Source organism: Apium graveolens, chromosome 3 (genome assembly GCF_009905375.1).
Source record: "Apium graveolens cultivar Ventura chromosome 3, ASM990537v1, whole genome shotgun sequence".
In the NCBI taxonomy this organism is placed as follows: Eukaryota; Viridiplantae; Streptophyta; class Magnoliopsida; order Apiales; family Apiaceae; genus Apium; species Apium graveolens.
The window spans coordinates 156773233-156845321 of record NC_133649.1 but is presented as its reverse complement, the minus strand read 5'-3'; the positions used below and the strand labels follow the sequence as shown (position 1 = coordinate 156845321).

Here is a 72089-nt window from a genome sequence, read left to right as displayed (position 1 = left end):
GTATTTCAATTTTCGTGATCATAAAGCACTATTGATCTGATACTAAATCCCTATACCACTGAAACCTTGAGATATCAGTAATCCAACTCCATACTTCTTCATTACCCCTTTATTATCATACCCAAACTTTGTAACTAGACATGTGCCATGTACTACACTCAAATTTGAGATCCCTACCTTTGTTGATTATCATCATGGCTCTTTTTCATTACATTCTTCCTTAGTTGTTAAACTATTGATACTCATCATTGATGACCTTGCTAGTGAGAAGATAATTCATTTCTGATAAGGGTTCCATAACTCCAATCCTTGACTTATAATTTAAACTCTATTGTTTAGAATCCATATAATTTCCCTCTGGCATCATTTTTATAAAAGATAATTGCTTTTCAAATAAAAGAATGTTTTCTTGAGATTGGTGGATTGGACTAAGATGCAAGTCCCTTTCACACTTATTCTATTAGGCTTAAAAGTTGCTTAAGGATTCCCAATTAAAATTTGTTAGAACCCGACGAGGTTCGGGTTTACTTCGCGGTTGATCACCAGCTGTAATCCATAGCATCATAAAATGATTTTGAGCAATAATTTGGTTAAAAATTATTTTGACTTGAATAATGATGCCATCCACCCCAATTTTAAATTATGAATTTCTATGCTGATAATTTATGTCTTCTGCTATATCTTGCTGAGCGTTTGGCTCACTTCTTGCTATTTATCCATGTTATTTCAGCTAGCAAGTATGGTTAGATTCAAGCAGACTGCTCGTAAGTCCACTGGAGATGCAAAGGCTTATGTGAGAGCTCAGGTAGTGTAGTTGGTATATGTGTGAGGATCGGTAGTTATGTAAAAGTGTAATAGTTGTTAGTGTTGGACTGTTCAAAGACTGAACCTTTTGCGATCTTGGATTTGTTGTAAGCAGCCGTTTGTAATAACTTATATTTATCAGTTGTTATCTTTTAGTTTTATTTTTGGGCTGCCATATTTGGCACTTAGAATCTTTAACAAACATGCAAGTTGTCCCTCCTAGGAGCCAAGGAGCAAGTACTGGTGCCTAGAGGGTAGCAATGAGTGATTTGCCTTATTTTCTGTAGCTACTGGCCCCTACAAGGAGAGTAGAGGGTGGTACTGATGCCTAGAAGGAACAAGAAGGCTTCCTTACTTAGTTTTTTCTTGTAATTGGCACCTACAAGGAGCCAATGGAAGGGGTATTGGCTCCTAGAGTGTACCAAGATGGACTTTTGACTTTATTTTTGAAGTTCCTCCTTTCATGTTGCTTCTACTAGGTCAAGACCACTTCTAGTACTTAGTTTTTAAGTTATACAATAAGGTAGTGGCTCTTGGAAATGTATTTGAATGTTCTTGAAGAAAATCTACTCAAGAAATTCTTTGATGATGCTACTGGGTTTGCCAAAGTTGAAGACCGAAGCTAAAGTCTAACACACTGACTATAATGTATACTTCTTAATATTTCTGCATTTAGATAGTTTTGAAATCATCAAATAAAGAACTTGTACATATTTCCATAATGTACAAGTTGGGAGATATTGTTAGATATGATTTGATGATATCAGCATTTACCATCATAGTTTGACATCAGAGTTTGCTACTGGAAGTTATCAAAGTTTATGAAGACTATCAGTATTTGACAGATCGGAGTTTAATATCAGATTTTGTCTATCAGCATCTATCCAGACTGATTTCTAGGAAGTAAATGATTTTATTTAGAAGATTTTGATTAGTAGAGATATGTCGTTATAAGACTATACTTATTATAGCAATCAATAGTTGGATATGTATTATAATTCTTTATTCACTTGTATAATATCTTCTAGAATAATTGTGTAAGTATATAAGCACAGATTAGGTTAACACTATATGTGTTGTGCAAGACATGCATGTACAATAACAAGACTAAGTCACATTGACAACCCTGAGATTTAGTTGTTTGATAATAAATTTTGTATTTTGTATTATATTACTTGAGTCTATAAAAGGGTTAGAAGATTAGACTTGAGGACTTTTCTGTGAACAAATTCAAGCTAAGGAATAAACTTTGGAAGAAGATCAAGCCATGATCATGCCTCAGAGAAAAGTGTAGAAGCTTGGAATTGAATAAAGTTTTTCTATGAAAATTATTTTAAGTCAAGATATCGACAAGTCACAGATCAAGTTATATCGAGAAGTCCAGAATGACTTATAGAGAAGTCCAAAATGGCTTATAGAGAAGTCTCAAAGATATCGACAAATCAAATGAAGATGTAGAGAACTGGAGGTATCGACAAGTCATTTCTGCATGTAGAGAACTCTGAGATATCGACAAGTCAAATGAAGATGTGAAGGATTGGAGATATCAATAAGTCAATTTCTCATAAAGAGATCTCAGATATATTGATAAGTCAAAATATGTATATAGAGATCTCTAAGATATCGGCAAGTCAGTTCTACATGTAGAGATCTCAGATATATCGACAAGTCATTTCACATACAAGGATCTGGAGACCTCGAAAAGTCAAGTATACCTATAGAGAACTCAGAGATCTCGATAAGTTGACTTATCGGGATGTCACTTCTCTATAAAACAAATTGGAGATCTCAATATACTTCTCAAATACAGAATGCAGACAAGTTCAAGATTTAAGATTATCAGTCAACAAATGATCTATTCACTAGATTGAAAAGTCTACAAAGTAGATGGAAGAATACAAGATAAAAGGCCAAGATTAACTAGACAAAGGATGGTCACAGACCTACAAGATTTTACACATATTTGCTAAGCTAGAAATGGAAATAGAAAAAGGTTGCTTTAGAAAGTATTTTAGTACATTTTAGTGCAAGTCTTGTAAACCCGTGTTGTTAGTCTATAAAGCATGCACTGGTCCTTAGTTTAGTTGTAACAAATAGATCTAGATTTTCTTATATTCTCTCAAGGAAGAAGTTGAGTTCTTATTTTCTTAAGAACACATGATTTGTAACAATACCAACTTAATTTAATACAAATTAAGTGAGTTTTGAAAATACTGTGTGTTAGGTCACACACATTGTAGAAGAGGGTTGAATACAGTGTTTACTACAATCAAATCGAATATAAGAACTCAAGTAACATAACACAGATTTTATTCAACACAATAAACTCTGTTATAAAGAACTGTTCTCTCTCAGTGATGAACAAATTATCATGAGAGTTGCTAGGGTTACAATGAATAATAATCTCGATTAAGATAACACATATAGTGTAAACCCTATGTCTGTGTTTATATACTACACAGTTACAATATAATCTTCTAATTGATATCGAATATAATTCTGCTTCCTAATATATATCAATCAGTTATCTTTTCTTCCAAGTATTCTATTCCTTATAGAATTCTTCTCCATGCATATCTCTTCTTATGTTTGTCTTGATCTTCTTTCCTTTCAATCAGCCGCCTTCCTTATCTGAAAACCTCCTTAAGTCCTGATATTATCTCCTGATAAATATCTCCTGATAACTTAAGTTCTGACAACTTAAGTTCTGATATCTTAAGTCCTGACTTCAGTATAATTACTAATTTCCAGTTAAGTCCTGGTTTGTCCTGTTTAAGTAAGATCTGAAAACTAAACACAAATCATATTAGACATGACATCACAAATATATCTAATAATCTCCCCCAACTTGTAAATTAGCCATAATATATAAGTTTAACAGATATTGATGATGTCAAAAATATAAAGTATAAATGCATGAGAATTTGACTAGATAACTACAACTTACAGTCCTTATAGCTTTACCATCCTTAAAGTTTGATATCAGCTTCAGTCTGTATACACTTCAGAATTTAAGTAGTTGTAGATCTTTGACTTGGCTTCAATTTCTGATCTCTTTGATACTAGGAGTTGTTCTGAGATAATTCTTCAACAGACATCTCTCAGCATATTCAAGTTCATTGACCATCCTCCTTTTAGCATTTTTCAATTCAACTGTATCTTCACCACTTTGAAAGATAGCAGCCCTGAGATCATTTATTTTAGTTTTCCTTATATCCTGATCTAGTCTGATGATATAGGCTTTATCAGACTCTAGATTGAATTCAAGTCTCTTAATACCAGAAAATGTAGTGATGATTTTAGCAGTATTAGGCTTTATTTCAACAATTTCTCCACTGTGAGATCTGTACTTAGGACAATATGGCCTATCAGACTTTACAGAGTAAAGTTTCTTCTGCCTTTGAATATTTTATTTTAAACAACCTGCAGCACCATCTGTTGATCTGTTTTTCACTTGAAGTAGAAATAGAACATGTTCCAGTTCTTCAAAATACTTCAATGAAATAGCATTCTCCCTGATCTGGAATACCCTCCCATCTGTCATAAAGTATAACATGATATCTTCTTTCAAAACAGAGTGGTAAACCATTTGTGCAGATTCAAGTTGATTCAATCTCTCAGGAGTAGCTCCTATACCTGGTTCACTCAAGGAAGTTAGATCATTGGTAGTATTGTTTACTCTCTTCTCTTTAGAACTACCCAATCCTGATTTGTCTCTTGCTTCCTTTCCTATAACAACTTTTGCTTCAAAACCACTTGATATAGTCTTCAAAGGTTGAGTCTATTGAGCTTTGGTGAATCCTGGTAGTAGAATCTTTGAAGGTTTAACATGAGCAATGTCAGAGGTTTCCTTTTCCTTATCTTCTGATATCAAGCCAACTTGAGCTATGTCAGAGGTTGCTTGCTTCACTGTAATATCAGAATTTACTAAGTCCTTATCTTGAACAACATGAGCTCTGTTAGAGGTTGTTTGAATATCCTTTTTCTTCAAAATCAGACTAGCATCTACTTCAGATTTTTCTTTCAGATCCATGACTGGCATATATACCTTTACAGGTTCACCAATTTTTTCTTTGCACTTGGATCTAGGATCTACCTCCACTTGTGATTTGGCTTTGGTTGCCTCAGAATTTATCTTTTCTTTTATCACAATGCCCTTAGGCTTAGGTGGCTTCTTTTCCATGACTTGAGCTTTAGACTTTGTCTTGACATTTTCTGCTTTAAGTCTAGCTTCTTCTTCCTTCGGACTTTCAATATACATGCCTGGATTGTCTTTTAGGAATAGCCTTTTGGAAATCTCTTCATCAAGTTCCAGATGTTCACTAGAACTTATCCTTTTACCAGTATCAGAACTTATTCTTCTCCCAGTATCAGAACTTGTTCTTTGACTTGTAGTTCCAGCTTTGCTTGATGAAAAACCTTTGCCTTGACCATAACCTCTACCCATTCCAGAGTTTCTCTGATCATCATTTCCATCATCCGTACCCTTCAGTGGTTGAGTAGATTTGCATTTGGACTTAATCACTTTCTCCCACTTTTTGGCATCAGCGGGTAAAAGAAGAGAGACAAGCAATTCTATTGAGCATTGGATCTCATTGAGTTCAGTATGCTGAGAAGCTTGATTCTTTAGAATTTCAGAAATTTGATCTTGTTGCTTCTCCTGAGTCTTTTCAATATACCCAATTCGGTCAAAGGTGGGCTTGAAAAATCTGTTCTTTTCCAATTTTATATTCATATCTTGCTGGATCAGAGATTCTTGAATTTTGTTCACCTTGGCATGAGTTATTGAGTGTTGACCTTGAAGGTGCCTAGTACTCATTGCAGTAACTATAACGACTCGTGTATTTTTATTTTATTTCTAATATTTGGAAGTGTAATAAAAGTTTAAGTAAATAAATAAAAGGGTGTGTATTGATTTTTGGCAGCGGTTACTGATTGTTATTTAATTATTTATGATTTGTTGATATGTGGATTGGAATTTTTGATTTATTGGTAAGTTATATGATTTTATTTCGCTTGTAGAAGTGATTTCATTATAATTTTAATTCCATAAATATTTGGGTTGTCTTTAAAATTGGTTTTCTAATTTTGTAATTTCAATAATTATTTTTAGGACTTTATAAAATTGAGAAATCAATATTTTGTTAATTATTCATTTTTAAATGATTTTCTGAGTGTGTTAAATGCTAAAATCCATAATTAATTATGGGAATCTTTAAAAATTATGAAACTTATATTTTATTAAGTTCGTATTATTCTGAGAATTTTAAAATTATTTTGAAAATTTCCGGGATTCGTTTTACTTGCGTGTTGTTTCGTTATTGGTTAAAAAACAGGTATAAAGTGCGGTTTAAGAACTGTTTTAAAATTTAAAAAAAATTATGTTTTTAATTATTTCAGAATATATCGGATCTTGGTTTGGGGTCAAGTTAGTATATTTTAATAATAATTCTGTTGTTTATATTTTTGGTAATTATTTTTAGTGACGTCAACTCCTGACCCCGGGGTTGAGGCCGTCACAGTTGGTATCAGAGCTACAGGTTCAAGTCCCTGATTCAGGTTAGGGATTGTGTCAAGTAGGTGATAACGTGAGTCTTGAAGTGTAAGTCAGCAACTCATATAGAGGAGCAACCCTTTAGAGTCAGTCGAGGGTTCCGACGGCGTTACCCTGGCATCTATTAAATGTTTTGATATAATTGCCTTGACCTGGTTGTGTCTTGTCTGTATATTATTATGTTGACAGTGGCCTATTGCAATTTTGAGCTCTCCATCTCGGGAGAATCCTTCTGATTCGGATAGCTCAGATTCTAAGAGACCTCTTGATGTTGTTACCGAGGAGACCCCTATGCCTCCTCCACCAGTCCCTTCTTTTGTACCTCGAGACATCCCTGTATCTGGTCCTCATCCCCGTTGGGTACGTAGGTCTGTATCGGCTGTCAGGGATTTCCCTCCCGGCTGCGGTCCCAGTTCTTCCATGATGAGACCTCCGGTACCTCCTGTGGCCCCTAGTGGTACTTCTTCACCGATTCCTTATCATGTCCATAGGGCGGTGAATACTTCCTTTATCAGAGATCAGAGTCCAGAGTTTGCTGCCCAGTTGGACCAGGTACCTATTGCACCATTTTAGGGTATTTCTGCCCCTTCCCCTGAGGTACGAGCCCATGTGAGAGCATTGACCCAGATGGCTGTAGAGAGGGCTAGATCTGTTGACCGTTTCATTAGTTCAGAGCTGTGCAGTATCAGGACCTAGTGAACTGGCTAGTGTTTGAGCTAGGTTCCATTGGTGGTAGTGGCAGTGGCTAGACAGAGCTGCAGTAGAGGGATGCAGAGCTCAGAGTTGACCTCCAGGAGTTCTGCAGTTGTTTACCTTGTATATGTACATTATGTTGTGATAGGTTGTAGTAGGCGAGGCTGTTATAACAGCCAATTTTGGTGTGTATTCGGATGGTTCATTTTAGTTGGATTTTCAGTTGTACTAGTTGGATTCTGTTGGTTACTGTAGTTCAGCTGCTTTATATTATTGTTCAGTTTTTATATATTGTGCGTTGCTATTATTGTTGTTTCTGTTGTTGGCATTTTTAGACTATAATCATTCACTCAGGACGGATCCAATTATAATGGGGGATGAGAATATTGTCTTAGTGGCAACGCTCTCCTGATGCATAAATATAAACTGCTGGAGCAATCCATTTTCTTATATATGACTGTTATGTTTCAGGAGATGCCACCAAAGAGAAATTTTCAGCCCAATAACGGATCTGCTGGGGATCCTTCCATGAGTGATTTGATGAACTTATTGCGTCAGCAGACTGTACAGCTGGCCCAACAGCAACAACAATTCCAGCAACAGCAGCAACAATTGCAACAGCAACAACAACAGCAACAGCAGCTCATACAGCAACAACAACAGTAAACCCAACAGCAGCAACTACAAATTCAACAGCAGCATGAGATGAGAGGGGCAAATCAAGGTGTTAGTTTTAAGTCTTTTCAAGCAGTGAAGCCCCCAGAATTCAAAGGAGAAGTAGATCCTGTCGCTGCCAGGATATGGTTAAAGGAAATGGAAAAGACGTTTGCGCTCACCAAGGTGAGTGAGGATTTAAAAACTGATTATGCTAGTTATTTTCTGAGGAATGATTTGAATTATTGGTGGAAATCTACGCGAGCCTTAGAAGGAGAAGGTCCAGTTCCCTGGACCAGATTTACAGAATTGTTTTTGGAAAAATACTTTCCAGCCTGTCTCCAAAGTCAAAAGGAGATGGAATTTTTGGAGCTGAAACAAGGAAATAGGAGTGTCACGGAATATGAAGCGAAGTTTACGGAGTTGGCCCGTATAGCACAGGAATATGTGAGTTCAGAAGCTCAACGAGCAAAGCGGTTTCAACAAGGGTTGAAGCCAGAAATAAGGAGTGGAGTTGTAGCCTTACAGCTTAAGACTTATACTTCGGTAGTCCAGGCTGCCTTGGTGATAGAGAGTGATCAGAAGTTAGCTGCAAAGGAGCAGGGTGAGAAGAAGAGGAAATTTGAAAGTGGACCTGCAAAGTCAGAATCAGGAATAGCAAGTCGAAAGTTCCAGCATTGGTTTGGCAAGAATAAGAATAAAAAGTTTAAAGGGCAGAACTTTCCCCAAGTTAAGCCCGGTACAACATCAGTTAACTCTGCCCCGACGAGGATGAGTAAGCCAGTGGTTGATTGTAAGACGTGTGGGAAAAAGCACAGTGGACAGTGCCGAGAGAATGTTAATTGTTTTAAATGTGGACAGAAAGGTCACTATTCCACAGAGTGTAAGTCTGAGATTCAAGGAGTTATTCGACCTAGTGTTTCCCCGTGGGGTGCTCCATTGTTATTTGTGAAGAAAAAGGATGGAAGTATGAGATTGTGCATTGATTATAGTGAGTTGAACAAATTGACAATAAAGAATAAGTATCCCTTACCACGAATCGACGATTTATTTGATCAGCTTAAGGGAGCATGTTATATCTCAAAGATTGATTTAAGATCTGGCTATCACCAACTAAAGATAAAGCCGGAAGATATCCCCAAAACCGCATTTCGAACAAGGTATGGCCATTATGAGTTTCTAGTAATGTCGTTTGGATTGACGAATGCGCCAGCAGCTTTCATGGATTTGATGAATAGGGTATATAAGGAGTATTTGGATAAATTTGTTATTGTATGTATTGATGACATCCTCATATATTCGAAGAATCCAGAAGATCACGCAGTACATCTGCAGATTGCCCTTCAAAAGCTAAGAGAAAAGCAATTGTATGCTAAGTTTTCTAAGTGTGAGTTTTGGCTGACGGAAGTACAGTTCCTTGGTCACGTAATAAGTAAAGAAGGTATCAAAGTAGACCCGATAAAGATTGAAGCCGTATCAAAATGGGAGCAACCGAAGACACTAACGGAAATAAGAAGTTTTCTTGGATTAGCAGGATATTATCGAAGGTTTGTGAAAGATTTCTCGAAGATTGCATCCCCACTAACTAAGTTGACCAGGAAGAATGAGAAGTTCGTTTGGACGGAAAAGTGTGAAAAGAGTTTCCAGGAGTTAAAACGAAGACTAGTGACGGCTCCAGTGCTAGCATTGTCAGATGAGACGGGAAACTTTGTAATTTATAGTGATGCTTCTTTGAAAGGATTGGGATGTGTGTTAATGCAGCATGACAAAGTGATTGCGTATGCCTCCAGACAGCTAAAGCGTCACGAGCAGAAATATCTGGTTCATGACCTTGAATTGGCGGCTATAGTATTTGCTTTAAAGTTATGGCATCACTACTTGTATGGCGAGAAATGCTATATTTACACGGATCATAAGAGCCTGAAGTATATATTCACACAAAAAGATCTGAACTTGAGACAGAGAAGGTGGTTGGAGTTGATTAAGGACTATGATTGTTCGATTAATTATCACCCAGGTAAAGCCAATGTAGTGGTTGATGCCTTAAGTAGGAAGGAAAGGCTGAATATGGTTAAGATTGCGGAGGAATTGGCACGAGACTTAGAAAGAATGGAAATTAAAGTTCGAGGATCTAACGGAAGTCAAGAGCAACTATATGAAATTACTTTCCAGCCGGTCTTGATGGAAAAGATTGTAAGATGTCAAGAAGGAGTTATGGAACAAGAGTCGAATACTTTGACAGGAGAAGAGTTGTGTACTCAAAAAGATAATCAAGGTTTATATAGGTTTTCGTCCAGGGTTTGGATTCCTGATGTAACAAAGTTGAAGAACGAAGTATTGCAGGAAGCACATAACTCTAGGTTTTCTATCCACCCTGGTAGTACCAAGATGTACCAGGATTTGAAGAGAAATTTTTGGTAGCCAGGAATGAAGAAGGATATTGCTAATTGGGTAAGTAAATGTCACGTGTGTCAGACGGTGAAAGCAGAGCATCAACGACCGAGTGGATTGTTACAATCTTTGGAGATTCCCCAATGGAAATGGGAAGACATTGCTATGGATTTTGTAGTGGGATTGCCAAAGACGAGAGCGAATCATGATGTTATTTGGGTAATCATTGATAGATTGACTAAATCGGCGCATTTCCTTCCGATTAATGAAAGGTATTCATTGGAAAGGCTAGTGAAGTTATACTTGGATGAGATAGTTACCAAACATGGAGTTCCTGTTTCTATAGTGTCGGATCGAGACCCGAGATTTAATTCCAGGTTCTGGACCAAATTTCAAGAGTGCCTAGGAATGAGATTGAATATGAGCACCGCTTATCATCCTCAGACGGATGGCCAAAGTGAGAGGATGATTTAGACCATAGAAGATATGTTGAGAGTCTGTGTTTTAGATTTTAAGGGTAATTGGGATGAGCACCTACCCTTGATTGAGTTCTCGTACAATAACAGTTACCATGCCAGTATAGGGATGCCACCTTACGAAGCTCTGTATGGATGAAAGTGTAGATCACCGTTGTACTGGGATGAGGTAGGAGAAAAGAAAGTGATAGGCCCTGAATTGGTTCAGCAGACTAAGGATGCCATAGTATTGATTCGGAAAAGGTTGGAAGCAGCTCAAGATACACAAAGAAAATATGCAGATTTACATAGAAAAGACATGGACTTTGAGATAGGAGCTCTGGTGTTACTAAAGGTATCACCTTGGAAAGGGTTAGTACAATTTGGTCAGAAGGGTAAACTTAGCCCTAGATTCATAGGACCCTTTGAGGTTTTGAAGAAAGTGGGAAAGGTCGCTTATGAGATAGCGTTACCACCACAGTGGCAGCACATTCATAATGTGTTCCACGTGTCTATGTTAAAGCCCTACATTCCTAATTCGAATCAAGTCATAGAATACGAACCGATTGAGCTTGAACCAAATTTATCTTACGTGGAACAACCGGTCCAAATCCTAGACCGTAAGGAACGAGTCCTTAGGAATAAGTCAATTCCTATAGTAAAAGTTTTATGGAGAAATCCTCGAGTAGAAGAGTCAATTGGGAATTAGAGTCAGACATGCTTGATAAATATCCTCATTTGTTTAGTTGAGTTAGATTCTGGGGACAGAATCTTTTTAAGGGGGAAAGGATATAACGACTCGTGTATTTTTATTTTATTTCTAATATTTGGAAGTGTAATAAAAGTTTAAGTAAATAAATAAAAGGGTGTGTATTGATTTTTGGCAGCGATTACTGATTGTTATTTAATTATTTATGATTTGTTAATATGTGGATTGGAATTTTTGATTTATTGGTAAGTTATATGATTTTATTTCACTTGTAGAAGTGATTTCATTGTAATTTTAATTCCATAAATATTTGGGTTGTCTTTAAAATTGGTTTTCTAATTTTATAATTTCAATAATTATTTTTAGGACTTTATAAAATTGAGAAATCAATATTTTGTTAATTATTCAATTTTAAATGATTTTCTGAGTGTGTTACATGCTAAAATCCATATTTAATTATGGGAATCTGTAAAAATTATGAAACTTATATTTTATTAAGTTCGTATTATTCTGAGAATTTTAAAATTATTTTGGAAATTTTCGGGATTCGTTTTACTTGCGTGTTGTTTCGTTATTGGTTAAAAAGCAGGTATAAAGTACGGTTTAAGAACTGTTTTAAAATTTAAAAAAAATTATGTTTTTAATTATTTTGGAATATATCGGATCTTGGTTTGGGGTCAAGTTAGTATATTTTAATAATAATTCTATTGTTTACATTTTTGGTAATTGTGTTTAGTGACGTCAACTCCTGACCCCGGGGTTGAGGCCGTCACAATAACTCTCAGTTGTGCCTTGAAATCATCATTAATCAGTATTTTATCAGCCTTAGCCAAGTGCTCAGCAAGAATTTTTTCAGTAGGAAGATAACTAACTGGAAACTAACTGTGTTCCATTCTAGGAGTTTCACTCCAAGGTACTGGTGCATCCTCTCTAACAAAATTCTTGATTAAATCAGCTTTACAAGAAGCTTGTTGAGGTGCATGTCCAGATGGACCAGCTACATCAGCATCTATATTTGTAGCAGCTTCACCAGTAATTTCAGCATTGTCAGCATCAAAACTTACAGAGTCTGCAGTATCAGCATCCTCTGATAAAATAATAGTATGTGAGGCTATAGAGGCTTCAACATCATCCTCTAAATTCTGATCTGCAACTAACTTCTGATCAACATCCAAATTTTGATGCCCACTTAAAATATGATCTTCATCATCTAGATTCAGAACTGGTGTTGATGGAATATCTGCATTGAAATCAGCATCCAAAAGTGGTGTTGTTGGTGGAGTGAGTTGAGTTGGTGGAGCTTCCAAGTACAGAACCTCAAGCACAATCAAGTTATGAATATCAATTTCAGCACTTGTACCTGGGTCTTCAACATGTACTGGATTAATGATAGGAGACACAGGAGGTGTAGGCACTTGCTCTGGAATATCCTCTTGCTCTTGAATAGGAGACTTTTGAGCTTGAGTAAAGTCTGATTCAGTTGTGGGAAGTAATTCAATTACTATAGGTTCTGATGGGATCAGAGATTCCTGACCCCCTTCCTTAGCTGCTTCTTCCAGAATTTCTTCAGAGAGTAATGATACAGTTACAGCCCTCCTGGCTCTTTGCTTTTTAAGTCTCTTTACAGAATTAGAGACTTTGGGAGCTTCATCATCAGAATTTAGCTTTCTAAGCCTTTTGAGGGGCCTAGAACTCCCAGTTTCAGTATCTTTCTGAGAAGAGATCTTCTCAGCTTCTACAACAATAGGTTCTGATATTGGAACCTGTTCCTCATTATCTGACTCATCTCTCAAAACAATTATCCTTCTCTTCTGTTGAGACTGAGGTACTATCTTAGTCCTCTTGGGTTTTGAAGATGAAGGCCTCCCTGGATGTGCTGAAGGTTGAGGTTGAGATGACTGTGTTGGTTTGTAATATGTCCTGATGGAGGGTTGAGTTAGTTCAGGTTGAGAAGTTTGAGGTTGGTGAGAGATGGTATGTTCTGATGGCTGTTGTGTTGGCTGTGATGTGTTGGTGGGTTGAACATCAGGGTAAACAGATGTGTATTTTTGTGGATCAGCATTTACAAAGATTTGTTCTACTAACTGAGGAATCTGTAAGGGTCTCTGCACTTGTTTCTTATTGTCAGCATTCAACAGATCATTAAAAGCCCTTTTTGCAAGCTTAAAGGGTGGAATTAAATCATTGGTAGGTTGGGGTTCATCAGCACAACAGAAAGTATATATAAGCTGACAGAATCTAGCAAAGTATACTACATTCCTATCTTCTGTCATCCTATCCCCTATGAAACCTAGCACAGCACTTGCAAAATCAAATTGAGTTTGATGAATAAGGGCATACCCGATTTGATGACTCATGATGGGAATAACATCAAAGTTGGAGCATTTATTGGCGAAATCCTTAGTGATACAATCAAAGAAAAAGCTCCATTCCTTTCTGATATTTGATCTTTTCAGTTGACCCAGCTTTCTCAAACTTTTCTCATAGCCCAGACTGGCCATAAGCTGTTGTAAGACAGGATCCTCCACTGTTGAGAATGTGCAACCTTCAGGTAAGTGGAGAGCTTTACGAACTGCTCCAGGAGTAACCACATGCTCGACATCTCCTGATGTGAAAATAATGCTTGGAGTACTAGTAGCACCATCATCATCAAAAAGCCCAGTTCGCCAAAATGTTAGCACTTGTTGGCTTGAAATAGTTTGAGGTTGGGTCAAAGCATACCCAATCTCACTATTAGCTAATAAATCTTGCACAAAGTGCAGATCTGATGGAGCTTCACCCTTATTCAAGATTGCAGCATAATTATTTGGTATAAACTTGGCTCCATCAACAATTAAATCCTTGGGCGCCATCAGAAATAAGTGAGAAATTAATTTTCCTGAAAGGTGTTTGATGAAATGTCTGTATAGAAAACCGTCATAAAATGTGAGAGAGAATAAGAAAAGAGAGAGAGTGAGTAGAATAAAAATGAAAATAAAAGATTTGAAAATCTTTTATCTCTTTTACTTAGACACCCCCACGTGACAGTAGTTAATGGGAAGTGGAACAGACCTTTACACCTGTCAGCCATGCAGCAGTTAAGGCAAAAGTTAATGGGCACGGTAAATAAGTAATAATTACATTGCACGTTCAGTTTTTTAAAAAAAACTGTTCCCACTAAATGAATGATTATTAATGCTTTATCTCACATAAACCAATATTCTGTAAAAATATGACCATTCAAGTAATGACCAAAAAATAAACCAAGTAAATAAATATTACCACGTCAGCATCAGAACTTGATTATTATCAGAATTTAAAAGTCATCAGAATATGGCTCCTTTACTCGAAAAGTGAATGTTTATTTCTGTAATTCTTCACACAAATACTAATATGGGTACATCAGAACATAATCATCAGAACTTCCATCAGAACTTGTCCTCAGAATTTATGCAACTGACACTTAAACTGTTCATCTGAAACAACATTTATCACCACAGTAATTTTCATCATTCATATGGAGTGTAAGTGTGTGCAATAAGCTAAATATCAGACAAAGAGTAAAGTCTAATTCACTTCAGTACATCTTAGAAATAAGGCATAACTAAGAACTTAGCTCAAAATCTGTTATTATTCTGAAGTCTATTATAAAATGAGTTCATGCATGAGTCCACCTCAACTGTTTTGTGCTCATTTTATCCATATTTTGAAATTCCTTTTTACAGTGGCTTTTCAGTGTAAGTGAGTCATGACTGCTTATCAGAATTTATGCTGTTATCAGAGTATTTCTCCAAGAATCAGAGAATGTGAAAAGTCACCAAGAAAATTTTATTTTGCTTTTCTAATGCATATTACTTAATACCAACAATGCACTTGGGTCTTCTCTTGATGAAATTTATGATATGCTCAAGACTCATGAACTTGAGATGGATCAAAGGAGCAAAAGGCATGGAAGAAAGTCAAAGACAGTTGCACTTAAAGCTGAGGAGGAATCTCTTAAAGTGGTTGTCTTAAAGAGGGGCAAAGGAAAGGCTCTCATCATACAGTCTGATTCAGAGTCATCATATTCTGATGATGATGATTCAGAATCTAAAAATTTATCTGAAGTGGATGTTGATGCAGAGATGATGCAACTGTGTGCTCTTATAGTGAAGGGTATCACAAAGATAGCCTACAAGAAATTCAGAAAGGGTAAGAAGTTTTTCAGGAAAGGTGGAAGTTTTGAAAAGAAAGGGTTTAGAAAGACTAAAAGTAAAGGAGGAAAATCTGACAGAGAAGACAACTCAAATGTCAAATGCTACAATTGTGGTGAAAGAGGCCACATCTCTCCTGACTGCAAGAAAGGAAAAGGTGATAAAGGCCAGGCACTTATCACAAAGAAGAAAAACTGGGCAGACACTTCAGATTCTGAAGAAGAGGTGAACTATGCTTTGATGGCAAATGCTGATAGCAGTTCTGAAACTGCTGAATTGAAGGTACCTCATTCAACTCTTGCTTTTCATACTGATGATATTTCTGAGCTAAGATTATATCTGAAAACCATGTTCATGAGTTTTAGAGATCAGACTTTAGAAAATGAAAGATTAAATTCTGAAAGTCTTGCTCTTAAAAAAAGAAATGACTACTTGGAAAAAGAGTTAGTTATATTCCATCAAACTCAGAAAGAAAGAGATGAGGCCTTTTATGTTAAAGATGAACTGCTAAAATTGAATAAATCTCTTAAATCTGAACTGGAAAAGGAAAAGAAGATAATCAAAACTTGGACTAACTCTGGAAGAACAACTCAGAAAATCTTAGAAAATGGAAATTAGAAAGAAGGACTAGGTTAGCTAGATGATAAAGAAGAAAAGGAAATTGTGTCATCTAAACCAAACTCTACCAAGAAAGCTGAAAAGCCTAAAGTTAATCCTGTCAAGTTTGTGTCAAATTCTGACAAGTCAAAATCTGAAAAGATGAAAGACTCTAAAACAGAAGTCAAAGAAAAGTCAACTTCTGACAAATTAAAACAGGATAAACCAACTGTGGTAAATGTTGGCTTAATGACAAAGAAGCAGCTTAAGTATAAGCTGAAAGAGATTAGAAAAGAGAACAAGGTAAAGGAAGCTAGGAAAAATTGGAATGGAAAGGAAGGTGTGAATAAAAGCAATAATTATATGCTTGTTCCTAATGCTCCTAGAAAGAAATGCTATAATTGTGGAAACTCTAACCATCTTGCTTCTTTTTGCAAGAAAAATAAAGATATAAACTCTTTACCTCCTAGATCAGGAGTTAAGAGTCAGTCTGTTAGGTTTAAACCACAAAATCCTTATTTTCATTGTGGTAGTTTATGGCATTCTATTTATACTTGTAAGGAATATCATAGTTTGTACTATGATTATTATCAAATAAAACCTTCTTTAAAGAAAGTTAGTGTAATTCCTTCTAGTGTAAAATCTGATGCAAAGTCTGATATAAAGTCTGATAAAAAGCATGTTAGCATAAACTCTGAAACTAAATCCGCTGCAAATGCTAACAAAATTAAAAAGGCCAAAGGATACAAGCAAGTCTGGGTCCTTAAAACTAACCAATAGTGGTCTTTGTGATTGCATGGCAATAGGAAAAACATCCTGGTTCTAGACAGTGGATGTTCAGGACATATGACTGGAAATAAAGGCCTACAATCAGACTTTGTGGAGAAATCTTGCCCAAGAGTTTCTTATGGAGATGGCAACATTGGAAAGACTCTGGGATATGGCAATATCAATATTGGGAATGTCATAATTGAGTCAGTAGCTCTTGTCTCAGGACTTAAACACAATCTACTAAGTGTGAATCAAATCTGTGACAGATAAATGTGGATTTCTTTGAAGAACACTGTGAAGTTGTAAGTAATTCTACAGGAAAAGTGGTTCTGAAAGGTTACAGACATGGTAACATATATAAAGCCAGACTTTCAACAAATTCTGATGGTTCTGCAATCTGTCTGTTAAGCAGAGCATCAATTGAAGAAAGCTGAAATTGGCACAAGAGACTCTCTCATTTAAATTTCAATAATATAAATGAGCTAGTAAAGAAAGATATTGTGAGAGGACTGCCAAAATCAATATTTGCTCCTGATGGTCTTTGTGACTCATGTCAAAAGGCAAAACAAAGAAAATCTTCATTCAAGAGCAAAACCGAATCCTCAATTCTTGAGCCTTATCACTTACGGCATGTTGATCTATTTGGTCCAGTCAACGTCATGTCTATTGCAAAGAAGAAATATGCTATGGTTATAGTTGATGGGTTCACAAGATACACTTGGGTGTATTTCTTGCACAAAAAGAATGAAACTGCATATACTCTAACTAATCATGTCAGACAGCTGGATAAGTTAGTCAAAGATTCTGTTAAAATAATAAGAAGTGATAATGGCACTGAGTTCAAGAATTCAATCATGGAAGAGTTCTGCAAAGAGCATGGAATAAAGCAGGAATTTTCTGCACCTGGAACTCCACAGAAGAATGGAGTTGTAGAAAGAAAGAACTGGACTCTTATTGAAGCTGCACGAACTATGCTTGATAAAGCAAAGCTGCAAACGTACTTTTGGGCTGAAGCTGTACAGACTGCTTGTTTTACACAGAATGCTACAGTCATGAACAAGCATGGAAAAACACCATATGAGATGGTGAAGAAAAAAAAGCCAAATCTGAAATACTTTCATGTATTTGGATGCAAGTGTTTTGTTCTTAAGACTCATCCTGAATAGCTGTCAAAATTTGATCTAAAAGCTGATAAAGGAATTTTTGTTGGATATCCACTTTCTACAAAAGCCTTCAGAGTCTACAATTTAAGAACAAGGGTTGTTATGGAATCTATCAATGTATCTTTTGATGATAAAAAAATTACTGGACTTGAAGATCTCAATGATCATGATCAGCTGAGATTTGAAAATGAAGATGTAAATTCTGATTCTGTAAATTCTGATGACCTAAATCTTGATCCTGTAAGTTCGGACGGGTTAAACTCTGATGTCATTGAAACTTGTGGTAACTGCTCTAAAGGGAAATGCACCTGTTCAGGAGGAGCAAGCTGATGATTATACCACATCTCAAGACTCTCAAGAAGCATCAGAACCAGTCACTGGCTCTTCAAGTTCTAATTCATCAAGTTCTGATGAGGCAAATTCTGATAATTTTGGAAACTCTAATTCTTCAATTCCTGAAGGATCCAACTCAAATTCTGAAATTTCAGAGAGCATAACTTCAGGGGGAGCATCATAAAATGCTGATGGAGACAGCATGGATCATGGGGGAGGATCCAGTTCTAGAGATCAACTTCCATCTTCAAGGAAGTGGACTAAATCATACACACCTGACTTAATAATTGGAGATCCTGAAGCAGGTGTCAGAACTAGAACAACAACATCAAATAAATGTCTCTATCATTTCTTTCTATCTCAGACTGAACCAAAGAAAGTGGAAGAAGCTCTTCAAGATGTTGATTGGGTGCAAGCAATGCAGGAAGAGTTAAACGAATTTGAAAGTAATAGAATCTGGACCCTAGTGCCAAGACCAAAGAACAGATCAATTGTTGGCACAAAATGTGTATTCAGAAACAAAATTGTCAGTGATGGCATAATTACAAGAAACAAACCAAGGCTGGTTGCTAAAGGTTACTCTCAACAGGAGGGTATTGACTATGATGAAACATTTGCTCTAGTTGCTAGATTGAAAGCCATAAGAATCTTTTTGGCTTATGCTGCTCACAAGAAGTTTAAAGTCTTTCAAATGGATGTGAAAAGTTCTTTTCTCAATGGAGAATTGGAAGAAGAGGTATATGTTGAACAACCTCCAGGCTTTGTAGATCCAAAATTTCCTAAATCATGTCTACAGGCTTGACAAAGCACTTTATGGCCTAAAGCAAGCTCCAAGAGCATGGTATGAAACTCTGGCATATTTTCTCCTGGAAAGTGGATTTACCATAGGCACAATTGATAAAACTCTGTTCTACCTTAACCATGGAAAGGACTTACTTTTGGTACAGATATATGTTGATGATATCATCTTTGGCTCAACAAATACAAAACTTTATGAAAGATTTTCCAAGTTAATGTAGTCAAAATATCAAATGAGTATGATGGGAGAGTTGAGCTATTTTCTGGGACTTCAAGTCAAGCAAACTGAAGAAGGTACTTTCATAAATCAATCCAAGTACACCAGAAATTTACTCAAGAAATTTGGAATGCAAGACAGTTCAACTGCATCTACTCCCATGGCCACTGCCACCAAGTTAGATAAAGATACTGGAGCATCAGTAGATATTACTAACTACAGAGGTATGATTGGCTCTTTACTCCATTTAACTGCAAGTAGACCTGATATCATGTATCCTACCTGTCTTTGTGCAAGATTTCAGGCTGATCTAAGAGAACCTCATCTAATAGCTGTGAAAAGAATTTTCAAGTACCTCAAGGGTGCGGCTGATCTAGGATTGTAGTATCCTAGGGAATCGGATTTTAAGCTAATAGGTTACTCAGATGCAGATTTTACAGGATGCAAAATAGACAGGAAAAGCACTAATGGAAGCCGCCAATTTCTTGGAGGCAGGTTGGTTTCTTGGTTTAGCAAGAAACAAAAATCAATTTCCACATCAACTACAGAAGCAGAATATATTGCTGTAGGAATCTGTTGTGCACAGATTCTTTGGGTGAATAATCAGTTACTGGACTATGGGTTAGAATTTTTTAAAATACCCATTTACTGTGATAATCAAAGTGCTATTGCTATGACAGGTATTCCAGTTCAACACTCAATGACAAAGCACATCAGCATTAGGTACCATTTCATAAGGGAACATGTGATGGAAGGTACAGTGGAATTGCATTTTGTCCCAACAGATCGACAACTAGCAGATATCTTCACAAAACCACTATGTGAAGCTACTTTTACAAAACTGGTAAATGAACTTGGAATGGTTTCAGGTTCTTTCTCAAAATATGTTTAGTTTTTGTTCTCATGCATCAGACTTTATGATCAGTGTTTACAGATTGTCTAATCTCCATGTAATTTGTGCTTAAATTATAACATATTAAATACTGATTGTTATCTGATGTGATTCTATAAACTCTGAAAGTGTTTTGAATGTTCTGTGATTCAATCCAATGAGGATTATATTGTTAGATGCTCACTTAGTAGTCTTTAACAAACTATGTATCCCATGTTTGAATTAGTTGTTTATGTGGAAATCAATAACACAAGCAAATTCTGATTTTGATATTAGTCAAATTTACTTTGTGTATCTTTTTACTAAGTCATAAACTAGATTATTGTTTCTTATCTGTCAAATCCTGATGTCAGTAAATCTTGAGGATGAACTACATGCCTGATAAGCCTCACTTATCTGAAAAAGCAAAAGAAAAGAAAAATTGAAATCAGGTACTCCTTTGAGATCTAGAGTAAATATGTGAAAGGGAAGACCCAAGTGCATTGCTGGTATTAAGCAATATGCATTAGAAAAGCAAATTTTTCTTGGTGACTTTTCACATTCTCTGATTACTCGAGAAATACTCTGATAACGGCATAAATTCTGATGGCAGTTGTAACTCATTTACATTGAAAAGCCACTGTCTAAAGAATTTTAAAAGATGCATAAAATGAGCACAAACAGTTGAGGTGGATTCTTGCATAACTTTATTCTACAGTAGACTTCACAATTAAAGACAGATATGCCTTATTTCTAAGATATACTGAAGTTTATCAGACTTTAATCTTTATCTAATCATTTGCACAAACACACACTATCACTCCATATGAATGATGAAAATTACTGTGATGATTAAGTTGTTTCTGACAAACAGTTAAGTATTATTTGCATAAATTCCGAGGACAAGTTCTGATATAAGTTTTGATGATTAAACTCTGAAAAAACCAGTCAGTATTTGTGTGAAGAATCACAGAAATAGTCATTCATTTTTTTAGTACAAGAGCCATGTTCTGATGACCGTTAAATTCTGATAATAGTCAAGTTCTGATACAAATCCTGATGCTTACGTGGCATTATTTATTTACTTGACTTATTTGTGGTATTTACTGTAACGGTCATATTTATCAGGAAAATAATTAAGTGAGATAAAAACAGTGATAATCATTTGGATTAATGGGTTGTGTGTTTGTTTTGGTAACCGCATGTGAGCAATAATTACTGCACGTTTACTGTACCCACTAATAATGTTTTGACTGTTTACATGCTGCCAGGTGTCACATGTCGGTTTTACTTCCAAAAAGAGCTGTTGAGTGGGAAGAGTATAAATATTAGAGATAAAAGCTTATACAAATCTTTTACCTTATCTCTTACTTTAATCTCTTATTTCTTTTACTCTCTCTCTCTCTTTCTCTCTATTTTCTGACGGACTTTCTTACAGGCATTTTATCAAACACCTTGCAAACACACAACTTTTCACTTAATTTCTGACAGAAATGGCACCAAAAGATCTTATCTAATGATGGAGCCAAGTTTGTTCCCAACACTACATGGCTATTCTCAACAACGACTAAGCTCTTCAGAACTTCAATTCATTCAAGATTTTCTTGCTCGAAGTGAAATTGGGTATGCTCTGACCCAACCACAGCTTCTCTCAGGAAAACAAATTCTGTAGTTCTGGAGGTCTGGGGTATATGATGATGGTGGTGAAAATGGGTCCCCAAGTATTATTTTTTCAACAGGGGAAGATGAGCATCTGGTTACCTTGTCTACTATTCCACAAGGTTTGCATCTACCAGAAAACTGTACTTACAGTTTCCAAGTTGGGGAGTCAGCTCTTCAAAATATGATGGCAAATCTTGGGTATGAGAAATCTTTGTCCAAGCTGGGACAACTGAAGAGACCCTACATCAGGAGGGAGTGGAGCTTCTTTTTCGACTGCATTACCAAAACTTTTACCAACAAATGCTCCAATTTTGATGTTATCCCAATAATGAGTCAGCAAATTGGGTATGCCCTTCTTAATCAAACTCATTTTGATTATGCTACTGCAATTTTGGGTTTTATAGTTGATAGGATGAAAGAAGATAGCAACACGGTTTATTTTGCTAGATTCTGTCATCTTATATATAATTTATGTTGTTCTGATGCACCTCAAAACTTTAGTGAGACAATTGAACCCTTTAAACTTCACAAAATGGCTTTCACATACTATTATCTGCTGATAATAAGAAGAATGTACTAAGACACTCCAAATTCCTCAATCTGTTAAACAGTTCTTAGTACTATAAGTGTTATCATTCACGAGAACATTATTCATTGTAACCTAGCAGCTCTTAGTGAGTTCATCACTGAGAGAGTAGTTTAACCTACTTTGTAACAGAGCTTATTATATTGTATAAACTTGATTACCGTTACATACTTGTGTTCTAAATCGATTTGATTGTATAAACACTATATTCAACCCCCTTCTATAGTGTTGTGTGACCTGACAAATATATTATCAATCATGCATAAGGTTTGGAAATAAATAATCTCATGATCTCTATGAACTTTATTAATCTTTGTAGAAGTACAATATATTATGTAAAAAATATTATTGCCTCAAATGATCTAATATCAATTATGTGACATTATGTTATGATTTAGTCAGTCCTATATTTATGAATATAAGGGTTAAGCATATATAATATATGATAACAAATCAGACTCAGAGTCAGTCACCTGAATTTTAAGAAATATATTGAAACCAATTTAATATTTGGAATATAACCTTTTGCATAATTCACCTTATTTGTAGCTCATGATCTCTTAATTATTGCAAACTCCGAATGTATATGTCGGTACATGATTTGCTTGTTAATCATTGTTGAATATTTTTTCTTGCATGTGTTGGTTCAAGCTTAATTTTTTTAGCGAATAAGTCTCTGTATGGTTCTAGGCACTCCAAACTAAACATAATGTCTAAATAATAAAAATTGTCTCTCATAAAATCTTGAGATTTTTTTACTAACTTTAGAGGAGATTTCATTAATAATTTGAAAGAGGCTCAATTGGGATAAACCCCCAATTCATCATGCAGCTAAGTTGAAAAATAAATAAATAAGCTAAATAATTAGCCGCTTTATTTACGGATTGCTTAACTAACCACTCACAAATATTCTAAAATTGAAAACAGTAGCTTCACAATGGACCCTCACAATAATTCCACGAATATTGTAACATTTAAAGGACTCGGTTGCAAAAACTAAGCTTAAGGGCCTCGTGTTATGAAAAAATATTTTTGTGAGAGGTGAGCACATGCGATTTTTACCCCTGTTCCAAATGCACCACATCTATCTACCTGCCGCACACCAGCTATAGACCTGATGAAAGTATTGTTGATGCGAGATATTCAGATCTCCCAATATACCGTAAAATTCATTTTCAATACAAACACCATATCACACAAATCGAGATACATTACATAAAGTGAGACAGTAAAATACACAAATGATAACTCAATACAGAATGAAACGAAATTACCCAAAATTCAAAAATTTGAGTTTTATGGAAAAAATATTGATTTTACTGAAGAAGGAGCAAACAAAAGGAGGATGTTTGCTTAAAAAAATTAAAAAAGAAGAGAAGTTGTATGGATGGAGAATGGGCGGCTAGGAATTCAGAGAGAGAGAGTTGAGATGGGAAGAAAGAGGATGAAGATGTAGATATGTAAAGAGGGTGTAAAAGTAGATGGGGGATTCTAGAATTAGAGGGAGATCGGGCAGTTGCTCTCTATGAGAGAGTAAACCATAAACCCTAGACAGATGTAAAAGTATAATTAGGAGGGCGTACTTCCTCTATTTTCTTGTTTTGAACTAGAGTCGAAATAAGAAAATGATAGGCAAATGATATATGCAGGCATGCTTCATAAAATCTTGAGATAATTGTTTTTAACTAATCTGAAGTTGGAATGTTAAAAAGTCTCTTAGTTTTAACTAATTTTTATTTGAGTGTGATTATATACATGGATCTATTCTCAAAATATACACACCTGTAATTTACCGCACAATTACCAAAATGAGTGATTATATTGAGGTGGTAAAAAAGATTCTACATATAAAGTGTAATATCTTTTACTAATCATCACATTATCTATATATACTTATAATAAATAATTAGCATAATTCATTATAATTCACATTTTAAATGATAATTTGAATTCAAAACTTACAAATATGACGATTAAATTTTAGAATATATTATCAAACAAAACTTGAAAATTTGCGTGAACAAGAGTTTTGAAGAGGGCGAGGATGAAGATGAGCGAGGCCTAAGTTACCGATATAAGTAAAATATAGGAGTCACAAATCTCAATTAGACATGCAAATAACAAAGAAGAGTATTCACTTTAAAGAACATATATTTTAGAAAGGACTTAGTTTACTTCAATATCTTGAATTTAGAAATAATTAGTTAAATATGAAATATACATAAATAAATATAATCATAATGTTAGCTCCTGATACTTTGACATTGTGAGTCATTTAATTATTCATGTATATTGTACCATAAAAATAGAATGGTTTGGTTCAATTCTATATATATATATATATATATATATATATGCTTAAAAAAGAAAGACTAAATTCAACGATCACGAATTTCGTGTTTATCGCAAAAACATGTAGATAAGCTAATGTCTCAATAGTATTCACATATCTTATGAAGTTGAATATATGATAATTCATTTTACATGAATTTTTCATATCCACTACTACTTTTATTGTCAAGTAATTTTTAGTCTTACAAATGATAACGTAGTAGAGGATTAGGGAGGCAAAAATATATGATTCCAATATAAAATGTCAAGTGTGACTTCTTATAATAATTCTTTTATTAAATAACTTCTTATATTTACTTAAAATTACAAACAAGGAGATCACACACATATTATTTAGATAAAATATTCTTACTCTATACAAGAAGTGTAATGAGGAATAACATTCTGATTAGGTAATAATAATTATCCATTTAAAACATAGCGGCTATCACGAAAGTTTCCAAATTTTTGTTTTTATAGACATTTGAGCTATTTGAAACGTAGCATTGTTGATAGATTCTTATGTATATATTAAAAAATTTAGATAATTTTGGAGTTAAACTTAGGAGAAAGATGGACTAGCTAAATTTATTCTCTATTTATCATCATCGAGCCGACTAAATTTGCTCTCCATTAATCATCACTGATTGAAAAGGCACACGTCTAATTTCCACAAAGCTAGAATAATCCATACTCATTGGTAGTTTCCACGGCTCTCCATCCATTTGCATGAAACATTCTTTCCATTGTCCACCTCTAAATTCAAATCGAATTTCAGAAGCCTGAAATGTATATTTAGAATTCTTGTAATGGTAATGACTACTGCAAAGGAAGTACTAATAAACAAGTTACATTATGAACCCATTATATCTTTGTACCTAAATTAGTAAACTAAAAAACTTAATAATAAGACAACTTTGTAAACTATAAAATTATACTTTGGGGTATCATATCAGCAAGATTTATTTTGATACTAAAATTTATACTACTGCATAAATTAAATAGGATATTCGTAAAATGTAAACAACACAGATATGCTATATATACGTAAACTTTAAAAAGTAAAAATACATTTTTCATCACTAAAATGTGACAGTTGGCCACATTTAATTTAAGTGTTACACATCGTAAAGGATGCAAAATACAATCACTTTCAAAGTAAAGGAATACACTTCAGAGTTATGTTACTAAATTTGATAAGTTCGATAAATGATAAATATTCAAATTACACTGCTTTTAGAGAACTACACATCATTATAATTTTTACAAGTAGTTAATATATGAATTATGTTTTTTTAAAAAAAAATTATAGATAACTCAAGTCCAGTTTGAAGTTTAAATGTTGTATTATGTCTCTTATAAGTCAAGACAGATTGTTGTTAGTTTTATAGAGTTATTTGAATTGTAATATGGTTAGTAAAAAATGAAAATTATATCTAAATAGGCGAGAGTTAATTTATTTAAAAATTTATTTATAAGAACATAATTGAGGAAGAAAACAAAATTGAAGAATTTAATTTATCTATGTATTTCCCATTGAACCTAGACTTGCCACCGCGTGGGCTTCAAGAGTGTATGTATAATAAGATACTATATTGAAAAAAAAATTAACATTCAAATTAAATACCTGCGCAATGTGTTTGGCTTGGATAAGTTCCCCCATGACAAATGAAGCATGCCAACCCTGTTTTAGGCCAAAGACTTCTAGGAGACCGTCGTCAACATGGGGCTCAACAAAGCCTTTCTGAAATTGCATATCATTTAAAAATTAATAACATTAGTAAAATAGGAAGGCTTCCTGTCAATCTTCCCTGATTTGAAATTTCTTTTCTCTATCACAGCATGTGTACAATAAAACATAAGATACGAGTTTCGATTAGCATCAATGAACGCTAGAACATAACTAAAATAAAGAAGAAACTCTGAAAATCATACAAGTGAAAATATGTATCTCAGGTTAAGGCGCTAAGCTTAATATCAAAATATAATGAAGACCAACTAAAATTCATGACTATCTATTTATTAAGTTTATTCTGCACTGATGAAATCACAATTTTAATTGCTTTTAATTGTCGTGCTTACTTGATACTAGATGAAATTGCATTGGTGCTTTGTCGAACTCCTTAGTTTTCTAAATCCAATGAGCTAAATCCCCCAAATAATACAACAATGATGGTAATCGGGAGGGTTTCCTTTACGGTTGATTGGTTTTTTTTGTTACAACTCTATGCCCAAAGTCATAAATCCCCGCACACCTTGACGCTATCGCAACTCATCCTATACCTTAGTGTAAAAAAACCTCCTTTAACTTATTTTAGCTACTCGACAAAGTACCTAGGATTTCCTAGTAGGCATTAAAATACACTACTTTAAGAAGACATAAGTTCATAGTCTAAAATATGCAATAAGGCAGTTCTGAGGCAGTCAACTACTTCGGTTCCTCTTACTGGCGGGGGTACTCTTACTTTTCTTTCTTAGGTATTGAATGACTAAATCACTAAGTGTAGTGGGAGTAATGTAGTGCAAGGGACTTTATGAACGGGACCACACGATATCTATTTAGAGCATATATTTATCAAACCTAGATTTTTTTTTAATTCACGTTTGTTAACTATAAGGATTCACTGCCTTAAAGTTTGTATGTTCTTTTTAATTTACATCAAATAGGAATACTATACAACAATTATGTTAACTTCTTTTGTTCATTCATAAATTTCACTAATATTTAGGATACATAATTTTCCACCTTCAATTTGTTACTCGCGTATTACAAACTTTCAGATGACAAAATTTCAGATAAGGAAGTCGCCTTATAAGTTGAAAAATGTGGGTTGGCTCGTTGTTTTGCTATGAAAGATTTGGGTTTGTTCCGTTACATTTTGGAAATTGAAGTTGCGAGCTCTAGGAGTGAGTATTCGGTTATTCGGTAACTGAACCAAAATATAATTTGGTTACCGAATACCGAATTAGGGCAAAAACTATAACCGATTAACAAACTGAAATAATCTCGGTTATTTTACCGAACCTAAATATTTATTTCGGTTTAAACCAAAAACCAAATTGAATAACTGAATTAGAAAAAAATGGATTTTTAGAAGCTAGTTCATGATTTCCTGCCTCTCTTGGGCTTAGGACATCAGTATTGTCTACAGACTTAAAAATTGGATATGTGGTGTACTTACCATGTGTCTTGATATTTTTTTCTAGATGAGTGTTCAAAAATAATTGGAAGCTAATACTGCAAACCAATATCTGACTTGTAAACATAATCGATCTCCATAACTATCTAGACCATTTAAAGTTGGTTATAAACTCACTAAATTTGAACCTGGAGAAGATAACAATCTAAACTCATGAATAATAGTGGTTAAACCCCACAAAATTCACAGCATAACTAACAAAATAATTGAGAATACAAATGTTATAAAATTCCTTTTTTATAATCTTAAAGTATAAATATATATATATATATATGATTAATTAATTTAATATGTTAGAAGAAATTGATGATATCAGCATATAAATTATCAGATTTTTTTATCAGTATTTAATATCAGAGTTTAGCAGATGTGGCATCACAGCAATTGTCATCAATATTTGTTGATCAGTATTGGACAACAGCATTCGGTCACTTCAGCTGAAAGTCAGGAGATATTGAAGAAGGAAAGATTTGCAGAATACATGTCAGTGTAGGACTTTACTTTTTGGAGTAATCAATACATGGATATATTTTAGGATTCCTTATTATAATAAAATAGGATTTCTTATTAATTGTGAAGTTGTGCAGTATATAAGCACATATTAGGTTTACACTATATGTGTCACAAATTGATATATCTTTTATCTAACCAGGCAGCTCTTAAGGATTATTGTTCATCCTTTGAGAGAGTAGTTTTGTAATCAGTTTTTATCATTCAATACAAAACTCTTTCATTCTGTTGAGTACTTCATTCGATTTGTTTGTATAAACTGTATTCACCCCCCCCCCCTCCACAGTTGTATTAAGGACCTAATAATTGGTATCAGAACTCGATATTGATATACCAACAGTTTAAGATCTATATAATGCCAGATAAAGAACCTCAACAAAATCCCCTAGCTCCACCACCAGCAACTCAACCTATCAATCACAATACGAGCAGATATGAGGCTATCAAGGTTTCAATTATAAAGATTCATGAATATCCAATTTGGAAGGTAAAGATGGCTATGTGTTTGGAAGCAACAAATCCTGAATATCTGAACAGGATTTATGATGGTCCTCACAGGCCAATGAAATTAACAGTTATTGCTGGCCAAGAAGAGAAGATTGTTGATAAATATAAAAAGGACTATTCTCCTAAGGATTTTTCATCTATTATGAAAGATGCAAAAGTAAGACATATTTTGCATAGCAGTCTTGACAGTGCCATGTCCAATAGAGTAATTAGATGCAAAACTGCCAAAGAAATTTGGGACACTTTGAAGGTAAATTGTCAAGGCACCACTACTATAAAAAAGAACAGAAGAACCATACTCACTCAAGAGTATGAACACTTTTACTCAAAAGATGATAAGTCCTTGAGTGAAATCTATGATAGGTTTCAAAAGCTGATGAATGACTTGTCACTGGTATCCAAATAATATGATCTGGGAGATTCTAACTTGAAATTTCTTTTTACACTCCTTGAAAAGTGGGACTTGAATGTTACATCAATAAGGGATAATTATGATATGGATGATACATCTCTAGATGAGATCTATGGCATGTTGAAGACTCGTGAACTAGAGATGGAACAAAGGAGCAAAAGGAAAGGACCAAGATTAAGACATGTTGCCTTTAAGGTTAAAGAGAAAACAAGATAGAAAAAACCACTCCAAAGGCAAAGTCATGATTGCAAAGTTTGATACTGAGTCATCAAACTCTGATGATGACTCAAACTCTGAAAGTGAATCAGATATTGAAGACGATCATGATAATAATGAAGATATTTAGCAAATGACTAATCTTTTGGTTAAAAGCTTCAAGAAAATGACCTATAAGAACAAGAAGTTTTTCAAAAAAGGATCTAGTTCCTCAAATTATGATAGGAAGAACAACAGAATTAGTGAGAAGGAGTCAAAGTATGGAAAATATGACAAGTCAAAGTTCAAATGATATAACTGTGATGGAGTTGAACACTTTACAGTTGTATGCAGAATCAGAATCTGTTGGTGAGACTGTGTAGTTGTATGAACAGTTATGTGATAACTCAACACGAGAAAAACACTAAAACATGACAGGTTAATAATTCTACGTTTACAAAAGAAATCAAGAAGAAATGAAGAGAAGACAAATACATAGAATCGAAAGATTAGAAGAAGACTTGTAGTTTGTTTACAGGTCACTGAAAGAAGTTCATTGTATGATCATGCCTCAGTGAAGAATAAAGGTTAAAGACTTTCAGGGCTTTCAGAAATGATGAAGATTCAGTGTATAAGTGCTACCAGAAGATTTCAGTGTATTGGCATTAATTGAAGATAGACAGTGTTCGAAATATAGGAATCTGAAGAATTGAAGACATGGTATAGACAGATGTTAAGAAGACAGCTGCAGTCTAGAAATATACTCACTGGCATGATTTTATTTATATGTTCAAGCGTTAGTGAAGAACAACAAATGATGTATTCAACTGTAGTATCAATGAAGACAGTTGTCTAAAGTACTCGAAAGAATTCCAGTGAAAGTACATTTGTTTATTAGCAGTCAGTGTCTGAAGCGTAAAGTTGTTGGAAGCTTAACAAAGTAATCAAGGCTATAACACGAAGACCTGGATCGAGGTTAGTCGTCTGTGAACCAGACCAGTTGTACTAGGCGTCAACAGCTCGTGAAATGAATATGGGTATTATTTATAGAAGAATTGTTAAGTTGAGAAACGTAATTGGATTGAACGTTTATCCGTTAAAGTACGAGAAGATGTGCGCAGAGTATACAGCTAAACAGCTCGAGGGATTGGCCAAATTTAAAGTTTAATTATTAACTTAAATAACTTTATTTAATGGACTTTAATATAATTTATTTAATAAATTTAAAATGATTTATTTTTATAAACTTTAAATAAGTTTATTTTATAAATCTAGTTAGTTTGCTTATATAAGTTATATTTAAGTTTATTTTATAAATTAATTTAGTTACAATTTAAACTTAAAATAAAAAGAAAAGAAAAATAAAAAGAAAAAGAAAGAAAAACAAGAAAAAGGAAAAAGAATAAAGAAAAACAAATTAGAAAAGGAAAGGGAGGTACATGTACAGGGGGTAGCTGGTTAATACTTGCAAAATTTTCTAAGTAAAAGAACACACATCCTCCTGGGGTCGCAGGTTACGAGGGTGGTTGAAATATTTTAAGGCAAAAATAACTCCTACACTGTGGTTTCCAGTTAAGTGAGTGAATATTTTCCAAGTACTAAAACACCCCCCGGTGGTCGCAAGTTAGAGTTTTTGTTGAATAAAGACGAAGTGCAATTACCCTCGGATCGCAAGTTACAAGAAAATGTACCTGGTCGCAAGTTAATCCTCATCCACAATTTTATTGTACAATCAGTTATTTTATGTGGTTCATTTTTAGCCACATATTTCAAATGATATAAGACTACACTCAAGCAGCAGAAGGATTCAATCATTCAGATTGTATTATTCTGTTCATCTTCTCTCCCAAGAGAGCTGGTGAAAATAGCAGCAAAGATTTTCAAAGAAGCTCAAGCACCTTGTATATCCATTTAACTTCTCACGGGAAAAATGTTATAATGTCCGGTTTAACTCTTGTATATTCATAGGGGGCATTATAATCGTTATCCGGTAATTAAATCATTAGACAAACAAAAGCTAGATCATTGTATAAGATTTAATTTGTTGATCTTTGCAGAAGTTAGGAACTTTGTTATTTTTAGATTGTAACCGGTTAATTTATTTACCGGAGTGTAGCAACACCCCCGAGGATTTATATATGAATACTTCCCTAAATATCTTGTGTTCCTCGTTTTATTATTCCGAACACTATTTACCTCAAGAACACAGAACCACTAACCGAACACTAAATTTTTTATCTGAAAAAGATTCGAATTTTTTTTTTAATTTAGTGAGTATCGTATTCAACCCCCCCTCCTACAAAATTTCGGGACCTAACAATAGGTATCAGAGATGACTGATTGATACACAAATCAGGATCCTTAAATTAATTTATTTTATTAATTTTTATTTACATAAATTTATTTTGTAAATTTGATTTAGCAAATTTATTTTATAAATTTAATTCAAGTAAGTTTATTATATGAACTTAAATAAAATAAGTTTATGTTATAAATTTAACTAAATTAATTTACTATTTAAATTTTAGTAGATAAATATTTTTTTAATTTAAATTAGTTTTCTTTCCCTCGAATTAATTTGCTGCCAGATTTTGTGATAAAAGGAGAGCACCATTTTGTTTGTTTGTTTTGTGAAATTTGGCACCTTTGGTTTACTTGGTTTAGCTGTCATTTATGTTGATTGTTTACCATCAAAACAAAAGGAAAACAAGTCACAAAGTGTCAGGCATGTGCGGAGTTCACAAACAAAAAAAGGAAGTTAGCATCTCGGGACACGCGCCTGTAACATGCGACCAGGCGACATCCTGTGGAGACTGAATTGCACGCGCCTATTTGGTGAGTAGCATCAGGTGAGCAAACGGCAAAGCAAGCAATTATTCGTAAGTTATTTCACTTCTTCGTTGTAGTCGCAGGTTAGGATACTTACTAATATATTCAAAGGCAAAGTACTGGAGGTGAAGGTCGCAACTTAGGTTTTCTACTAAGTCAGAAAATTGCCAGGGCATGTAACTTGCGACCAGATTTAAACCAAAATCTCCTGTATATCAAAGTAAAAGGGGTCGCAAGTTAGCACTTAAGAATTTCCGTAACCCCAAAATTTTTATTTTTGATTTATTTATTTTTTCAAGAAATTTAAAATTCTTAAATTTAATTTTTTATTAAATATTAGTTTACGTTTTATTTTAATTTTTAAGAACATTCGAAATTCTTGAAAATTAGATTTTTCGTAAATATTTATTTTTGATTAAATTATTTTTTAAGAAATTTAAACTTTTGGAAATTTAATATTTTCTTAAATATTAAAGTAAGGGTTCTCAAAAGATTGGTAGACCCGAGATTCTTACGGGCTTTAAAGATGATTTTAATTTTTTGAAGAAAATATTATTTCAATTAAGCTGATTTCAAGACCTATAGAAGAAAATTGTGAGTTTCCTCAAAGACTTGCTCTATAGGATACCACTGGATTTTCAGAGCCGTGAAATGAATGAAATTTCTATGGGTACATATTTTCTCGAAGATTTTAAGACAACTCTAATGATTCCAGATTATACAGTCACACAGTGGTTTGTACCAATGCTACATATATCCAGAAATCACAGAGATCAGAAAGATAGGAATTGTGGAGGTCAGAGAGAATAGTGGGGACATACAGATATCTCAATTACATGCAGTAAAGTTGGAACCTCGGGACAGAATATAAGAGTTACTGATAGCTGAATCAGAGGAAGCTCAGGTAGAAGTACTTCAGGGAATGGACGTCATGGCAGTGTTTCACATGTCAGGGAAGTTTAGTCGCATCAGACAAGGAGTACATAAGCTATATCCAAGGATCAAGATATATTCTGAAGTAGAGACTTTTACAGATTCAGTTTAAGAGGTGATTACAAGATTGAGAGTAGGACATAAACTAGATTTGATAGCTACAGGTATGACAAGCAATATGTGTCAAGTAATTATCAGGGGTATTGCTACAACAGAACAAGAAGCTTGACAAATAAGGATGAGTAGCTACTCAGTTGAAGAGTTGTGACAAAGGTGGAATGTTTTCTTAGGGAAGCAGCCAGTCAAAACTTATAGTGCAATCAGAAAAGAGTTGGGATGGATCATATGACAAGAAGGAAGATCATGAATAGCTTGCTCTCATAGCAATCTCTGAAGATGGTCCAACTCACATATCTCAGGTTTCAATTTCTTGAACCACGCAATATTTTTCTCTTAATATTCAATGCATGATAAGATCTTAGTGTTTAAATGTTTAACACCCGCACAAGCATGATAGCATCACACATGGATAATGCTGAACTAGTTCACTAGAATATTTTTCTAGTAACTAGGATCGATGTTTAACTTGTACATGTTACGTTAAATGTTCTTAAAATATGTGTTTGAATATTTGTTGAACATGATTTATTGCTTTAGTGAGATATATATTTTCCAGCATTTAATACAATTGTTTATGCTTACTCTCTGTATCCTATTACAATGTGCTTTATTCATTTAATCTGAATTGTTTGTTAAGATGTATTAGTTTATAATTTGATTGAGATAGCTAGATAAGATTCATCAACGGGATTGGAATAGATAGAAATAGTGATTTATTTGTTAATTTTTCTTGTTCCATATCATGCATGTCTTGTTTAATTCTTATGTGTAATATTTCTGAATGAATGTCATGTACTCCTAATTCGATGATTGCTTATTTCAATACAATGAATGCATTTCTTAGTACTTGCATTAATTATAGAAAAGCATGTTTAGGATTTCAATAAGGCAAAGGCTGCTAGTCCTCCTTATGTAAGGTTGGAATTATTTTTTCCTAGCCAAGAGACAAATTTGTCAAGGGTATTAAAATGGAGAAAATGGTCAGTCAAAGATAAAAATTAGCATGAGAAGGTTGCAGCTGTTGTTATATCTGTTTATAATAAAATCTCTAATCCATTTGGTCCCAAACTGATAAGTTGGGTACCAAGAAATGTTAATCCATCTATGAGTGCAGGACATAACATGTTAATTGATTCTTATGCATTCTTGGTAACCCATACTCAAGGCATATGATCAAAGAAAGAGCCTCACAATCAAATGTGATTGACAAAAACTATTTCGTCAATAATCTTTGGAGATGACAACAAATGTTTTCATTACGGGACAAAGCTATGTACAAAAAGGAATGTCATCATGGACTCAACAATTGGTATCACTGGTAAAAATTAATCATTGGTGTCACTGATAACAATTGAAGCATCTTTCTTGTTAAAGAATCAAGACACAAATCCTCTTATCAGACAGTTCTGCATCAGAGGACAAAATGTCAATTCAATGAAGGAATAGTATCTCATCTGAAGCAGGAAGGTTGAGAAGCTTGCTCTTCTTAGAGTAAAGAAAAGGATATGTTCGTGGCTAGACTGGAATCTCAGGAAAGGTGAAGTCAATAGTTTCTACTTTAAAGCCTCATCTGACTAAAGTTTATCTATGCCATTAGAAACTCTCACCCTTGAATATCAACTCAAGGAACTCTTTTGTAAAAAGGGGTTAGTGAGAGGACTGCCTCATATGGAATTCGGAAGGATGAAAAATATGAGGTATGTCAAGAAGAGAAGTCAAAGACCACATCACATCATAATAAACATATACCTTAGTGATGATTGATGACTACTCTTAATACAAAAATGTTGTTCGTGCGTTCTCAAGACAAGAAATCACAGATGATGATTGATCATATTAGAAGATCAAGCTGGAAGTAACAGTAACAGTAATGATCTTGTGGTCAATAATGGGACTGAATTCAAGAAGCAGTTCTGATTAATATCTGTAACATCAAGAATATTCTGAGTACATGTTCAACACTGGGAACTTCGTGTAAGAATAAAGTGGTACAAAGGAAGGACATGAACTTGATTAAAGCAATAAAGACAATGTCAAGCAAATCAAGACTTTCTAAATACCAAAGGGCTGAAGCAGTTAATACAGTTTGCTACAAGGTCAAGCCTTGATCAAGATGTATACATCAAGACCACTAATGAGTTAATGGCCAGCAGAAGAAAACACTGGATAACCTGAAAGTGTTTGAAGAGAATGTTCTATAGAAGCAAATTAAATGTTTTCAGTTGTTTGAAGATCTTGGCATTTGCAGCTAAGAGTAATTAGGATATTTTCCATGGCTACTTAGTGGAGTCTACAAAAGGCATTTGTGGTTGATCAACAGAAGGTGATAGACAGTCTAAGTGCACAGTACAACAACTCTATGCTCCAAGCTGTTAAAGGAGAAATTAATGGTATTAATGATTCATATTCAAGCAGTGGAATGTCAGTGTATAACACAACTCATTATTTCAATGAAGCCTGTCAGCACGGGTAAGGATTTTTCATGAAATCCCAGCAACAACTTAGGAGGAGCAAAAGAAGGATAACTAGTCAGACACAACACCTCATTGTAAATCAAAATGGAAAACATGGTTATTTATTTATAACTAGGAACTAGAAAAATGGAAAACATGGTTATTTATTTATAACTAGGAACTAGAAAAATGTGAAAACAACTTTTGATTGTTTTCTAAAGTAAGAAAATATAAAATACCTTAAACTCACCTATCCACCCACGTTCTAACCCTAATATACACACGTTCGGTGCTTTTTTATGCAAGACTTACATAAATTTATCAATATATTGCTTTTTATGTAACATACATAAATATATTAATATTATTAATAGTAGTACTAGTAATATTTTTAATCTTAATAAATTTGTATGAAAAAAGGTAAACAATGCATAAAATTTATAAAATATGTATTAATGAAGTAATAACAAATAAATTGTTAACATGATGATATATTATACAAATATAGAAAATTATATAAAATAATTATTTAATTTAAAAGTAAGTTTTCATAATATAATTTTTATTGACAATAACATTATTGACAAATGTTCAATAATTACATAAAATTATTATATATTTTAAATTGAGAGGTATTCATATATGTTTTCTAATTCTTTGTTTAAGTTAATTTGGAACATGTTTTCTCATTTTTCAACAATATTCTTAGAAATAGAGAATGGTGAAAATTTTGGAAAATTTGAAAAAAGAAAACTGAAAAAAAAATCTGTATATAAAAAACCCCTAAGTGTTTTTGTGAAAATTTTTGCAGGTGCACAGAGTACTAAAGAAACAACTATTGAACAACAGTCTGTAGACCCTCGGATAAACTCTAATGTTCCAAGTGCTGATAATCTCCTTGCAGGTCTTAGTACTTATACTTTCCTGCAGTCCACATAATTTATCCTTCTACCTCCTGTAATCCTCCATGTTCTTGTTGATGTTCAAGAAGAACAGTCCACTCATATTCACTCCACAATTCCTGAATCACCACAGCACTCTACAGACACTGAAGTTTTGAAGATAACTGTTGAAGCTCCACTTCATATGGTCACTATTCTTGAAAATATATAGTTAAATGTTGATGGTATGACAGTTTCTGAAGCAGCTGGATTACATACTGCACCAATTCCTGATGATATGTTAAATGCTGATGCTGAGGATGAAGTTGCACAGATAGTTCAGGAATCAATTGCTAATGAAGAACCTATACATGACAGTGAGCCTAATGATGGAGAAGATATTGCTGAATCAAACATCAATGTTCAATTAGATCCTGATGAAGATCTTGATGAGATTATCTTTCCTGAAGGCATGCTAAAAAGTGAGAAACAATTGAGATTAGCTGAGCTTGATGCTAAAAATAGTAAAGAGTTTTTTTGATGCAGAATGGACTTCTAAATAGCACATCCTATTTTTGTTACTAATGCTTCTAGACATCTGGAAACAGTAGAGTAGAACATTACAAATCATAATATACTGACTCATCTCAAAGCTTCAACATTGTTGATCAAAACAATTCAGAATACTCAATCTCAAGCTAATTCTCAGATTGACAAGCTTAAGGAAGCTTTTCTGGAAACTAAGCATACTGCTTCCCATGAGATGACCAAACAGTTGAGATCTATCCTTACTAGACAAGACAAACTAGATGTCAACCAAGCTAGGTTGGAAGCTACCCAATAAAAGATGTCTAATCAGTTGGATGAGGTACAACAATCAATGGAGCATATAGTTTCCCTTCTACTTGGTGATGATGCCAAAAAGAGGGAGAAAGTGTTGAAATCTAAATGCAAGCAGCTCAAACTGAAAAAATGTTGATAAGGATGGTCCTGATGGTGATAGCAAAGGCAGTAAAAAAGAGTTAGTTTTGAAGAAACAAGGTGGAGATCTGATTATTACTAGTGGTACATCCAAAACCACTAGTCAGTCTAGACAAGGTGGAGAGAGGAGGAGATATGGAAGGCATCTCTCAAAGATTGTGCAAAGTAAAGAGCTGATTGTGACTAAATCTCAACAAACTCTGAAAGTCACAAATGTTGATGATGGCCTAGGCATTCTGGAGATAGAAGTTGGTGTTGAAGTAAGTCGGTATCTACGAACACTGAAGGTGAAGGGAAAGAAAACAACTATATTCTACAAGTATCCAAAGATTCAAGTTTTTGATTCTGAGGTGAGAAGAAAAATATTTGAGAGAGAAATCGTGGAGTTGATATGGAATAGCTTAGGATTTTGAGGAAGAACTCAAATCAATGAGATTAGAAAATATTGATGTTATCTCACCTTATGAAGATGTTCCTGGTAGCAGACCTACAAAAGGAGTAGTAATCAAGGAGGTCAGTCAAACTGATGCTAAAAGGCCTTTAAGGTCTCAAGCAATTTTAAATACTGACATGAGTTATTAGGGGAAAGAGAAGATTGGTGAGAAATCAAAGCCAAAGCCTAAAGCAAAATCCAAGAAGAAATCAGCATCAAAGGTTTCAAAATCTCAAATACTAATAGATCCAATATTTTCAGTAGTTGTAGCTCATGATGATGCTGATGAAGAGAAGATTCAAGAAAAGGAAGGCAATCAGTTCCACAAGAAAAGAAAGATGGTTCCTGGAAATGATTGGGCTGAAAAATTACAACTGATGCCAACCTCTGACAATATGCCCAAGTTGATGAAGAAACAATTGTTGAAGCTCAACCAGTCACAACCACTGATACTACTCAAGTTGTTGACAATTCAAGTCAAATAAAAGCTGATTTCATAAATCCTGATTCAGAAAATATAAACTCTGATATACCAGAATTGACCTTAGAAGAAAAGAAAAAGTTACTATGGGGAAGCAAAAAGACTGCACGAGTAAGAGATTCTTCTGAGACTATAAACAAGATCTATAGTGGAAACTCTCAGTCTAGAAGAGCTGGTAGAAAAAGTGGCCTGGGATATTCAAAAGCTAATAAATATGTCGTTGCTGCTTTAATTCTAAGGGATCCTGAAAATCTGACAGGAATTGAAAATAATACAAAGCTTGAAAATTTGCAAAAAATTGTGTCAGTACAGATTGTCAATGATAGAATTGGTGAAAATCTGATTTATTTTCTGGAATCTGGAAGAAGGTTGAGACTTACTCAAGAGCAGTTAAAGAATAAATCATGGCAAGAGCTGGAATTTGTCACTACTTTACTTAAGGTAACCAACTCTACTACTGCCAGATGGTCATATTTTTTTGAAAAAATTGATATACATGAAGCAGAAAGGAATGACATACAAGTCTAATTGCATTCCAAAGTACATTAATGAATCTGGTTATACTGTTGATATGCCTGTTGGAGGAGCTAAAGTGGTCAAGTCTATTTGTGAAGAGGTTCTCATTTTTAATCCAGATGGAAAGAAAGTTAGTCTCTTGGAACTTGATGATATATCACTTGGAAGAGCAAATCTGCATGATCTCAGAGCTGCTGTTTATCATATTGATGAATCTACAGAGGAGCTCAAGGAAATCAAACAGAGAATGGATATGTAAATGTTCTTGAAGATATTCTACTCAATAAATTCCTTGATGAAGCTACCGATTGTACTAGAGTTCAAGACTGAAGTTAAAGTCTGAAAACACTGACTGTAAGAAAGACTACTTGTTTGTATTTCTGTATTTAGATAGTTTTGACATCATCAATAAGGAACTTGTCCATATTTACATAATGCACAAGTTGGGGGAGATTGTTAGAAGAAATTGATGATATCAGCATATAAACTATCAGAATTTATTTATCAGTATTTGATATCAGAGTTTAGCAGAGGTGACGTCATCTACAATTGTCATCAGTATTTGCTGATCAGTATTTGACTATCAGCATTTGGTCACTTCAGCTGAAAGTCAGGAGATACCGTAGAATGAAAGATTTGCAGAATACATGTCAGTGTAGGACTTTATTTCTTGTAGCAATCAATACATGGATATATTTTAGGATTCATTATTGTAATAGAATAGGATTCCTTATTGATTGTGAAGTTGTGCAGTATATAAGCACAGATTAGGTTTACACTATATATGTCACGAATTGATATATCTTTTATGTAACCTAGCAGCTCTCGAGGATTATTGTTCATCCTTGAGAGAGTAGTTTTGTAATCATTTTTTATCAGTCAATACAAAACTGTTTCATTCTGTTAAGTACTTAATTCGATTTGTTTGTATAAACTGTATTCACCCCCTCTACAGTTGTATTAAGGACTTAACATAATATATTTCGATAATTTCGGTAATTCGGTTAACTACGTAAAAAACCAAAAAAATGAAATACCGAATAACACAAAAAATCAAAGCTGAATTAAGAACCAAATTATTTCGGTTCGGTAACCGAACTGAATTATTTCGGTTATTTTGGTTCGGTATTTGGTTAACCGAACTGAATGCTCAGCCCTACCTAACTCACCAAAGGGGTATCTTTTGTATCAATCTGAGTACATTGCTGATTTACTTGACCGTGCACGTTTTACAGATAACAAGATTGTGGAAACTACTTTAGAGATGAATGATAGATATTCTCCATCTGATGGTCTTCCCTAGCAGATCCTACTTTATATCGCTTGATTGTTGGTAATCTTTTTTATCTCACTGTTACTCGCCCGGATATTGCACATGATGTTCATATAATTAGTCAATTTTTCACTTTTCCTACTACCCTACATTGGGCTGTAGTTCTCCTGTATTCTCAGGTATCTTCGTTGGACTGAGTTTCAGAGTCTTTTGTTTCCTTCTAACTCATCTTTAGAGTTGCGTGCTTATAGTGATGATGATTGGGCTGATGATCCCGAGGATTGTAAATCCACAACAGGTTTTTGTATTTTTCTTGGCGATTCTCTTATTTCATGGAAGAGTAAGAAAACTAAGATGTTATTTTGAGATTGTCTTTAGAAGCTGAGTATCATGCCATGGCTTCGACTACTCATGAGATTGTTTTGTGATGTCGCTTACTTGTAGATTTGGGTGTTAACCTTCCACACCCATTATATTATGATAATAAGAGTGTAATTCATATTGCACGTAATTTGGTATTTCATGAGCACACTAAACATATTGAGATTGATTGTCATTTTACTCGCATCATCTGCTGCAAGGCACTGTCTCATTGGTTTTCTGCACCAAATCGATCGATGTAAGTACTCAAATTCATCCTTTTGATCTGTTCTTTCGATTTCTAGCATCAATTTCATATTTTAACCTGTTATTTTTTCGATTTCGATTTCTAGGGTTTATACCTGAATTGGAACTTTTTGATTCTAGGGTTATTAGGATGATTTGATCATTGATATAGCTTCTCTGTGATGTTTGCAATCGATTCATGGTGGTTAATTAAACAAATAATTCCTGAATGATCGAATTCGATTATTAAGGTTTATACCCAATTTTTAATTTATACGTTTTTAAGTTTGAATGATTTTTGGTTCCTTAGATGTTAGGGCTTTGATTGTATAGTTCATAAGCTTTGATTTGAGATACAGAACACGAGGTTTCATGTACAGAATAGTTAGATTGATATTTGGCCAGAGTTTCAGTCGGGTTTGGCCAGAGTTGCAAATTCAGGGATGATTCTGATTGTTTTTCAGTTGATTGAAGTTGGTGAAGTGATTTAGAATGAAAAGCACTCAAAAATAGCACCAAACGGTGTTGATTTGAGGCTGTATTGGACTCGCCGAAGTCCGGTGAGGTGGTCGGTTTCTGGACAAAATTCGGCATGTTCTTCATGACCCGGATTTTGACCCGTTTGACCCGTGTGTTTGATCCGCCTTTGATCCATTTTGTCAGAGAATTATTTTCTGACAAATATTTCTGGATTTTTAATTTATTTTTATTTTATTTTTATTAATTACAAAAATCAGTTTTATTAATTTTATAGATTGATTAATTAATTATTTAATTAATTGATTTATTGATTTATAATATAAATAATTCTAAAATATTTTCTAAAATTCAAAATTATTTATTTCTTTAATTATTTATTAATTATTTAAAAATGATTAATTATTGATTGATAGTTAATCAAATTATTATCAATAATTCATAATAAATTCATTTTAATTCCAAAAATTATGAAAAAATCATTTTTAATTCTGATTTTTCCTAAATAATTATTTTAAAATATTTTTAAGGTTAAATTATTTTGAATAATTAATTAAATTAAATAATAAATTGATTTATTCTTATTTATCGAATAATAATTGAACCGTTTATCCAACTTTAAACGAAACGAAAGCCTTTTGAATCGGAAAGACGATATGTTTTGATTAAAAATAGTTTCAAATCCTAGTTTGTTTTAAAAACGGGTCGACTTTCGATAATTATTTATTTATATGCCCTATTAATTATAAAGACGAGTCTAATAAATTCTGAAAACTAAATTCTGAAAACTAGGAAATGAGCCAGATATTGTACAGTAATGCGAATAGCGAGTCGGTTTCGATTCTAAAAAAAATTAATTTAAACCCAGAATGACTATGTGACTTATGTGCTATGTGAATTATGTGGTTAATCGAGTCCTAATTGTTATTAATTATTATACGAGTCAATTATACGCGTACGAATAGACGATATCGGCTACGTGAAGTCGGATTAAGACGCGATTGAGATACGAGTTGACTAAATAAGCTTATTTCTTTGATAGAGACGAAGCCAACAAGGCGGATCGAACCAGTGTTAGAGGACGGTGACATACTTGTGGTAAATCGCGTGAAAGACAAATTTTTCCCCTATTCTAAATTCAGAATAGTGAATTGCTTTCAGGTTCTTTCCGCAGTTACACACTAATAACTCTTGTTCACATACACTGTTACACAATTATTGATCCTTTGTTCATATTTCATTTCGATTCCTGATTTCTCCTAATTCGTTGAATCATCAATTCATATTCCAATAGTTTATATATAAATATATATACATATATCCTGATATATTTCGATGGGATACATCAAAGCATACCGATCATTCTGGTTGCTCATCTATGGACTAGATGGTGACGATTATGATCGGATATACACTTGATCCTAAGGACTGGGAATTAACTGGATCTTTGTGTTGGGCCGTAGAGCCTGCGTACCCGAATGGATCTATACATTGAGGTATGGATCTGCAATGTATCCTGGCTGATCAATAGGATATAGGTGTGAACTTTTGCCCAGTATAGTTTATTGATACTCGCCGATAATGGTCTTTAGTCTTGTCTTGCGAGGTTATATCTTTGCAGATGTAACTAAATTACCGATTCATTTAACTTTATTATAACACTGTTTATATATTGTGGACTTGTTGAGCAATTTATGGCTCACCCCCTATTTTGTTGTTATTCACCTTTTTGTTTTCAGTTAAGAAGGAAAATGAAACCTATCCGGACTCACGTAGTAAAGAAACGAGTCAAGCAGCGGGACCCTCTAATACCAAAAGTGTTGATCCCGATTCAGGAAGAAAACTTTGAGTTACCTAAGCAGGTGTGGTGTAGATAGATATGGTGTGTGTTTGAATAAAAGTAAATTTAGTTTAAAATTTGTTTAGACAATGGTTTGTAATAAAGAGAGTTCTATGAGATTTTAAACTTGGTTTGTAATAAAGGTAGAGTGTTGTTCTTGTCTTCATACGTCAACCTAAAAAGATCCTGGTTAGTATTAAAGGGGTTAATTATGCATCTAGCTTAATTGTTATACATGTTTGGTAATTAGCTAGTAACCCCCAGATCTATACCCCAGGTTTGGAGGGCGTTACACGAGTCCTTCCACCCCGTTCATTTAATTTAAATATTTGTTATTATTGATATTTGTATTGGTTGTATTTGTCATTGTCAATCATAGTGAAAGGTATCGTACAATTGAGGGGAGTGTTAAAGAGTATAAGATCATGTCCGGGACTTACTCTATGACCTCCAGATTTTAGAGCGACTAGTTAGATATTTATAGTTTATCTCTTATCATGTCTCCTGTTTGTATGTTCCTAAAACAGTTTTTGATTCATAAACTGACCAGGATGGTCGAGGATAAGATACTTAAATTTTAATTGAGGAGAAATATATGATACATTGTTGAAAAAATTACAGTATAATTATTTGAAATTCTATTATGAGAAGAAAGTACCTTTTCCATGTAGTCTGGCTTCAGATTTCCCCATGGATTTCTCCCACTTGCATAATTTTGAAGATTTAATGCAACTAAGGCCCTAATACTGGAGAGCGAAAAATATTTAGACTTTTAAAAAAAAAAAAAATCAACAGATGAAGAGCACATAATCTATAATATATACACAATTAACTTTGGTAAATTGATGATGACATTCAAGAAAATAGATGACTACTCAAATCTAATGAATTAGCAGGTCGCTTTTGCATAAAAGAACTAACATGCCCATATTAGAATTATGGCCCTTACTCTCACAATTTGGGGAGAGAAGACCCAAAATCTCACAGACCGGATCATATGGCCTATTCTATCACTCAAAAACATTAATAAATATTGCGTTTATAATTATTTACATATGAGACTGCTAGCGTAGGGGTTGTGCGGTGTGTACAAGAGCTATGTGCGCGTAGTGACTAGGATTCGAATCCTAAGGATACCATATTATTTTTTTGAATCAAAACAAACGCAAACTACTAATGCGTGACTTTTGGACAAACACATCAAAACCTTGCGTTGAACTATTACTGCAAAATTAAACAGCTTTTCTTAATTACTTCACAAGCAAATAAAATCAACAGTCACTATTGAACGCAAGTAAAAGATATGTTTTTTGTTTCAATTGAAAACGCAAAAGAATATTGCGTTATTAAATGATAGAAAGGGCCATATTTCAGTATGCGTGAGATTCAGGGTCTTTTCTCCCCAAATTGTGATATTAAGGGCCACTACCCCCAGATTACATAGTTTAGTACTCTACTACTACTCTTGCTGCCGTCCCAATATCCATATTTTCTTAGATACATCCCCAAAATAAACCCTTTCTGCGAGGGTAGTGTGACAGGGTCTATCAAAATCAACAATAGTCCTAAAATTTCCGAAATCTAAACTTCAATAAGTATCATAGAACCACATTAATAGATAATAATTTTTACATATTAGCAGTCAGTACAAAAAAATTACTCGTTACATTAACCTGCATAGGAGGATTAAATTTTGGGACAGAAAATGTATAGTAATTAGCAAAATGTAAGTTCCTGACTTAGACCTTGACGGGAGAGGAACTTGCTTCCAGTCTGAGCAGTTGAGAGTTTTAATGTGCATCCTCAATATATTATTTAGTCCCCTGCATCCATAAACTCACTTACTGCACATAACCAGCTGATAATATTACTATTTAAGCATACAAATAGCCAACAGAGGGCTGATATAAACCAAATGCAAATATATATAGACAAGGACTGAATTTCTAGATAGAAATTATATGCTTATTAAACCTATTATGAGAAACAACAAATCGAACAATCCAGAAATTAATATGTAATCTTAAGCCTATTTTGAAATTCAACACAGCTGAACAATCCAGATATTATTATTATTATTATTATTATTATTATTATTATTATTATTATTATTATTAAGTATTCCGGCTCCGGGCCATTACGATCTGAACTTTCGCAGTCCATGTAACCAATATAGAGGAAAATAGATGAGGAATAAGACTGAGTTGAGGGAAGAAGTCCTGATATATTCATAAACATCACATAATTATTTTACACGTGATTGTGAGATCTATATATCCTAAGTCACAATAAATGCACCACACATTAATCCTATAAGTTACTCTTGGCGAGACAAGCACCAGTTAAAACAATTATATAAAATTTAAAAGTCTAAACCGAGAACTGAAATCTCCAGCTGCCATATTAAAATAATATCACTATTTTCAGTGAATGATATGGTTTTGCCCAAATCACACAACCAATGACTACCAGCCAAATTTGCATTCCATTAAATAACAACTATTACTGGTTACCATATTACTAATTTAGAAGTTACTAAAGTTATACATAATATTTGAAGCGTGTCACTTGTTAGGTTGAATAAGTGTTAACGATAATATAATTTCTGTTTATAGATAACACCTACTGTTTACTGATGATTTTTGAAGGTCGTGGTTGGTGATACGGTCTACTTGCTATAGGCCAGGTCATGAGTTCGAAACCCTGCAAGGATGCATACATCGAACATTTCTAGATCAAGATGTGGGATATTTGTGCACTTGGTATGACCTTATTGTTCTCTTGGTACTGCTATAAACCCAGACAAGTAAAGTTACTGTACTGAAGTTTGCATCTATTGAAGATAGGTCCACTTGCTATGAAAACAATCACCAAGGTAAGATGTGTAAAGATCAAGCACATCGGTAGGGATTAAGTCACCCCATTAACTAATGCCTATTAATGTCTTCCAAGTTAACACCCTCGCTACTCTAGTTGCGGGGGTAAGGCTTGCGGACATCTCACGCTCCCAGTACCTACTTTCCAATTGGTCATACTCACACTCAGTATGTTTGGTACTTCGGTCATTAAAGTCCTTTAGTCACATTAATGCTTGCATCAAGCGGAAGCCCTAGTGATCACATCTTTGGTATTTAACTGAATGAAGCATTTTCACACTCTCGTCATATTGAATATCAGCCTAACACATTATTACCTTAAACAAAAATGATATCATTGATCCTGCAGTGACGACCAAATATACCTTTTGCATGTCTTCTGTACACACAGAACAGTAAATGATTCTTTTCACAGGCATAGTATTAGTAATAAATAAACCCTATATCCTATTGTCTTGACAATTGAGCACTACACTGTTGTATATGGATGCTGACCTATCTCTCTAAAATGTTATATTCATTAAATTTGACCATTTGTAAGAGTAGCTTTTTCCTAAATTTCACTTAAAGGCATTACATGTTCTCCTCAAGAAAATTAATTATGTTATGGCTAATGTATCCATCATCTGATGGACTGGCGCACCCATTTCCCTCCAGCCAGCGCACAATAACCTGAGGCAGAACCTATAAGTTAAAGACCCGTCAATATCAGCACTCTTATGACTCTCAACATCAAAAGTGTTTTACTCAAAATCTGCACTGCTCATCAATTCTGAGAAAATAATGTAAAGGGGTAACCTCTTCATGTGAGCCAGTTTAGGTTACCATATAGTGAATTGCCTTTGTTTGTGTTAAACAAAAAAACATGTAACCAAACCTACTGCATACACTGACTGATGGAGTAAGTGAGAGGTATATAACCATGTTCACCATGCATCAATAATATCTGACTCAGTAAATTCACAATTGTCTCGTGAAGGTAACTATTAGCCTGAATAGAAAAATCTTTTGGTCTGCTGTCTACCACAGTAATCCTGTCAAAAGTGAAAAAATTTCACGTGGTGATCTAGAATTCCATCTCTAGGAATACTTCTGTGCTCTCACTGTTTCATCTTAAATCAATTCGATCAGTTACTGCTCAACCTCGTACTGCTGTTTTCTCTACCTTATCAACCTTCTTACAGTAGAAAATGGAGGACACGGTCTCCCTTTATCATAATCTGAAATTCTTAACAACTCTTCTCAGTGCAAGTTGGTCTATAGAAATGCATTAACTCATTTTTACTCTACTATGATTCTTTTGCACGACATGGATCATTTAATAGCCCTTCCAACCATTGCTTCATATCAGTTATTTATATACTTTCATTTTCATATATCATGCATATGACCATAAGGTGCACTAGAAATTTAAATAAATTAAACAAAATAAAGCATTATTCTCAAGCACTATCAATAAAAAAACAAAAATGAATAGCACAAAATCGATAACTAATCATTTTTGTAGCAAAGGTTTCTAACCTTAAACTTGGATCAGCAATACAGGGTGTGAGAAACCAACCTTGTTTGCAAGAGTATCCCGAATATATGATCTGAATCATTATAAATGGGAGTTCTCACAAGCAGAAGAGGGCAAAAATATATTGATCACAAGCAATGAAATAAAGAATAATTTCAGTTTCTATTAACCATGTCTATGATTGTGCACTATACTTGTAGACCATTGACATAGATTGAAGAATTTACTTAAGGATCAAAAGATGTACATCAATCAATAGTGAAGGAGTTCCCACCTTATTCGCTATAGGACCTTGAGCAAGGAAGGGTTTTTCATTCCGCAAATTGTGAAAACCGTAAGCAACTTGGGCATCCATTCCTAAACATGTAAACAAATGAGAATAGGCACTGAATAAAATATATAAGATTACAAGAAACAAATTTTTAGGTTTCATGAACCAAAGCAAAGCTAATCCTAACTTATTTATGTCATATTACCTTTCTCAGTTTGCCTTCCTTTTTCAGTACGCAAATTATGGGAAAAATGAAATAATAAAGAAACACCAGTGCAGCTTATTATCTTAGATCTTAGTGAGAATTATAATGATAATTGCTGAATTTTGATTTATAAATAGCATGATAATTGCTTATTTTTGGATGTAAACAGAAAATCTCATCTACAACCTTTTGTTGTCAATTTCAAATTAATTATGACTATGTTTAGATCTAATTATGATGGCCATTAAACACATGGAAACACAAACCAATAATGTGTTAAGAAACATCATATCACCTATGCTGCAGTAGTTATAAAACACGCCCTCATAGCAGGATACTTTTTCAGCCAACTCCCCTCCGATTTCCAGGTCCTGCATTATTAATATATTACTTATAAGTCCTAAGCAAATGTAGGTAAATCCTGAAACGAGAAATCGAAAGTCTGTTCTGATTCTATATGACAAAATACTTTTATCAACAAATTCAAGAAACTGTCAGGAAATAGTATGCCCATATAAATCACTCTGCATAAAATTCTCGTCATGTATTTTAGTTTTAGAGTATTTCTAAAACACGCCACATGGCGTGTTGACAGAAAAAGGCAACCGATACGCGACCGACACGGGTTCGACACGCGACCGAAACCGTTCACCGACTCAGCCCATATAAAAAAGCCCAAAATCATCTTAAAAAAGCCCAAAATCTTTTTTTAAAAGCCCAAACCATCTTATATTACCCTAATTTTGTGTCTCACTGTCTTTTATAACCTCCCCTCTTCATCTTTTATAACCCTATATATATACAATCAAATATATACATACATCTATATATATAACACATATAAAAATATTTTTTATAACTTTTTTTTGCCGTGTCCAGTATCCAGGACACTTTGATAATTGACGAATCTCCGTGTCCCGTGTCGCCATATCAGTGTCGGTGCTTCCTAGGTTATACTCTAGCACTTGACAACAAAAAACTGTTACAGTCTTGCAGATATGATGCATTACAAAATTACATAACAAGGAAACAAAAGTAATGCACGCTTCTTTGTAAATTATATGAACAAGAAAAAAAACACGGGATGTGACATTATTAAAAAACAGGTATGTTGAAGTTGAAGCAAATAGATAACAAAGTCGGTATGCAATTAGTTAAGTGCCTGTGGGTGGAGGAACGATGCTTACTTTAATAAGTATCTGCCTATTAAGATTAATTATGATCCTTACTTCCTTACTGTATTTCTCTGTGTAATACTGCCATTCTCTATTTTCTCTTCCACTTTACCTAACTTCCATTTATCTTAACTCCACTTATTCAGCCATAGGTCTTATATTCAAGTTGTTCGTGACAAAATGGTTACCAAACTTAACTAATCCAAATTCCTCTCAGAATTTCATTTCTACAAGTACCCATTGAGGTGCCTTTTTTTCACATACAGGTACTTGTGCTGGCAGAAGGTTTTTCGAACAGGTTATTCTCTTCGTGGATTCTGTTTTTTCTTAAATTTAGACCTTATTATTGATTCAATGAAAAAAAATCATTCTGAATCAAATTACTCCTTGTTCTCCTCACAAACAAACCCAAGTCGAAACAGTACTAATAAACTAGACCGGATAGTACAGTATTTACTGGTCAATCAAGGCATAATGAAGTGCTGAGTTCATTATTCATTGAAATGAGCCGAGCATCTGCTACAATTTACGTCGTCTCTCTTTCTTTCTACCTGAACATAGGGATAATTCTTTTATTTCAATCCTTTTAATACAAACTAAGAAGTAGCTAATGGATCTTTCATCCTACATATCTGTTTTTTTCTCGAACCTGGGGTCGGCTTTCGCAAGTATTCTAAACTTCATAGCTCAGATGATGTCGGTTTTAGAGTTCAAACAAACCAGGTTTCTTGTAATACTTCAACTGCAATTATTTGAATTGTAATGCATTACTCTATGTTTGAGAAGGGCATCTTCTTCTATAGGCACAAGCAGTTTCCTTTTATTATCCAAGTAAGAACAGCAGATAAATTTGAAATCAATTAGTGGTAACACTTCCACTCATCAATAAATTTTTCTGTATTATTTTGATTATGTCCAGAACATATAGTCTGCAGACTAATTTTTACTTCTTACATATGTGTGGTACATCTATAAAGATGCACTTCATCCCAACATGGTGAGTGAACTTGATCTATCATGGACTGGATTACAATGTAGGTAGGAATAAAGGAAGCAGATGATCACAAAAAAAATTAAGATATAAGGTAAATATGTCTACAGAGTTAGCAACTGACTACAGCAACCTGATCCAGCAAAAACTCTTCAGTGGGCTTCAGAGCATGTGGTGTTTCCAACTCTTCTCCAGCTGGCATCAATATGCGAAGTTTCCAGCTGCATATGACATGCAAAGTCAAGTAATAGTACATTATAGAATATGCTACTGCGCAGTAGTCTTACGCATGGTCAAGGGGAAAAGAAAAAACCATGTCACCAGAAACAGCAATTCTAAGGATGAGTATTTACTATAAATTGGACACTAAAAGGAGTTCTATGGATGCTGCACAAGTAGAAGCAGAAGTTTAATATATCACCAATGATAAAGAATGAAAATTGACAATCATAAAAACATGCAGATATATTTTGCCTTCACAGTCCAAAGACAAGTCCTAGAGAAATACCATCAATTCACAAAGTACTGCAACTTATCCAGCTCCCTACCCAACCTCGTATTCATTATACACCTCTAACCATCTAAAGTCACCACCTGTTACTAGTCATTCAACGTTTAACCTAAATATATATATATGGGTCAGAAATTAATCCTTTACATTTTCTTACCTCTATCTACGAGAATCTGCAGTAAAAACCCGGAAGCCTTCTTTCGAAGTTATGTTTTCAGGAAGATAATAATATTCAGAATATGACCAACAATTTTGTTATGATAAATAATAGAAGTACAGATAATTAGAGAGATGGGAAGAGAAAGCGGAGGTGTTGGAACTTGTAGCAAACATCACTATTAGTACCTTAATTAGTTTATTAGTTGGGTCTTGAGTTAAAATTTTCATAAAGTAACATTAGAAATAGGGGTTTTAAGTGCACAGCAATGGAATAGTGTTTGGAGAGAGCTTTTCCAATACAAACCAAATAATTAAAAACTGATAGTAGACAACAAGAGTAGATCTACTAGACTAGGTCGAGCAGAAGATGCAGTACATTTTTTTTTAACAGAAGCTAACATCATTCACCGGTTTCATTATACACTCACAGTGTGCAAACAACCATGGATGTTTCTTTAACCTTCTGTAATTTTAAAATTGCAGCTGAGTTTTCATATTTTCCTACATATACTGACAAAGATATTCTTAGTAACTTATAATCTATAAATAACAGTAACAGGCACATCCGGATGTACATTAATGTATATATGAGTAGTCAACAGCACATTTAATCTGAACAGAATTGTGCTGAGTATCAAGGAATCACTAGAATAACATGGACAAATATCCAAAGAGTACATATTTTTGTAAAAAAATGAAGATATATTGAAGTCAAGTTTTTAGATTAATTTTCAGGTTCCACCTAATAACAGTTGATGTAAGGTTTTAAAACTAAACACCATATCAAATGCATTATATTAATTTAAGTATTACTTACCTATCCAACCGACAAATTGGTCCATTAGTGGCCCGGTAGAGACTTCTTTTAACAGCTGATTTCCACTTGAAAGTAAGTGATCCACCCTGAGAACATAAATTATAGCAGATCTCAACAAAAAGTGGACAGGATAAGATTCAGATAGAGTTTCTGGGACAGCTTACCCAACCAAAACTCCTGGATAAGTCATTTCCTGTACCTAGAGGGATTATTGATGTTGGCGGAACAGGCTCTCTACCCTGTTTGCTAAGTTCTCCAAGGCACCCTAGAAGCCAACCCACTGTACCGTCACCTCCTGCAGCCTGTCAAACAACCATGTTATTTTACCTAAATAGCATCCATAACAACAATAAATTCGAAAAACATACTTGCATTAGATTTTTTGGGACGATTCTAAAATATAAATAATTAGATATTATTGCCTCAAAGGGAATAAACTGCACTTGCACAACACATACCACAACCCTCAGCTTTTCACGGATGTCTATAGCGCACTGGTCTCCAAGGCCAGCAAACTTCTCCAGGCAACCTAATCCATACTGAACAAATTCATGAGGCTTCATTGTTGAAAGGTCAAAGACCTGGTACCATAAGAAAAAAATAAATATTCAGCCTAAAATCAATTTTGATCTCCACACAACATATTTTCCAAAAAACTTTGAAATTTTCAAACTAATATAAAATAATCATGAAAAGAATTAAGGATGTGTTGTCATGCATCGATCATATCTACAGTAAGCCTGTCCCTAATGATGTCCATAAGTTTTCAATTTTCACTGTTTAGCTGAAGTGTAATTGGTAGTTCGACTTCCAAGTCCTTAATATCCGTAGGTACTACTACCTTGTGGCATACAGACGAATTACTAAAATAACATCAGATCATTCATTAGGTTTCGCGCAATGGTTCACTGGTGCGAATGGTTTACTTGAGGTGATGCGTAGGAAACAATATTATAACTTTAAAACCTAGAAGCTCACTTTCATCAACCATGTAATCAAGAATAAAGAAGGATTTGAATGGTTATTGGGAATCAGAATCGGGAATGGGAATGAAGGGTACGGAAATGGAATGGGAAGAATATGGAACCCCAAGGGGTGGGGAGGGTATGACTTCCTCATCTCGAGTGTTAGGAGTTGTCCTACATTGTTTGTGGAGAGGCAGATTGTTAGAATATAAGCAAACAGATAATTCTTCATTAGTATGAGATCTTTTAGAGGTGCCAAAAAACAAACCAGTGCGGGCTCGCCCAAAATGGACAATATCATACTAATGTAGAATTAAAACTTGCTCACGGCCCAACATCGAGGAAATGAGATTTCCATTTCATGTACCAAAATTGTTAATCCAAACAGTAATACATAGGATTGAGATTTCAATTCCCATTAACCGGTCTCCTTCGCCATGAACCAAACGGCCCCAAAGTTTCCATTGTGCCTTTGTAAACTAATCAATACTTCTTGCAGTAACTTAAACTTATTTGCATATTGTAGATTTCATGAATGGAGAGGAGGAACAGGACAACAATAGCTGAAATTAAATTGTTTGACACTAGTCCGCCAAACTCATTAGAAATAGTGCATACAAGTATTTCTTCTCAATCTTAATTAATTTCACAAATAAAAACATTTTAAAAGTATATGCACATGAATCATAATATAAAGTTTGCAAAATTTTGTACAGTTCTAGTAAACCTATTACTAAGATTGAGTGACTATTCTTTTAGCGACTTTGTTATTCAGCGCCATTTGAAAGTTTTAAGCATTCAGAAATGAAATAGCTATTGCTAATTGGATCGTCCTAATAAAAACCACTTGTGAATATTGAGGCAACTATATAAAAGTGATTGCACAGTTTAGTTTCAAAGATAACAAGTTTTAAGTATGAAGACATTCCAAAAGTAAAGTGAATGTTGAGCAACTACATAAAAGTGAAACTATAAATCATATTCCGAAAGGGCAAAACACTATATATAAATCAATTATGAAATGCGCTAAAACTTTACCTGCTCTTCGCTCATCAGATTCTGGAGAATCTCTTTAAGTTCAGGACCCTGGCGACCACCGCTACGCGAATTAATAAACACAACCAAAGGAGATTCCGGAGATTCTTCGGAGCTTTCGAAACGATAATTTGGTGCATCAATATCTTTGGATTCCATAGCTTGGTACATGGCCAGACGAATATATGTAGGCATTATGATCTTCTTCTTTAATTCGTCTTTCGGGATTCCTATCCAATTGCTCATGATCGATTCCATTCTTATACCTAAATTTAATTGATCTCTTAGTCTTGTTGAATTATCCATGATGTAATTTCATCATTATAATCAACATCATCTGATGAATTATATGATAATATACGTGTGATGTATCTGTGCGATTGATGCGCATGTTGTGATTTCAAGAAATGAAGTGAAGATTGCTGAGATGAAATTACATTAATTACAGGATTTTTTTTTTAGTTTTTCCGTTGTATTGTTGCATGCTTGTATAGGACGTGTTTGGCTAATCATGCGCACACCCACCGTAATAAAACGGGGATCGTACTGGGTTGTCCCACGCTTCGCGACTCTTTATGCAAGTTTACACCTAACTAACTTTATACCCGTGCAATGCACGGGGTAGTTTAAAAATATTTTATAATTTTTAATTTTTTTTTAAATTACTTTGTTTGTTAATTTAGTTCTATAATTTAATTTTATTTAATTTTTATGGTGGTAATATATATATATATATATAATTTTATTTAATTTTAGAATGTGAATTTGATTTATTTTTTTGTAATCTTGAAATTAACAAAAATTGTAGGTTTTTTTCTTAATATCATTGTTATGTTGTATACAAATGTTGTTTATTTTAGTTAAATTATCTTTTAAACTTATTTACAACTATTTTTTTGCAAAATAAATATAAATATCTATTTTTTATATAATTTTACATTATATTTGTTGATTTGTGTTTAATTTTTTAGCATAAATACTGGAAATATTTGTGTAGTGATTTTGAAAAAATACTTTACATTTAATTGTCATAGTACTTTTAAATATATTTTATAAAAATTGTATTTTAAATTTTGAATTGTAATAGTTTTAATTATTATTATTATTATTATTATTAGTATTATTATATTTCTTTCTAGTTTTTATATTTTATAGGATTCATGTACTCTAATTTTTTTAAAAGTCAATCCGTAATTTTCTTATTTACAAAATAAAATAAAACATATATAATATCTATCCCAAAGTACAATTTAAATGTGTTTCTAATTTTATAAGATAAAAATTAAAATTATTTATTTAAAAAGTGTTTAAATCATAATTGGCCATTTCATTTTTTTTAAATGATAGTACTTTAACCTGATTAACAAATGATTTATTGATTGTTACTTATATTTAATTTTTATTATGATAATTTCTGCTTGTATTATATATAATGCCTTTTAAATTATTTATATCATTTAAGAATATCTAATTATAATTCAATTTCTTAATTAATCACCTATTGTGTTTGTTATACAAATTATTAAATATGATAATATTATAGTAATTTTCCCCTTTTACAAAATGAAACAAAAAATGTAATATTTGTACTTAAATATAATCTAAATATATTTCTTATTTTATAAGACACAGATGAAAATTATCCATTCAAAAATATTTTAAATCTAATTTACCCATTTCAATGATTTTTAAATAAATGATACTATTTTAACCCGATTATAAATGATTTGTTATTTGTTACCTATATTTATTTTTATTAAAATAATTGTAGCTTGTATTATATATATATAATATTATACTTTTAAAATTATTTATATCATTTAGAAATATATAATTATAGTTCAATTTCTTAATTAATTATTTATTATGTTTGTTATAGATAATATTTGATATTATAGTAGAATAATAGAATAAATGAATAAGTATAGTCTATATTATACTATATTTTAGCACGTACAACCCACCACCACCACGGCTAAACCATACCACTCAAATCCCCTTACTCCAATTATCAATTATTATATATAGGATATAATTTTTCAATATTTATTTTGACATAATAATTAAGAGTGTTTAAGGAGTTTGTAATAATCCAATCCAGTCCAAATTGAGTAAATTTGAAAATTCAGTTCAGTTTATAAGATGATGTATTACTTAATACATTACACTAATTCTGACATAAAAAAATTACACTACACTAATAAATCATGATTTTTGGGTGCGCTATCCAACTTATTACATATGACCTAGTAAAATTAGCTTTATCGATTTTTGAAAATGACTTGTGATTTATCTCGAGTGGTAATAATTAAAATAAAAGAAGTTAATAAAGATACAGCTTTTTTATAAAATTATTTGTACTTTTACAAACTGTCGAAAAGATTTGAAAATATATCATTTTCTTCTGAAAATATTTATAAAATACAATGTTACATAATAGATTGCATTTTAGTTTACATTGTGCAATTGTTTTACATTATATTTTGGGTTGCATTTTAGGTTACAAATAATATTGCAAATATAATGACAAATTTGTAAACCATATTTTTGCGAATATTTTTTAAAATTCAAGTTACAAATGTAGTTGCAAAATGGTTCCAAAGTTGCAAAACTTATTTTTTAAAATATTTTTTAAAAATAATAGTATTTTTTGCAAAAAAAAATTAAATTAAAATTCGGTATTTATGAAAAAATCTGTTAAAAAAATAGTTTCAAAAATTATGAAATATTGCAAACCAATTTTTATATTATTGAGTTTTACTTAAATTTTATCGATAAATTTGAAAATGATTGTAATATCCCATAAATCTTAAAATTATAATAATAACAAAAGAATAAAGAATAAAATAGATTAAAATTTATTAAAGATTAGGATTTAAAATTAGAATAGAATAATGAGCTTAAAATATGGATCACATTTAAAAATGGATAACTTATAAGTTAGGAGTTAAGGTTTTGTAACTTTATAAATACATCATATTTTTCTTACTCGTTTTTTTATATCAAAATTGGTGGGTTTTATTACACAGCGATCTTATAATATTCGTAGTGAATTTATTATGAATCGGAATTCGATGATTTTTAACTTTTCGGAAAGATCTTTTCAACTTTCGTGTTTCGTGTTTTTCATGAAAACGTCGTTTAGATGGTCAAAAAGAGTAAATTCAGATCTGATCAGAATTGGAGTCATCGAAAAGGTCGAGATTTTAGATGTGCCGCTTTTGACGAGTTACTTAGGATTGAATATGTATTCAAATGTGGCTTATTTGTTTGATTGATCAAGGTAAATAACCATTCGTCGTTTCGTATTGTTATGTAACGTATCTTATATTGTTTAATTCATGTGCTCGAATAATTATTCTGATTATTGATAACTCCTAAGGGCGGGGCTGCTCTTTCAACGTCGTGCCTAGATCCTTCGCCGCGGTGGTAGTGTAGCTTTCGTGGGGCTCCTATAAAACAATACCGGAAGGGGAGTTTGGGTCCTGCGGCGCCTCCGGTGTGGGAATAACAACTCGTTTTTGGGGAAGATGAAGATAGATAGGAATGCAAGGTGGTTGTGTGTGTATATGAGTGTGAGATAGTGATTAAACCCAAAACCTTACCTTCTTGGGCTATTTATAGCCCAAGGATAGGATTTTGGGGTTGGTATCTTTGAATCGTAGTTGTTGGTTCCAGGAGCGGAGAACACCTGGATGGGGTGGATGCCTTATATGTGTCAAGATGGGAGTGGTTGAGGAATGTTCTAAGGATCTCCTGGCACGTGCCCTGATTGTGCTCATGATTGATGAATGGTAGTTGTCCCTATCACGCGCTTGGGCCTGTGCCTCACGTGCTGGGACTTCCCAAGGTTGGGCTGCCAGGACCGGATTAGTCTGGACTTGTTTTGTGCGGGACTAGATGGAGTTGGGAGTCCGGACCTAGACCTTGTAGGAGCTATATGTACTATCATGTGCCCCCACTCCGTTATGCAGATTTTCTGGATGGGGGAGTAAGGTTGGTATTGTTTATAAGTTGTTGTTTGTGAGGAAAATTTGAGTTTTTCTTGCCCCCCATTCCGGATTGTGATGAGTGCAGCCAATCAGGACGCAGGGTTGTTGTCTTTAGAAGAATTTGAGCTTTGCTTGCCCCCGGTCCGGATTGTGTTGAGTGCAGCTAATCGGGACTAAGGTTGGGTGTCTTTAGAAGAATTTAGCTTTGCTTGCCCCCAGTCCGGATTGTATTGAGTACAACCAATCAGGACTAAGGGTGGTTGTCTTTAAAAAAAATTGAGTTTTTCTTGCCCCCAGTCCGGATTGTGTTGAGTGCAGCCAATCAGGGCTAAGGGTGATTGTGTTTAGAAGAATTTAAGCTTTGCTTACCCCCAGTCCGGATTGTGTTGAGTGTAGCCAATCAGGACTAAGGTTGGGTGTCTTTAGAAGAATTTGAGCTTTGCTTGCCCCCCAGTCTGGATTGTGTTGAGTGCAACCAATCAGGACTAAGGTTGGGTGTCTTTAGAAGAATTTTAGTTTTGCTTGCCCCCTAGTCCGAATTGTGTTGAGTATGTGTCTAGACTGGAATTTGAAACGTTTTTGGGATTTTTCCCCCAATGATTTGAATTATTACAGTTGTCTTTTTTCAAAAGACGTGTTGTAATAATGATGCCGGTTAATTACCATATATACATGTATGATTGTGTATATATATCCCTGCGTGATGGATGGGCAAAGTCTTTTGGTTTTCACCATGCCTATAAAAGGCGCCTATGTTCTCTCTTTTATTCTTTACCCTCGCCCTTTTCTTCTTCGTATTGTTTCTCTCTTTTTCTCCTTTCTTCGAAGTTGTGCGTTGCTTGATTATTTTTGGCGTTTTCGTCTCCGCCATATTCTCTCCCTTCTCTGTCCTTTTCAACTGTAATTTATATCGTATATGTCTCTATTATTTCTTTTTGTCATATATCCAATAAGTAATGTTATTTCTACCTTTTGCTTCTGTGTTTGTATGAACAACATGTTTGTTCTTGTATTGGTGGCTTTGGATGTGTGTATATATATTTGTTTTGTTCATATTTTGGTTTTTAATTCTTGGTTTACGATGTTCTTGGGTATTGGGGTTTGTGTTTGAGTCAGGACTACAGTTTGGGGTCCGGATTTGTAGTTTTGTGTTTGGCTTCTCGCTGTTTTTTTGGTTAATATTTGAGTCCGCACTACGGTTGGGTTTTTGTTCTGTATTTTGAGTACACGTTATAATCGTATTCTGGACTGTTTTGCTCTAGGTTTGGCTGATTGGTGTTTATTGGGGGTTGAGACTAGTTTGTTCCTAGGGGTTTACGTCCCCTAACCGGTTGCTTATAATATAATAAAATTGAATATAGGGTAGTCCAGACCATTCTAGGATATAAGATGAAGAATTTGTATGGATTTAGACTAACCAATCTCATTTGTTTTAGGTATTTGGTCCGGACTAATGCTCGTGCCAAAGTCTATATCTCCAGTTACCCGGGACCTTCTGACTCTGATTCTTCCTCTGACTCTGACCGGACCGAGATGGGTAAGAAGGCTTCCATTTCGGATGCCAATGCCATTACCAAGTTGACAATTGGTAAGATATCCCGTAGGAAGGTTCCATGTACTTCGGAGGGGCTCTGGGTGGACGTCCCGAACTATTTTATCACCAAGAGTAAGGAGATAAAGACAAGTTGGTGTTATAGGAGTATCAGGCCCGGATTCGCTAGGAAGCCGAATGCTGGTCTGGGGGTTTATAATGAAGCCGAGTTCGATAGGAAATTTTTCGGTACGATAGTTGCTAAGGAGCCGTACCCGCTGAAGGATGAGTATGCTGTTTTGGACCACGCGGCCCAAGATCCATCTATCCGGGTTGCTTTTCAGTTAGTGAAAGAGATGTGTCCTAAGTCCAATCATGTATGATGATTTATGAATAACTTTTATGTAATCTGTTTTGATTTCATTGATATTAATAAAAGACTTGTTTTGGTTTTATTGCGGGATTTATCTATTTAAGTGTTTAAATAAGATATACCATAGTTTAGAGTAAAGCTTTTTATGGATTATGATGAGATCATAATAATGAGACCTAAAAGATGATAACTCTAAACTTAAATATTTCCTGGTCGTAGGATTACTAACTGGTAATTAGTAATCTGCAAAGATCGGTACATACTATGCTTGTTTCATTATGAAGGATGTATCTTCTCATAGACATTTGTATGGTGACACTATAGCTAGTGTGTAGGTGCTTATTATAGAATAAGTTCACTGAACATGACTCATACAGCTGAACAACTGATGGAGTTCACTCACGTGTCAGCAGTTGTTCACATAGTGATAGTTGTACAAGTATCCTTAGACTTGAGGTCATCATAGTCATCTTGTGTACACTGAACTATGCTTTGGTTTAGTTCTTAGTCTCTAGGGACAATTATAAGGGCTCTACTGGGTATAGGAATTTGTACACGAAGATAGTGTATGATCAATAAAAGATCTACCCCTTCCAGTGAAGGAAGATAATGTTCAATGCTGATCCACTTATGCTAGTTCAGGAATCTCTGGCCAGAGTGAATGAAATTAGAAAGGAGTTTCTAATTTACATTAAATAGAACTAAGCATAGTGAATGGGAAAGCAAATGATTAAATAAGATAGGCTTGACACAAGTTCTATGCCTTGTATTTAATCGTGACATTGCAGGGTAGAAGGAATTGATTATATGGTAATTATTCACTGAATAGGTGCTTGGTATTCTAAGCAGTGAATTCGTATTATCCGGATAGTCGCGATATGCTGAGAAGTATCCCTCACGATGTAGAATAAACATGATTAATTTATTAATTAATTATATTTAATAAATTAGAGAATTTATATAAATAATGATAAAATAGTTTTATTATTATTTATTTCTACTATCGGCTTAATATTGAACCTACAGGGTCACACCATAAAAGAGAATGATTTAATGGTGGAGGAATTAATTAATAATGGCTGGTAATTATTTATTTATGAAATAAATAATTAATTAGCAAATTTAATAATTGATTAAATGAGATTTAATTAATTATAAAATTAATTAAGAAAAGTTCTTAATATTATTAATTAAAAATTTAATTTTGGATATTAAATCAAGTGAGAGAATTATTTTTCTAAAGTGTTTAGAAAAGGGATTAATGATTAAAAGGTGTTTTAATTATTAGTTATTTGGTTAATAAGAATAATCAATTAAAGGGTTAATAATAATAATAATATTTTATGAGAAAATTTTCAGCAAAAAATTTTGCCTATAAATATACTATTATAAACCCTATTTGCCTCAACCCAAATAATTAACCCTAATTCTAAAGTAGAACAAGAGGGAGGCAACTAATTCTCTCAACCTCTTCCTCCTCCATCACATTGTACTCTTGGTGGATACCGGTGGAGTGCTTCACACTTGAGGAGCAGCTGCTAGGGATCTCCGCTCATCGTTCTTGGATCGCTATTAAAGACCTCCATCTTTCCATTAACGTAAAGCTTCTTAAGGTAAACATACTGAACTACGAATTAAATATTATTTTTCGCATGGATCCTACGGAGGGTTTCGGTTTTTTTTTTAAGATTTAAATTTACGTTTTCGTTGCGTTTATGTGCTAAAAACCCTTCAATGGCATTAGAGCTACTTGCGAAAAGTTTTTAATTCGTTTATGTGTTTAACTGTTTTCGATATATGAGCATGTACGTGATTCGCCATGATTTGATGTTGATATAATATGCTTATATATGTATGGTTTTGAATATATGATATTCATGTGAGTTGTATAATCATAAGATGATTATGTAATCTGTATATATACTGATATATACATGATTTATGTTTGTTCTAATTATGAGAATCATATTAGATACGGATTCTGAATTGGCTGCTGCAGATTTGCTGAAATCTGGGTCTGGTGTCCGATTTACGCAAACGAATACCCTATTCCATAGGTAAATGAGCGTCTGAACAAAACTGTTAGATAAAGCTATCTATGACTCATCTGTAAGGCGTTTGACGTCGTTTACTGCCCGTAAACAGTGATTCTTGTTTTTCTGATTTGATTCTGATTTTTCTGATTTTTGTCATATTTTCTTTTTATGATTAGATCATGGATAATATGATATGTTAAGATCAGATTATGTGTTTTAACATGCTTTTATATGTTGTATGAGCATGGTGGATGGTTATGGCCTTTCGACCTTAGTGTAATGGTTTTGGTTTTGGTTTTAAATACGACTTGCATGTCGTCAATCTTTGTAATCATAAATCTCGAATGTAACTCGAGTTATTCTTGTAAGTTCATTAGATTAGTTTTACTTTTAATCATGTAATGTAATTGAAGACTCAAGAAAGCTATCCAATGGAGGTAATACAAAGAAGAAGACGAGGCATACAAAAAGTCTAAACAAAGAAGAAGACTTATGTAATAAGTAGTTGTATTTATTTCCATCACCATATTAGATTGACCTTGATCTTTATCATGAGCTTGATAAAGATCACATAGGATGGGGCCATAACCAAACACATTTACTTTATTGCACTTTACATTTACTTGTTTATTTAATTTTATATATGAGATATATGCCTATGTTTACCATGCGATGATAGATTTAGGTGAACTTAAATCAATATAAGGCGTGCTCTAAAAAATCTAGAATAGGAATCATTTCTTGCCTTAACAATAATATTATGAATACAATCATGAGATTCTTGTGTTTATGAAATACGTAATTAAATATGAATTTTCAATATTGAGAGAAAGAATGATTCTGTAAAGCGGATTTCTATCTATAAGAAAGGGGTATTAAGTGACGCCTCTTGACAATGCTCCCCCCGATCTGGGAATCATCTGATTATCGATTATTAATTTGAAATATTTAATTTAAAAGGAAGAATCTCTTTATAATATGATTATGATTGTAATATAATATAATTCTTCTAAAATTAAATAATATCAAGTAGTAATTGTCCAATGACACAACGGGCTTGTGTCGGTCATAGCCTTCCAACATGGTAGAAAGTGGTTCTTATTTTTAAATCATTGTCGTTTCGTGCTACAACCGAGGGCTTTGATTTCAAAATAAGAAATATTTGTCTATTACATAGAGATATGTACATTGAATTAGAATCTAAAGGTCGTTACGTGCTACAGTCGTAGGCCGTTGGAGACTGATTCAATTGTACGAAATGTTGGGTTAGCCTTGACTTAGAATATTGAGTTTGTCGTGCTACATCCGTGACTCAATTATTCAAGAGGCTAAAGTTTTATTAGGGAATAACATAAGATGTAATTTATAAGAGTTGTCTGCCTATTGAACATCACATGACGTTTCGTGCTACAGCCGAGGTTGTGTGATGGAATGTAGGATCCTTATTCCCACTAGCATTATGGATGCTTAATTTTCACTTAGGGGTTGTATAAATTAGATAAACTAGTGGGAGCCACTTATGAATAAAGACCCGATTCATATAGTGTCATGAAATGAAATTGAATATTTGCTAAGTGTTGTTATGTGTTCATTATTTACAGATTTACTATATTCGTTATGTCTTCTGCACTATCACTCCGGAGTATACTAGATGCTCACAAGTTGACTGGTCCTAATTTTGCTGACTGGATTCGAAACTTGAGAATTGTTCTCAGGGTTGAGAAGCTGGAATATGTGTTTGACTCACGTAAGCCTACTGAACCTGCTAGCGATGTACATAATGATGAACATGTTGTGTATCGTAACTGGATAGATGATGCAAATGTTGCTCAATGCATCATGCTAGCTTCCATGAACATTGAGCTACAGAAGCAACATGAGCATATGGATGCTCACACTATCCTTATGCATCTACAAGAGTTGTATGATGTGGCAGGGAGGATAGCTCGATATGAGATATCGAAGGAACTGTTTGGTTGTAGGATGTCTGAGGGATCATCTGTGAATGACCATGTACTTAAGATGATCAATTTGATTGAACGGCTTGGACAACTAGGTTTTGCCATGGATGGGGAGCTGAGCCAAGACTTGGTCTTGCAATCACTTCTGAGTTTGTTCTCGCAGTTTGTTGTGAACTTTCACATGAATAAGCTGGATGTCAGTCTGCCTGAACTCCACAACATGTTAAAGTTTGCGGAATTGAATTTTCCCCCTAAGAAGAGTTCTGTTCTTCTAATTGGAGAAGGTTCCAATCCTAAGAAAAGGAAGAAGAACCCTTCCAAGAAGAAGAAAGTAGGTGAGAAAAAGCCGGTTCCACTATAAGCTGAAGACCCCAAGAGCAAAACTGTTTGTTTTCACTGTAACAAGGTGGGGCACTAGAAGAAGAACTGCAAGGTTTACCTTGCAGAATTGAAGAAGAAGAAGGGTAGTGAGACTACCGCTTTTGATTCAGGTATGTTCATGATCGAAATTAATATGTCACTAAGTTAAATTTCTACTTAGGGTATTAGATACCGCCTGTGGTTCTCATATTTGCAATTCATTGCAGGGACTAAGGAGAAGTAGGACTCTTGAAGAAAAGGAGGTGATTCTACGGATGAGAAATGGAGCAAGAGTTGCTGCTGAAGTTGTAGGATCATTTCATTTACATATGCCTACGGGAAAGACTATTGTTCTAAATAATTGTTATTTTGTTCCCTCGATTGTGAGGAATATTATTTCTATTCCATGTTAGACTTGGCTGGATTTTCGTTTGTTATTCAGAATAATAAATGTTCAATTCTTAGAGATAACGTTCTTTATGGAAGTGGTATTTTAAACAATGGTCTGTATGTGTGTGACGTAGAGCATAATTTACTACAAATTGAACATACTAATAAAAGAAAAAGAGATGATGAAAATCTCACTTTCTTGTGGCACTGCGGACTTGGTCATATTGGTGAAAATAGACTGCGGATATTGCATAAGGAAGGGTTACTTGACCCCTTTGATTTTGAATCATATCCTACATGCGAGTCTTGTCTATTGGGTAAAATGACCAAATCTCCATTTAGTGGACATGGAGAGAGGGCTGCAGATTTGATAGGATTGGTACACACAGATGTATGTGGACCAATGTCTACGCAAGCCATGAGTGGATTTTCATACTTCATTGCTTTCATAGATAATCGATCTAGACTCAGATATGTGTATTTGATGAAACACAAGTCTGAAGCCTTTGAAAAGTTCAAAGAATATAAGTATGAAGTGGAGAAACAAACCAAACATAGTATTATAACTCTTCGATTAGATCGAGGTGGTGAATACTTGAATGGAGAGTTTCTAGTTTATCTCAAAAAAAATGGTATAGTCTCCCAGTGGACTCCTCCATATACTCCACAGTTGAATGGGGTATCTGAAAGGAGAAATCGAACTTTGTTAGACATGGTTCGGTCCATGATGAGCTATGCGAATCTTCCAGTATTCCTATGGGGCTTATGCATTAGAAACCTCAGCATATTTACTGAATAAGGTGCCTTCCAAATCTGTTCCTCAAACTCCATATGAGATATGGAAAGAAAGGAAACCGAGTCTTAAACACGTTAAGATTTGGGGATGTCCAGCTTATGTCAAGAAAGTTGACTCAGATAAGCTGGAATCTCGATCCGTAAAATGTAATCTTGTGGGATATCCTAAAGAAACTTTAGGGTATTACTTTTACACCGATCATCAGGTGTTTGTCTCCAGACATGCTACCTTCTTGGAAAAACAGTTTATCCTTTAAGGAAACAGTGGGAGAAAAAATTGAACTTTATGAAGTTCAAGAAGCACAAACTACTACGGATCAAGTGGAAAAACCTATTCAGACTGAACAACCTTCTGTGGAACAGCCCATTCGTAGGTCAGGGAGAGTGTCTCGCCAACCTGAGAGGTATTATGGCCTTGTCATTGAGAATGACAATGAGTTGTCAATCATTGATGATGACGACCCTGTGACCTATAATGAGGCTATGAGTATTGTTGACTCAGAGAAATGATATAGTGCCATGAAATACGAAATGGAATCTATGTATACCAACCAAGTATGGACTCTGGTTGAGGCGTCTGAAGGTGTTAAGCCTATTGGGTGCAAGTGGGTATACAAAAGAAAGATTGGAGCAGATGGGCAGGTGGAGACCTATAAGGCCAGGCTCGTGGCAAAAGGATTCAGACAAAGGCAAGGGATTTACTTTGATGAAACTTTTTTGCCTGTAGCCCTGTTAAAATCAATTCAGATTTTGCTTGCGATTGCTGCTTACTACGACTATGAGATCTGGCAAATGGACGTGAAAACGCCCTTCCTCAATGGGAAACTTGAAGAGGAAGTGTATATGACATAACCAGAGGGTTTTCTTTCCAAGGGAAATGAACACCTAGTGTGTAAGCTGCTGCGAACCATATATGGTTTAAATCAAGCTTCTCGTAGATGGAACCCAGTTTTTTGAGACAATCAAAGAGTTTGGTTTTATCAAAAACATAGATGAACCATGTGTTTACAAAAAGGTTAGTGGGACTGCGGTAACATTTCTTGTATTGTATTGAAAGAGGAGACGTCAAGAGAGTTGACACACATAACAATGTAGCAGACCCACTCACAAAGCCACTTTCTCAAAGTCACTTTGATCGTCACAAAGACAAGATGGGTATTAGATACCAGAGTGATTGGCTTTAGTACAAGTGGGAGATTGAAAGAGATGTGTCCTAAGTCCAATCATGTATGATGATTTAGGAATAGCTTTTATGTAATCTGTTTTGATTTCATTGATATTAATAAAAGACTTGTTTTAGGTTTTATTGCGGGCTTTATCTATTTAAGTGTTTAAATATGATATACCATAGTTTAGAGTAAAGCTTTTTATGGATTATGATGAGATCATAATAATGAGACCTAAAAGATGATAACTCTAAACTTAAATATTTCCTGGTTGTAGGATTACTAACTGGTAATTAGTAATCCACAAAGATCGGTACATACTATGCTTGCTTCATTATGAAAGATGTCTGTTCTCATAGACATTTGTATGGTGACACTATAGCTAGTATGTAGGTGCTTATTATAGAATAAGTTCACTGAACATGACTCACACAGCTGAACAACTGATGGAGTTCACTCACGTGTCAGCAATTTTTCAAATAGTGATAGTTATACAAGTATCCTTAGACTTGAGGTCATCATAGTCATCTTGTGTACACTGAACTATGCTTTGGTTTAGTTCTTAGTTTCCAGGGATAATTATAAGGGCTCTACTGGGTATAGGAATTTGTACACGAAGATAGTGTATGATCAATAAAGGATCTACCCCTTCTAGTGAAGGAAGATAATGTTCAATGCTGATCCACTTATGGTAGTTCAGGAATCTCTGGCCAGAGTGAATGAAATTAGAAAGGAGTTTCCAATTTACATTAAATAGAACTAAGCATAGTGAATGGGAAAGTAAATGATTAAATAAGATAGGCTTGACACAAGTTTCATGCCTTGTATTTAATCGTGACATTGCAGGATAGAAGGAATTGATTGTACGGTAATTATTCACTGAATAGGTTCTTGGTATTCTAAGCAGTGAATTTGTATTATCCGGATAGTCGTGATATGCTGAGAAGTATCCCTCACGGTGTAGAATAAACATGATTAATTTATTAATTAATCATATTTAATAAATTAGAGAATTTATATAAATAATGATAAAATAGTTTTATTATTATTTATTTCTACTACCAGCTTAATATTGAACCTACAGGGTCACACCATAAAAGAGAATGATTTAATGGTGGAGGAATTTATTAATAATGGCTGATAATTATTTATTTGTGAAATAAATAATTAATTAGTAAATTTAATAATTTATTAAATAAGATTTGATTAATTATAAAATTAATTAAGAAAAGTTCTTAATATTATTAATTAAGAATTTAATTTTGGAAATTAAATCAAGTGAGAGAATTATTTTTCTAAAGTGTTTAGAAAAGGGATTAATGATTAAAAGGTGTTTTAATTATTAGTTAATTGGTTAATAAGAATAATCAATTAAAGGGTTAATAATAATAATATTTTATGGGAAAATTTTCAGCTGAAAATTTTGCCTATAAATATACTATTATAAACCCTATTTGCCTCAACCCAAATAATTAACCCTAATTCTAAAGTAGAACAAGAGGGAGGTAATTCTCTCAACATCTTCCTCCTCCATCACATTGTACTCTTGGTGGATACCGGTGGAGTGCTTCACACTTGAGGAGCAGCTGCTAGGGATCTCCGCTCATCGTTCTTGGATCGCTATTAAAGACCTCCATCTTTCCATTAACGTAAAGCTTCTTATGGTAAAAATACTGAACTACGAATGAAATATTATTTTTCGCATCCTGTGGAGGGTTTCGGTTTTTTTTAAGATTTAAATTTACGTTATCGTTGTGTTTATGTTCTAAAAACCCTTTAGTTAGATCCCCGGATTGTGTGGAGATGGCCCCATCCCGGAGAGAAGATCTATCATAACCGGCTGATGGGTTTGTTCCGGTCTGGTTAGAGCATCTTAGGTCTGGGTGGAATCCGCACTGACACCTTTTCCTTAAGCATTTATGTAAGTACAAATATAAGATGTCTCCTATGCAGATAACCCCTAACGGGATTAAGTGGATGAGTTGGTTTATTGCTTGTTGCAATAAATTTAAGGTTCAACCCACGTCTAGGCTCTGGAATAATATCTTCAGTTTAGTTTAGTCCAGCCAGGCACCCTTGTACGAGTTACGATTCCGGGCTGCAGAGTGTGGATATAGTTCTGCCTACAGTCCTGTTATCCAACAATCGTCTCTGAAGCATTGGAACGGGGGATTGATTTTATTGAGTGTTCGCAATAAAATACACACGAAAATACATGCAAGCATACGCGATCACAAGTAGTATAAGATTTAAGTCAAGTTCGTTCCCACAGAGACTGGTTTAGGTTAAGTTCAGATTTTGCACTTATGCAACAATGTATGATTATCGTTCACAGCTAAGACAAGTAACAACTTTGAGTTGATTAACTACTTAATAGATTATACTAGCATGCAATTACTAAGAGATTAAAAGTGAATTACTTATATGAGAATAAAATATGGGATTCTAACTTCATTAAATACTTCATTCAAAGTTTATGTCTTTATCAATAGTATGTGATAGTGATGATAACTAATCAGATAACACGAAATTAGTATACGCTATCTTTCGATATACGTATACCCTACTATTGAGCATCCACAATCAAGATACAAGCCAAATAGACACCAATTATGCTTAGACCCTATATGTTTATAAGATTTGAAAATATAACGGTTTAAGAACAAGTTATCTATTATGATTACATAGGGTGTGTAAGATGGTTAAAATTACACTACGAATCATGCATGCCAATTCATACATAAACCTATGCTAGCATGGCAAGTTCTAAACCTCTCTATTCACTGTCGCTTCAATAGAGATTAACAAACAATCTTAGATGTTAGTTACGCATCAAAGACGAATAAGCACAACCAAACTAGGAAATCATAAATCACCACACACTAAAGATTTAAAACAGTCAACTATTGATATTCATAATTAAATCCGCTAGAACCTCATAACAACGATTAGTTCATGATCGAACACATCGAAACCATGGGTTCCAATGAAAACATGATACTAAATAAGTTCAGAATATTATGAGATAATATAAAAGTACTAGGGTTTAGAACAAGAACAAAACAAGCATCCAAAAGTATCGCCTAATCAAAGAATATAAAAAAATTAACTAGTTTTTCTTCTCCTTAGCCGTCTCGCGTGCTCTAGGTCTTCATAATGTTCTCCCTGGCTTCCTTGTTATTAAAAACGTCTTCTCTTCATTATATATAAGCCCCTGGATCACCTGGACTCTCCAAATCTTCAAATTAGAGTAGAAACATGATTCTGCAGCTTCCTAGCGCGGGCGCGCTCCTTTTCTGGAAAACATGGCGGGGGTGCACTCCTTCAGGCACGGGCGCGCCTGCTCTCTGGAATTTTCTGCAGTTTCTTGTTTTGGCGCTCCATTCTTCGTGCGATCTTCCGCAACTCCATTTCTGACCTCTTATTAACATAAAATCATTGTAAAGCTCAATTCCTCCTCCGACTAATGCCCTGTAACAATTAAACACAGAACACATCAAAAATACCAAATATTTGAGTCCAAAATACCAACTTAAGCTGATATGAAGCGTTCTAAGTGGATATAAATTCCATTTATCACACCCCCAAACTTAAATCGATGTTTATCCTCAAGTATGAACATACTCAACAATAAAAACACAACTAATGCATGAAAGCAACGATCCCCTTGGAATAACCATAACTAATTAACAAGCAAATGTCGCGAAGAACGCAATGACTGTAAACAGAGTTCAACCAAATCCCACAAACCAACTTACAAACCAGAAACGCGCGTGTGTGGAATGCTTAACAGATATACTCTCAACACTAGATCAATATTCATATATTATTCTTCGCCAAAACAATCACAAGTTTATATATAGAATGAACGTTAGACACATAATGACTCACAACACCTTATTTTTACTAGAGTTATACAAGGATTCGTGCTATTATAATGAACACATAACCACGAATGCTTATTTGACCATGCAATGAATGAGGTCCCAAAAGACTTCTACAATAATATCCATGTAGCGAGCTTTAAGTTAGCGGATCCCAGACTATACAAGCCTTAGGTCACTAGGTACAAAGTACCCTAGAACTTACTTGCTCGAGTATTAAAGAGCTCATTCTTGGTCAATTCTGCATAAACACATAACAACATATATTTTTTTCTTTTCTTTTCTTTTTTTTCTCTTTTTTTCAATGATTCTGGATGAGTGTGTTTCGCTCCATCTCATTCAACCCTAGACTACTCATAAAAATATGAGCCGGCTACTAGCCATTTGATGCCTAGCTTTATTCACAACAAGCAACGATATCCATGATTTCCCCCAGTTTAAAATTCAGTGTTCCTACGTTATTACGAGAATAGAAAAAATTCTAAATATAACCAAGTGATTAAATTCCAACAAATAAACTAGTATGATCACGATCTAGTTCAAAAGCAACCTATAAGACTTGTGAAAAAACTTTGTTTCTGAACATGCAAATCAATTCATTAGGACTTATCTATCCCTTTATTCGACATCACTACACTCAAATTAACACCAACCAATCAATCAGAAACAACTCAACCTAAGGGATCATGTTATATGCATGCAAATGTAATTACATGGACTCACATATAGCACGAACAAATATGCAAACAAATATGACCTATATGAACAATCATGCAAAAATAATGAACGAACTACAACTAAACATGCAAAATGAATCTATATGAACAGAACACACACTACTAATTCTTACATTATCACCCCCAAACTTAAAATATTCAATGCCCCCATTGAAGGTAATAATAAGGATACAAGGCATACCTAGTCGTCAATAGGATCACCCTCCTCGGGTGGAGTATCAGGTGGCGGGTACACAGAATCAGCTCCAAATATAGGCCAATCGACCTTGACACTAGTGGCCCGGAAAGCAGTACCAAAGCCTGTGTCAAATCCGCATCAAAACGACTGTGAATGTCGTGCATCGCATCCATACGCCTAGTCAATCGCTTGTACTGCGCATCTCCAAGTCCAGAACTATCCCCTGACTATTGGGTACAAGAAGATCTAGTGGTTCCACGAGAGAATCTAGTAGCTGCCTAACGTGCTTGAGAAGAACCCCATGCATAAGTCTGATCAGTTGGCCGACCACCCGATAGATGATCATAAGTATAACCCAAGCCCTTCTCATCGGCTTTACCGCCATACCACTCTTGCATCAGTGCAATCATGTTGAACTATCAATGGGAGCACTCGGCAGCTGTAGCTGCTCATGCTCGGGCCACCGAACACCAACCGAAGCACACAACTTCGTAACAATAGAGGCATGAGGAATCGCCCCCGTGGTACCCCCTCGCAGAAAATACAGCAGCATACTCTGAATGAATTACATAGTCGAGATCAACATATTCTTCATTCAAATTCCCCCATAGCAGAATAACCCGATCCACAGTAATCTTGTGAGAATGCGAAGATGGCATGATATTAGCACACACAAACAGGTTCCAAGCCCTAGCATACCTGTTCATACACGAAGCAGGAAAAGTAAGTGGCTCATTCGTGTCCACCTTGCACT

General features: G+C 34.1%; 1 protein-coding gene across 4 annotated transcripts; it reads right to left on the bottom strand.

The window, feature by feature from the left end:
• Nucleotides 1-25251: 25251 nt before the first annotated feature.
• LOC141712887 (diacylglycerol kinase 3-like) lies at nt 25252-54462 on the bottom strand. Of its 4 annotated transcripts, none has more exons than XM_074516000.1 (12): nt 53936-54462; nt 52391-52513; nt 52097-52234; nt 51933-52018; nt 50579-50666; nt 48575-48650; nt 48078-48160; nt 47806-47876; nt 45154-45231; nt 44067-44154; nt 26389-26505; nt 25252-25543 (listed from the first exon to the last, which is right to left on the bottom strand). In XM_074516000.1, exons 1-12 carry the CDS (start codon nt 54236-54238, stop codon nt 25379-25381), a joined length of 1416 nt encoding a protein of 471 aa, XP_074372101.1. In that variant the 5' UTR covers nt 54239-54462; the 3' UTR covers nt 25252-25378. The 4 variants fall into 4 exon arrangements, with proteins under 4 accessions (XP_074372101.1, XP_074372103.1, XP_074372102.1 ...); XM_074516002.1 differs by having other exon boundaries at nt 25252-25517; XM_074516001.1 differs by having other exon boundaries at nt 52391-52471.
• Nucleotides 54463-72089: the final 17627 nt, after the last annotated feature.

Bases quoted from the DNA above. Each gene is read 5' to 3' on its own strand.
- LOC141712887 (XM_074516000.1), bottom strand. From the start codon at position 54,238: ATGGATAATTCAACAAGACTAAGAGATCAATTAAATTTAGGTATAAGA. The intron at 52,235-52,390 runs GTATGTGTTGTG...GTTGTTTGACAG, and splicing joins GTGAAAAGCTGAGGGTTGTG to GCTGCAGGAGGTGACGGTAC. The intron at 50,667-51,932 runs GTAAGTAATACT...TGTCATATGCAG, and splicing joins CCAATTTGTCGGTTGGATAG to CTGGAAACTTCGCATATTGA.